General features: G+C 33.0%; 1 protein-coding gene across 1 annotated transcript; it reads left to right on the top strand.

Annotated features, from left to right (window-relative positions):
* Positions 1–28,493: 28,493 nt before the first annotated feature.
* On the top strand, positions 28,494–63,314 carry GPHR (Golgi pH regulator). The gene is made up of 15 exons (XM_035354037.2): positions 28,494–28,696; positions 28,773–28,832; positions 28,993–29,096; positions 35,561–35,667; positions 45,494–45,598; positions 48,572–48,692; positions 49,709–49,789; positions 52,410–52,522; positions 52,611–52,699; positions 58,464–58,556; positions 59,241–59,336; positions 59,453–59,542; positions 59,626–59,691; positions 60,667–60,725; positions 63,115–63,314. The coding sequence occupies exons 1-15, from the start codon at positions 28,655–28,657 to the stop codon at positions 63,257–63,259; spliced, it is 1,371 nt and encodes a 456-aa protein (XP_035209928.1). The 5' UTR covers positions 28,494–28,654; the 3' UTR covers positions 63,260–63,314.
* Positions 63,315–72,089: the final 8,775 nt, after the last annotated feature.

Here is a 72,089-nt window from a genome sequence, read left to right as displayed (position 1 = left end):
AGGTCCGTTTTTCGAGTCCCGGCGAGGGTATTGTTCATTTTTACATCTACTGCTTCGAAATAACCTAATGCCTCTACAGTGGAGCCCGAATTAAAAGGGTGGTGGATGATGATTCTCCGTCACCAGGATTTGCTGATTGGGTCTCCTAATCCCCTGTCGCCCTTTAAAAGGGGGAGTATGTAAGGTATTTCTCCCGCCTTCTCAGCATGCCTTTGTGATGTAATGGTCAGCACACTCGGCGCGTATTCGAGAGGTCCGTGGTTCGAGTTCTGGCGACGGCACTGCTGGTTTTTCATTCTTAATGCTTCGAAATAACCTAATGTCTCTACAATTTGAGAAGTTTAAAAGCGTTCTGTTTGCGATCAGTTGAATCCTTCAGTCTATAAATAAACAAACATTAAAAATTTATATGCCACCCACCGGAATAGTGGTTAGCTGCTCTGAGTGCCGTACCGAAGGGCCCAGGTTTGAATCCCGGAGAAGGCATGGGTGTTTGTAAATGTATAGTGTCCGTGTGTATGAGGGCACTCTAAATATGCGGCCAGCCGAAAACCTTCTCGAGATGTTGGTGGTAGATGAAGGTGGGTGAGAGACCCTTAGACCCGTCTTCTCGGGATGCTTTTCATCAAAATTTGGGGGGGGGGAGGAACTGAGCAAAGTCGAACTATCACTTAGTATATGGTGCTCAAGGCTCTTGCTAACGACAGGCGCTATCTTAACCCATTGCCACGATGTATTTTGTGGGCTTGTTCTGATATGAGAGACGTGATCTGATGTTAGTGTCGATTGGATAAGATAAGTCGCCACAATAAAAAATTTATTTCGTAAATTTCAGTTCAGTAGATTAACTGTTTGATATGACTGCCATTCTTGAAAATCGGGAATATATCCATTGTTTCTGAAAATGCAAGAATTCATCGAATTTCAAACTGAAGTATACATCTACAAACTCAGTTGATAGATGATTTTCATCACGCAGATCACAGAATCCCCCAGTTTTAATTTTTAGACTTCGTTGAGCAAATTTGCTGAACTAATGAAACTCAAACTGTCAAAAATTCTAATCCCCCACTGGTAGTGATTTTTAGCATCGTTTTTCTGATGATTTAACAAATGTTTAATCAGTTAAAGCTTGTATTTAACTTTATTTTACATCAATGCAGGGGACGTTACCACGTTTATCGACACAGGAGTATGTACTTTGATAATTAATTTTATTTTCATTGATTTAAAGTACTTGTGAATAAATAAAAACTTTTCATCCCTACTCAAGATTTTCTGCGCATAAAATTGCAAGAAAATTGTAAAATGAAATTAACCAAAGAACATAAAATTTAGAATACCTAATTAAATATTAATATATTTTACATCAGAAGGATATTATACACAGAAACCTGAATCATGTTTTATATATATGCATATATATTTAATAATATGAATCCTGCATTATCAGCAGGCTTACCAGACGTCTCGCTTTGACCGAGACTGTCCCTGTTTGATGATATGGTTTCCTGCGTCCCGGCTAGTTTGTCATTTAATCCCTTGGTAAAATTTTAAAATTTTTATACTCGTAATATACCAGAAGTAAAAATAGTACAGCCTCGGGTAAAACGGCGATTTGGCTGTTAAAATACCCTCTCTGTTACACCCACTGTTGCCAATCTAAATATTGTTATGAATTTCATACATACGTAAACAGTTTTAATGAAATTATATGTATGTCCTGTATAATGTAACATGAAAGGCCTCAAGTACATGAAACATCACCGGAAGAACGAGTTTTCAGGGGTAAACCACACTGTAAAAAAAAAATCTGTAAAGTTACTAAGAAAAGTTGTGGAAACTGGGATGCCATGGATTATTTGAGTAATCAAAACAGGAATTTTCTTAGTAACTTTACAGAGATTATACCTGTAATGGTTACAGATGTTTGACATGTAATGTTACAGGAGGTTATTCTGTAGGCATAACAAAGTTTTTGTATGTTGATTACCGAAGCATATGCCTGTAAAGGTTACAGATCTTTGATCTGTAATGTTACAGGAAATTATCGTGTAAGTATAACATGTTTTTCATATGTGATTTACCAATGTAAACATCTGTAAAGATTACAGGAAATAATAGTGTAAGTAGATCGTAATTTTTGAATGTGAATTACTAAAGGGAATATTTGTAGATTACTAGTGTTCTGCTTGTAAGGTTATTGCAAGTGATTATGTAAGAACATGTATTTTCATGTGAAATTTTAAAGGATATATATGTAAAAGTTGCAGATAATTTACTTAAAAGTTCTTCCAAATAATTATGCATATAGAACATATTTGTCTTATACAAAATACAAAAATGATGTATTCCTAAATATTAAATATTTTGATTGTAATATTACTATAAATAATTACTCATGTAGAACATATGTTTTATGTGAAATGTCTACAGCTACTGCTTGTAACAAAATATGCTGCATTTATTTATTTGTGGGGAAAGGGAAGTTATGTAACTTTAAATATTAAGTTTTTTTTTTAAGGAAAAATACCTTAGATTTTCTTAAAGATATACAACATTTTCTTTCAAAATATTTCCAATGTTAAAAAGAAGCTCAAATTTTATGTTTTTCTTACATCTGCATTACTTTCCTTTATTGAATTTTAAGACATCTCAAAGTTACATATGCATCACGAAATAGCTGGGAAAAAAACTTGTGTATTAGACTTAATGGTTTTTTGGCAATAAATTAGTAATGTTCTAGAATTCCCCCACTGAACACTGGTAGTTTGGTCCGAGGTTCAAAACCCGCGAATGGGCTGGTTGTATGGGTATTTTCATGGTTTTCTCCATGTGTAACATGTATATAAGTCAGTTTCCCTTCGAAAGTCCTCCACAAAGGCATTTCTCCACTTAGGCAGATAGTCCTAGTGTGCTTTGCCATACTTAAGTAAACTAAACCAAATCATTCTCCTTATACCCAACAGTGTAATCTAAAGAGACTGCAATTGGATATGATTACAGTAAAAAAATATTTTAATGAAATTGTTTCAATAAACAATTCTAAATATTTTTTCAAATTCTAAAAAAAATTACTTATGTAACTCAACAATGAACTTAAATTCAGTTATCACAAGTTATCCAAAATTATTTTCATGCTTAATTGCATTATTCATTTTAATTACAACATATAATTCTTTTAGGCATAAATGCTTTTTAATCTCTTCTGCTACTGACCATTAATTGAAATAATAGATTAATTAATCGGACAGTTGTACAGGTATTTTCCCAGATTTAAAACTTTATTAATAAATTACATTCTTCTCATTGAATACAAAATTGAAGAATTAGTTAGTCCTAAATTTAATTTTTCAAGTATTCCTTCTACTAAAACATTTATTGCCTACAGGCAGCCAGACAGTAAGCTGAACACTAGCATTTGGCTCTGTGTAAATGTTTGTGTAACATGAAGTTTTCCTTAAAATATTCCTTTCCTTGGACAGATGGCCCTCTCTTGCTTTGTCATATTTCAAATAATCAATTCAAGCATTTAATGTAGGTATGACTTCACAACTTCGTCCCAAATTCTAACTGAAAAATTGAACAGAATCCCCTGATACTGTGTCTATAATACATGATGAATATAGAATGATCTTAAAAATTTAAGGAAGAAAATATAATATATTTGGAAATGCCTTGATCCTATAATTATATTTTTCTCTGCTATGCCTAGAAAATTAAGAAAAGAATGTAAAAACTGAAGATAAAGAATTCAGCATTAATAATTGATATGATAGTAGTAATAAACTAAAAATTTTTTAATGAAAAATTGATAATACATAATGGCTCCTTAAAATTTTAATTTTCTATCCTACTATTAATGGAACTAATTTATCACTATAATCAAAATGACTCAGATTTTCTTTCTTTAACTGATGTCAAAAATACGATGATTATTTCAAAATTCCTGTGGATGATTTAATTGTTCTCAAAATTTTCTATCCATTTATTAAATGGTTCAGATTAATGTTTTTGTTATCATTATTTCAAACGACTTTTTAAATCTTCGGGAAAAATCTTTAAATCTTCATTCAACAAAATTATATTTTTAGATAGATTTTTATGGAATAAAAAATTCTGTAAGATAATATTCATTCACACAAGATATTAACTTAGTATTTGCTCATTACTTTACAAGTATTCGATGAAGCCTTTTAGTGTAACATACAGGTTACATAAGGAACCATTTCATTTTAACGTAATATTCCATAATCATATATTTTATTTCAAAAAATATCATATTTTGAAAATATTGGATATTGCAATGGATTTCGACTCTTTATTCCAATACACAGAATACAGAAACAAAAATAGATTTATTTTTATTTGAAAACTATCCAAAAGGAAAATAAAATAAAAAATAGGTAAAATTTATATTATTGTTATTTTTAATTAACTAGTTGTGAAGGTGCAGTCCTCTTCTTCTTAGGATTCAAAGCATGGCTCCTAAATAAAGAAAAAATCACATTCGTTAGAAGTACATAACATATTCTAAATTTGTTATGTGACATTTTAATTTAGAATCTCTTCATAATAATTGCATGCACTTGCACATATTCCAAATGATTTAAATTTTTTTAAAATTAAATAATTAAATTGCAAACAAGATTCCTTTTGGTCCTTTCATGAAATCATAAATTGCATGTATCATCCATTTTTGAAGCAAAAACAGTACAAATTTAAATAATTCAGAAATATTTCAGAAAATAATTTGAGGTTTATTAGATATTTACTATATTTATTTGTAATATAAAATAAATCTGTAAAGTAGTTTTAATAATGATCAGATTTTTTTTAAGATTAATTTCTCTAGAAATTGAAATGTATTAAGGTAGCACTTCTCAATCTGTGGATCATACAGCTTGCCCTCATGGTCCTCCGAAGTTTCCAAAGGAGACAAAAAAATTTAGTTGAAAAATCTCAGAGTTTAAAAAGTTACATATGACAATCATCTATCACCTTTTCTCGTAAGGTAGACATTTTATGAAATTTATTATTGGTTACCCTACTTACAGACTTCCCACTCAGTCTTAGCAGTAAAAGATGGATTTAAAGCACTATAACTGTGGTACTTACCACCATATATCCAAATATACTATCATATATCCACTAAGACTGTGGTCTTACCATCATATATCCAAATATAGAAAACCCATGCAAGAATTACAAATCATCCTTCTCATTAATAATCTTGAAATATTAGAAATATAACTTTTCTTCAATGGACTTAATTATGAAATATAACGGATTTTAATTATATATTAAAATATAAGTGTACTAGTAGTAATATATGCTAAAAAATTGCTTTCGAAGGGAACAGCAGCAAGGTGATTCACAAATTATGATAATTCACATAATCTCTATTCGAAAAAAGTTTGAGAAACGCTGAAACAGGAGAATAATTAAATTATGGTTAATACTGGTAATTTCAGCCATATGCTTTAAGCTTGATGATCAACATTAAAAAATTCTCAGAAAGTGTTAGATCAAAAACTACTTTTCCACATAATATGAACTTATACGTAACAGCATTTAATACTTAGCTCACTGGCAAAATATACAAAATTTTGAAATGCAAGTATATATATATAAGGCCAATAATATAGTTATCAACAATTAATGCATGAACTTCAATACTTACACAATTAACAAACACATGAACAATGATGTTACATGCATTCATCCTCTGAATTAACTAGTCAGTTTGGGTATTTTCTATCTTAGATGTTGCAAAAATTGATCATGGATTTAATATTTTAAATGTTCCTCTCATAGACATTTTAATACTTGTATTTTTTACATAGAGTGTCATCTTTAGTTTTACAGATATTCATTTGTTCACTTATTACGATTAAGTTTTACAGACAGAACAGATGATACCTGATTACATTAAGTGGTATTTAAGACAAACTTACTTACTGGTACTTAACACAGTTGCTAGAAAAATATTACATAGTGAAAGACAGGGTACAAAGTCAGAATCTGAAAACTTATTGACTTACACTAAGCTATTTAATGCTTGAAATATTTATAATTAGATAATATCTTTTACATCATCAATATCTAACAGTGATATGATATACTTTAAGTATACAGTAAAACCACTCTATAACTTTTCCATAATTTTGTACAATTTTGATATTTAATGGAGGTGGTTACTTCACAAAGCATGATTCTCAGTGATAATTAATATCAATGTTTGTATCACCAGAATACTTGACATAATCATTTAAAGAGGTATAGTTGCTAAGGAAGGTTTTTCTATACTTCAAACAATGGTTTACATATTTTAAAAAGTATATTTTTCTGACACTGTTATTTAAAAAGTGTATAACTCCTTCTACTCTTAAGCATAAAAATTTGAAATTGTTATGCTTAAGAGTCATTCATTTAGTTGTAACTTACAGGAAGATATCTTAAATGCCTAAAATGTTTTAATTTATGAAAAACAGCAGTTAGAGTATATTGAAGGGTGCTCCCTGTATTATCAAGGGAGCGCAAGTTTGTGCAATTCTCTGATATTTTCTTAAGTGAAAATAGGTCGATGTGTACATGGATAAAGTCAAGGGAGTGCGCGATGCCAAGTTTGTACAATTCACAGATTTTTTTTTAAGTGAAAATAGGTCGATGTGTACATGGATACCGAGTATGTGCAATCTGTCTTCGTGTAGCGGCGGTTTTTGGCACACAAATCGTCGCTACACAAGCCAAAATAACATGGTCAAAGAATTGCACAAACTCGGTATCCATGTACTGCCAAAAATCGCCAAATTTTGCCAAGGGGCACCCATAAATATGCTTTTACCAAAACAAGCTTTAAGGCATACTGTCAATTACATTTTAAATTCCAGTGATTTTTCAACACTAGTTCAAATACTCTAAGCATATGTTTGCATAAGTTACATAACTTTTGCATCAGCAAAATTTATAACTTAGCAAATATGAACTATGAAAAAAAATATTTGAGCTTACCTTGACCCTTGGATTTACTAAATCTATGACACTTTTAACGCCAAAGAAATTCGATGACCGAAAATATGCGATGATTTATTTAATCTGGTTTTAAAATGGGTCATTTTAAGTTTGGCTATATCAACAACATATTACTCAGTATTGTTGGATAGTGAATTTGTAATTCTTTTTCATTCTTGAAATATATACACATGACAGAATTGGAATAAAAATTTTAGGTTTTTCAGATGAACTCATAGATTGAACTAATTTGTTGAATTTTATCAAGTAGTTCTTAAAAATACAACCAACGATTAATTAAAACCAACTGCAATTCAAATGGATACTCTTTGTCAAAAAGGAGCAGTAGAACTTATTTTAAACATTCAGCAATAAATAGTTTTCTGAATATATTTTTAGCGTAACGGCAGTTTCAAACATAATAAAGAGAACAATATTCATTCTAATGAGGTTAATTTTGAAAATAATTCGCATTAAAATATATCTGAAAGAGATTTTTAAATGAAAAGATGACACAAAATAATTATTTTCAAAAAATACATGTTATCTCAGATATAGAAGAAATTTGGCATTGAGCTGAGTATTGAAATTAATATATGCAACTGACGTATCATTACTAATATTTCCATGATTTGATATTGAATGCTATAACTATTAAATATTAGCAAATGCATTTTATAATGAACTTTGCACCAAAATTTATAGTAAATTTATATGCAAATTTACATTGTAAGTACTAGAATGAATGTTGTACCATTTTATTAATATTTTACTTTTCAACAAGCATAAAGGAAAAAATAGAATTTTTTTTCTTTAATGTTCCTAGTATGTTACATCATAGTTAAAAATATGTCAAAGTCACGGCATTTCGATTGCCTTTTGTAAATGTTGGTTATAATGTAACTTAATAGATGCTTTATAAGTTGGTAAAGACTGTCCTGGATTAAAACTATCTTTAACACAAAAAATAATATACATTGAATACTTTTACAAATATGTAATTGCTATCCGACTATATAATCTTTTAAGGCGAACTTATCGCATGTATTAATGAAATGATATTCCATTTTTAATGTATGTTAAGTTATTTTGTCGAATTTTTTAAATATATTACATTTATTTTTTCTTTTTCGTTGAGATTAATAATAACATACATAGTGTAATAATGCTCTGAAAAATATTCTAAAGCAGTTCACGCTGGGATTAATGATAACATGTATGGAATAATAATGTTACATCTGTGAACAAAATGAAAAATATGAATATTCTAACGCGATATGTTTTAAAAGATACATAAATATTTAACATGAGAAATTATTAGACTATAGATAGAACATTAATATTAAGCTTATTTGTTTTTAAACTAACATATTAACAAATTTGTTTCTGTTTATAAATATGAGCAGTTTAACTGCAGACACCTGCAGATGTAACGAATAAAAGTTGTTATTTTACTAAATGGAACACAAGCTCTGTGATTTGAACTCTAACAATAATTCAACACAGGTTTATTTAGGAGCATTAGAATTATAAACTAAACATTAAAAGAATTTAATTATAGATAGTGTAAAGAACATAACAAATACATTACATAAAATTAGTAAAATACACGTCAAACACTATTTCGAACTTACCTCGACCATAGCAAAAATAATGGCTAACATGGCGACTATCGTTGAACTCTCCCGCTAAGACGCTGTTTTTCCACCTTCTTCCTGATTGGTTCTTCTCTCTCAGCCGTTTTAAGCCACGTGATCACACGCTACGGACAAAATCCAAGCAAAACTTCTTGAAAAACTCCTGTAGAGTTTACAGTTTCGTTTGGTTCTGTGTTCGTTACAGGTATTTCCTTCGTAATTGTTCGCATTTCTGTAACTATACAAGACTTTTGTCTGTAAACTTCGAGGTTTTTTTTTTACAGTGCATTTAGCATCGAGGCAAATCTCTAATTGGCGAGATAGCGCCAAGCTGACGATGTTTCCGGCGATTAACTTTTGTCGCCAAATTTGGCGAAAAATCCCCGAAATTCTCCACACTTGGCGAGTATTCGGCAGCATTTTGATCTAATATCTATGTACCTGTAACTGGCTCGACTCTTGTGTAACTGAAAACTATGATGCCTTTCACCAGTTGTGGGAAATCAAAGTTGCTAGAAGTTTCTCCGCGGACGGTAGAAACTACATAAGACCGGAGAGATAATCAATTTAGTTAAGTTCTGAGTTTAGCTCAGGGTATTGAGAGATCACTGTGCGAGCTTACGCATTCGAGACTTTTAAAACTGTTTTGTGTTTAACATTCTTAGTAATTTGAAGTGATTAAGTACTGATTGTGTTCTGTCGTACTGAGAAAAAGTTGTACGAGAACTTTTGCTAAAATATCCAGAAATGTAAAGTGTTTCTTTTAGAAAAATACATTTTAAAAAGCTATCATCGGTTATGTGTGCATGCAGTTTATTACGAACTCGAACGCGTGTAGCAATATTTTGTATCTAGATCTATACTTTCATTGTTGTCTTCATTGTTATCATTTTTCCCCAAAATGATGACGGATGTCGTTCTCACGTTGAACTATGGGAAAACAGTTATAAGGTATTTTCTCCCTCCTTTCTGCATGCCTTCTTGGTGTAACGATAGCACACTCGGCGCGTAATCGAAAGGTCCAGATCCGAGTCTCGACGAGGGCATTGCTCATTTTTAAAATATCCTGCTTCAAAATAACCTAATGTCTCTACAAGCTTTCTTCCTTTATCTTTAGCTCGACGAGCGTTGGCGATATCAGATACATAAATAGACCAAGAACGATATATTTCAAATTATCAGCCGATGATAAGGAATGCTCATTCAGGAAATTCCTATAGTTTGATTGGTCTACGTATCCCTTGACGAATATTATGCAATATATAGAATATACTTTGCTTTTATAATAAGCCAGTCAAGGAGGGTGTTCAAATAGTAATCCATATTTTAATTTCCTATTTACACTTTCATTGCCAAACGAAGGACTTAGAAACACGTACTGTTATAATGAATCCCAAAAACTTTTAACCCAATCAAAACTTTCCTTAATCAGTTAATTTAAGATTTGCAAAATTTGATGTATCAGATTTTTCACTTTGGGAAGAAATGGTAATTTTAGCTAAAAGTTTCGTAGAGGTTTCTGTATTAGAATCCGAAGTACTTGTAGAAGCAGAACTTTGCGGGTGAGTTTCATTTTCAACTTGGTGTTATATCTTAGCAATCATCCCTTAATATGCGATACTTCTTTGCTTGCATTTCATTTTTTACAATTCAGTTTCGTGATAATTTTTTAGATACATTTATGACGAAATGTTGTCGTTTCTTACTCATTTTTAGGATTTCCTGACTACGTCACTCTGTCCAGGTGGCTCGATCAGAGGATTAATAATAATTTATATTATTTAATCCATGTTACTCTTTACTAACTCTTCAGGTTTAAAGTAGTTCGAGTCTGGAGTCCAAGTGTAAAGAAAAGATAAAATGAATGCGTTCCTTTTGGCAAAACTACTATACTTGATATTCAGAGATGTAAAACGAGTGGCAGAAAAGAAGGCTAAAGAAATATTCTTTTAGTATGACTTAACTAGGGACAGCGCATAGTGATATTTTCTCTTTGATAGCAAGAACGAATTAGAAAATTGATGAAGCAACATAATCTAGGATCCTAAAGGAATCCATGTGTTTGCTTCTTAACTTTTTATTTTCAACGGCTATTTTAGCAAATGAGATCTCGTGTGGAGTTTGGACTCAGAGGCTTTAGCTGCACAACCTTGGCTGGCTGTCCAAGGTCCTTCAATGTATTTTAGATCTAGTTGGGAATTCAAATAAAACTGACATATCCTATCACTCCCTAGAGCGCGCATTTTATTTATAACGGAAACCATCTTTTGACATTCGCCAGCTTGACCACTATACAATGCATGTTCGTGTACTGTTTAGGGAATAATAGGCATAAGCATTAACAAAATAGGCATATGTGATCTCTTTCGATAAGAGAGACTCCAAAAGGCAATCCAAAAAGATACCTTTCAATAAGAAAATTAGCAAAATAATTTTTAAATGTCGGCTTATCAGGACTCCTGTTCCCTCTAATAGGAATCCTTGAAAACATCTGCAAATCCTAAATGGGAGCACTGTGCTTACTGAAACTATGCTCGTATGCGTAGAAGATACTACAAAGATGCGAAGAATTAAATTACCCTTTATTTCTCACAGTTTACAGCCGTCACCGCACTTCGAGATACAAAGACCAGCACTTGTGGTCTAAAACGTAGAAACTAAGAAGTAAAACTAAACTAAATAAGAACTAAACTTAGACACTTTACAAAAGACTAGTAACGCGAAGATTGGCCTTTTAACTCCACGCATATCGTGAGCAGAATGCAGGAAATTACAGTACGTCTTCAAGTATCAGCGATAATTAAGTTCTGGCCTTAAAGGCAGACAGGAACTGACTGAAAAGCACGCGCGTGGTAGATAGCGAGAAATCTAACTCTCTTTTTTGGCTAAAAGCCGTATCTTAAATATTTTACAGTTTGCAAGCTCATTTACATAAACAAAACTAATCGCGCTTATTCTGGATAGCGCAAGAGAGGATAGCAAAGTGTTAAAATAAGATAAACGTTAGTGAAACTTAAAATCCTTACATATTTGCTGCCAGAATTGGATAGTTCGAAAACAAGGTCTAAATGACCTTCTTGAGCACTTTAAATTCTAAATTCTAACTCAACACGAAGCCAATTCTTACAACCTTTACTTTTCATGACTTTATATATATACATATATATATATATATATATAAAAAGAATTTGGGACAAATCAACAGTATGATTGATGTCATCTTTAAATAAGTATGTTTACATACTTCTTTTTTTTTTTCATACTTAATACGGCTTCATTTCACTTGAAACCAAAAAATATCGCATATATTTATCTGTATATACGTATATATATTTATATGAAAACTCGAACAAATTTGTTATTGTCGTAAGTTTCGAGCGTAGCAAGAACATACCAGAATGCATTATCAGAATAATGTTTTAAAAAGTAAAGGAAAGCAATTCAAGGATCACCAAATGCATGTCGAGAAACAGGAACAGTGAGGGGCTATAGTTGCAATGTAATTAAAATCTTGAATTAAATGATTTAGAGCGTCGTAAATATACATAACCGAAAGGCCTGAAAACTGAGATTATAAAAAATAGTTCAGTTTAAAATTAAATACCCTTGTGGGGGTAATATCGTGTCACACAGAGAACGCATTCTGTAAAGGGAAATTTTTTTCGGTTTTTAGTTGGAATTCGACAACAGCATTGCGATCAACTTTCAAGATTACTGTTCCTGTCTCGGGATATTTACTATTATGACCTCCATTATTTAAATGATGTCGGAACTTCTTTTGTTAGGCAGGCTGCAGGTGAAAAAATCGCGGATGAAAACGTACCTACAAATCATCATACAAAACATCACCGGAGAAAAGAAAGCCAGAAGAAAACATGGCAGTTCTAAAACATCATAGTATATATAAAACATCGTTATAGAAAATAAAGAGGTTCAAATCCTTCGCAGTTTTAAAACAACGTCATAGAAAATACCGTGATAAAAATTAAAGCACCAACAAATCAACCATGATGATAATTTTTCAGACCTGCGTTTTCCAACTGAAAAAATTGTACGGAAAGAGTTAATTAATATTAACTTTAATTTACATTTTATGCCAGCTTAAATTCTGCTGAACTTATTCAGACCGGGCGCTATGTCGCTGGACAATCTCACAAGAAAAGCAGAATTCGCTTTACTAAATGAGCTTTTCTGTGTAATTTTATTCCGATGTATACGTTTTTTTACTCAGGCTTTTCACAATTGAGCTTTTAAGTTCAAACAGCTGAGATGCCCAGGATTCAATTTGATAAAAATGGAAGTCAGAAGACGCAAGTTTTAATAAATTATATATATATATATATATATATATATATATATATATTATATATAAGAGCTGTTTGTGGTGTATCTATTCATAGTTATGCTGGTTGGACATCTTAATGGCTTCCAGAGCCAAGTTTAGTTTATCCATCTTATTTGCGGATGTCTTGTATTGGAGATAAAGTTTGTAGAGTATTTTAATGAAGCTATTAAAGTATTCAATATCATTTCCGTCTGTAACCTGTGTTTCTTTGGGTCTTAATTTTGATTTAACGTTTCTATTTTTGTGAGGTTTGTGAGCTATGGCGGCAGCGTATGATGTTAGTTCGGTGCTTGTAGCTTCAGTCTGGTGAGCTAGAGATATTTTTCTTTCTTTTTACTTCAAACAGTGTTGTCACTTTTCACTTTCAAATTGATGAATTTGTTAAATAAAAAGCCGCTAAATTTCTACAAAATATTAAATAAATCAAAAAGGTATTCGAAGGTGCCAATGTTTGTGTGGAGGACTACATGTTGTAGATGCATTAGGACTTTTTTGAAGCAGGAGAGATGAAAAATGAGCAATGCCCTCGCCGGGACTCGAACAACGGACCTCTCGAATACGCGCCGAGCGTGCTGATCATTACACCACGAAGGCATGCTAAGAAGGCAGGAGAAATAAAGTATTAAAAATTCGGTGGCTATAGGGGCCGTCGCTTTTCCCCATTGCGGGAATTTATGATAAGCATAAATAAAAGAAAGACTTAATAAACAACAAAAGAAATATTAAGTCTAATAAACAACAAAAGAAATATTGTTGTTTATTTGACTATATTTCCCTTAAAAATTATACATGTCATAATTTAATGCGTACGAAAATTCGTCATGCCTGAGAAGACAGTAGTGGCTGAAGGTAAAAGCTATGATGACGCAGTTAACACAACTGAGCTTGAAGAATTCCCAATCTTTATTTTTCTGCATAATCAAATCATCTTAGTAGACATTTATCCAATCGCAAGCATTTGGGAAAGGACAGCATAGGCGGCGCAGGGTGGGAGCTAGGGAAAAGAATGACGTAGTTGTTTTTTACTTCTAAAGTATGATGCAGAAAGTACTCTATAATTGGTTAATTTTAGATTGTTATGTAACATGGGAAGATCTCGAATTTAATTTGTTATGTAACATGGAAAGATGAATTTAGAGGGGAGAACATAAAATCTAGAATAGTTAATTTTGAGGTCGCCAATTATGCTTAAAGCAGCCACTGTATTTTGTTATATCTTATACACATAAAGGTGTATTTTGTGATCCAGTGTGTCTTAACAACCCAAAAATACAGTATTGATATATGCCAGTTTATAAAAGTACGGATAATTCCTTAAAATGAGTTTTGTACAGAATTAAATATAAAATAATCGATACATATTTGCTAACTATAAATCACTGATGGTTAAAGTTATATAACCTTAATAGTTCCTCTTGTTTCGAATCCAGGCGAATAGGCTAGCAGTACAGACACTGGATTTCTTTTTATTTGCAGAGTAACTCTTTAACTGAGAATTTTAGAATTTAATTTAGAATTTAGTAAATTGTGATTGGCAACATTTAGTATTTGGCAGAATGGCAATAGACTGAATGTATGTAAAAACAGACGATGTTAGTATTGTAGTATGTATCATGCTTAGAATTCTGTGCATATAAATAAATAGTTTAGACTGTTAAAAATGCACACCTTTTTATTTTTTATGGTTTATCAGGAGTGTTTCATTTTCAAAATGGAAAGTTTAAAGCCACCAAAGTCAATGAAATTTAATGAAAATCTTGCCTACGACTAGCAAAGATTACTATAATCTTTCGAAATTTAAAAAGCAGCCAGTGGATTGCATAATAAAGACGAGAAGGTGAGACTTAACACTTTTCTTCATGGAATTCGCGGTCTTGAAACATGTAACACTTTTCATGTAGAAGAAGGTAAAGAATTAAATTAGATGAAATTAAAAAAAACGTTTACGGAATATAATATATCTTAGAAAAGCATTACATATGAAAGATATTTATTATTTACTAGAAATCAAATCGCGTTCAAAACCATAGATAGGATGTAACTGACCTTCGAAATAAAGTTAAAATATGTGACCTTGCCCAATTATTGGACAGTTTGATAAAAGATAAAATTGCATGTGGTATTAGATATAATGTAGTGAGAGGATGAAAAAGAATAACATATTAGAGAAAGCTCTTAATATATGTAGATCTGAGAAAATAAGTACACGTGAATTGAAAATAATGAAAGGTGAAAGTACTATTGTAACCATAATGAAAAGTATATAAGGTATTTTCTCTGTCCTTTCCGCACGCCTTCGTGGTGTAACGGCAGCACTCTCGGTGCGAATTCGAGAGGTCCAGGTTTGAGTCCCGGCGAGGGTATAAGGTATTTCACCCGCTTTCCTAGCGTGTCTTCGTGGTGTAGTGGTTCTGCACGCAGGGCCGTTATTCCAGAGGTCCGTGGTTCGATTCCCGACGAAGGCGTTTGCTCATTTTTCATACCTCTGGCTTAAAAAAAATCCTAATGTCTCTACAGTGACGCCCAAACTAAAAGGGTGATGGATGTTGATTTCCCCCCACCCAGTATTTGGCGATTGGGTCCCCTAAAAACCCCAGTCTCCCTTTAAAAAAGGGGAGTATATAAGGTAAGAATTGGAGGCTCCCTTCAGCCCACCTAGACACAAGTGTCCCCATAGCTCAAAAGAAGGGGCCCCGTATCTCCACAAACGAGGGCAGCCAGTAACCCAGCCACCCCAAACAACAAACAAAAATACTAAATCAAAACTAAATAAGCACATCTAACACAATATTACAGACTAAAAAACAAACAAAAAAATCCATAAACACAAATTCACAACATAGAACACCACAGATATCCAAAACCCACACAAACACAAAATTCAATTTTAACAGAAGATTCCTACCAGCGCCCATATTTTCATTCATAAACTTCATTAGAGCAATAGAATATGATTTAAAAACTTTAAAATTAATGACACTTATATTAAAATCAGTAATGTTAAAAATCTGTCTAATAGGGGCTGTTAAACTACAATCAACCACGAAATGCCTAGCATCACCATCAACCTGACAACTATTACATGATTTATTTTCCTGCAGTTTAAATCGGTTGAAATAGAACGGAAACCTACCATGTCCAGTTGAAACCTGATTAACATCAATGTTGTTCATACATTTCATTTTATTTGTGATTTTAATTAGTTCCATAAATCCTTTGTTTTTAGGTGAAGAAAACCACTGTATTTTCCATTTGTTAACGTAATATTTTTTCATTCTTCGAATTGCAATTCTCTTCGAACCTGTTACTTCAATATCCATTGCACTGACATTTGAGACCGACTGCTTGGCCAGGCTGTCGGCCCTCTCATTACCAATCAAGCCTATATGGGCTTTAACCCAATGTAGCTTAATATTTAAATATGAACTCAAAGTTTCTAAATGACTCTTCATTTCAACAATTAATGGATTGAAATTGTCTGGGCGGGAGAGAGCATGGAGAAGTGACAGGCAGTCAGTGTAAATATTTACAGTCGTGGACATAAACAAGGTATTTTTAATCCATAATAAGGCTTGTTTGAACGCTTCACTTTCTGCCTGGAAAACTGAGTTATATATATTCAAATTAAACATTCTATAATCCATCTCAGTTCCATAGTATAAAACAACAAAAGCAGCTCGAAGCTCCCTCCGACCCCATAACCATCTGTATAAATATCAAAAACATCAACAGTTGGATTACATTTATCAAAAACAAAACCAATTCTATTGGAAGGATGTATAAAATGAATATTAAATTTTTCAAAAACATTCTTTGTAATTAAATAATCTTCATACATTTTCAATTCCATTCGTCCAGTTCTAAATAAAAATTTCTCATAAAAAAATTCGTATAAAATTGAGAGAGGAGGCAGCCCAGCCAACACAAAGACGCCTCGGTAGGCACCGTTCTAAAACATCGGGTTAAAGCTAAACCCCAAGCTCTCTGAATACTGTCTAACTTCATCCCTAATCTAACCAGTTCCCCCGCCCTGGATCTCCAGGCTCCAATTCCATACATGATGATTGGGAGCACTACATTTAAGTAAATCTTCTTCAGATTGGAGGATTTCAAGGCTAAAATCTCAGCTGAAAAGGTTCTTCTATAATTTAATAAAATCAGATCAGTTCGTCTTTGTACCAACTTAAAATGTTCTATAAAATTTAATTTGTTATCAATGATAACGCCAAGATATTTCATATTATCTACAAATTTTCTTTTGCCTTGATATTTCAAATTTGGTGGTCTAGTCTTTTTACCTCCTCTGGGAAAAAACAATGCACATGTTTTTTCAATATTAAATTGCAATTTTTCTTTCTTTTGCCAATCACTTAGTATTAGAGCAGTTTCATCAAATAATTTTTCCATTTTTTCAAGAGAATCGTGTTTCATAAGAATCATAATATCATCAGCATATGCAATTAATTCCACATTTTGAGGAAACTTCTGCTTCGGCAAATTATCCACAATAATGTTCCATAGCAGGGGAGCACTGCAGGAGCCCTGAGGGCATCCTTTATAAATATTCATTACTAAGTCTTTACTCTTATCCTTAAAACAATTAAAAACAATTTTCCTATTACTAAAATAACTTTTAAATAAATAAAGCAAGTTTCTAGGTATTTTTAAATCAATTAAACCATGCAACAAGGAAGACCAATCAACAGAATCAAATGCAGCGGAAATGTCTAGAGAAATCAAAGCTACGTGTTGTTCACCCCTAAAACGTCTGACATATCCAACAACCCGGTAAAGTGCATCCTCCGTACTTCTTCCAAAGGTAAATCCATATTGAAACTCGCTAAGTGGACATGTATTAGCCGTAAAGTGTAAAATTCTATTAGTTACCAATTTGTCTAGCACCTTACCCAAAATATTTAAAAGTGTAATGGGTCTTTGCTTTCCATTAGGCTTAGGGATCAAAATAATTCGACCAATTTTCCAACAATTTGGAAAAAGAGTAAACTTAAGACAGGCATTATATAGGCCAACAAAAAAATATGGGTAATAGAAAAATAATCTTTTAATCAACACAGAATGTATGCCATCCGGACCAGCAGCAGCCATATTCCTCAAACCCAATATAATACTCTTAACTTCATCATATGTGAATGGTAAGTCATTTTCACTACATTTCAAAACATCATCTTCTAAAATATGTATGTCTTCTGGTTCACCCAAATCAAGTACCTCTTTAACATACACAGTATTAATATCTTGCTCATCGCCCATACCATCAGGTCTCTTCACATTCAGCTTTAGATTTCGCTTTCCAAATGCCGTCTTATAAAATCTGTCATAATAAACAACGCTTCTTAAAAAATAATTCTCTTTACATACTCTCTTGGTCTTCCTAATCATACGTTTATAAATAGCCAATTCTTTGTACTTTATCTTACGTAAAATTCTAGTATTATCATCTAATCCAATCAACTGTGAGCTTCTCTTATATGCACGAATACGTCTTTTAAACTTTTCCAATTCGGGCGTCCCCCATGAGATTACATTTGAAGTCTTCCTCTGTATCAGCAGATCGCAATCTATTTTCGCCTGAAGCAACATTTCAAAATCGTTTATTACACCAATCAATTGTTCACTGTCATTTACAACACTGATTCTCTCACCAAGCCTCATCATATCGACTTTAATTTTTTTACTCAGCCTGTTGACTCTTAGAATATTTCTCGATACCAAGGCCCCTCTTCCATATTGAAGACAAGAATCTGTCATTTCGAAGACAACATAGCGATGATCGCTCAGTGAATCATCAGTATTGATTTCAAGTTTACATTTGTTACTATCCAGGTTGCTGGATCCTATAGCTAAATCTGTCCAACCTTGTCCGACAGGAGAATTAAAGGTTGCAATAGAATTAAAGTCATTAAACAAAATTAAATTATTAGATACAATAAAATCGAACACCAATGTTCCTCTTGCATCGATCAATTTGGCCCCCCAACTAAAATGCTTTGAATTAAAATCCCCCATAATTAAAAACCTCTTATATATAGATAAAACCTCTTCCAATTTATGAAGATTCACAGCTATGTCCTCTGCAGGAGAAAAGTATGCTGATATGAAACTCAATTCTTGGTCTCCCACTAATACAGTAATAGCTGTTACTTCATCCATTTCATAATCCACTATAAAATCAATTTCCTCTTTTAAAACAAGAATTGCAGTTCGCCCTCCAACTTCAGCTGCAACTCTCCAACCATTCTCAATAAATGCCAATTTTCCATTAACCCAATAGGGCTCCTGCAGTAAGATCAGATCAGGACTAACACCAATAACATTTTGGAGAACAGAGAGCTGGGCAGCAGCTAAGGCGCAGTGGTTTAGGTTGATACTTAAAATAATCATATAAATTAATTTATACAGCAAAATCATGTGAAAATAGAACAAATACACATAAATGAAAACACGGCTGCTAAAATCTAATTATATAAAATACTAGAACCAATGAGTACATACATGCTAAAATTCATAAAAATTAAATCATACTGGTCATTCTTTAAAATTAAAGTCCATGTGACCTCTAATAAATTCAATTTCTCTCTTTAAATACGGACAGTTCTTATCAAATGCACTGTGATCATGTTTCAGCTCTATACCATACTTCCGATTAGAAATCACACAGTTTACACATTTTCTATCTTTGTCTTTATTTTTACAAACAGTCGCAAGATGATCTCCAGCACATTCAGCACAATGGACTTTATCCTTACAAAATCTCTTAGAGTGACCGTATGCCAAGCATTGTGTACACTGTCTTGCTCTCAAAAATAATCTCGCAGAGAAAGCACGCCATCCAATTGCCAGACGTTGCTCTTCCAGTATTTCCCTTTGAATCAACAAACAGAATCAACAGAAAACAGAATCAACAGAAAACAGAATCAACAGAAAACAGAATCAACAGAAAACAAACAGAATCAACAGAAAAAACACTATGGAGTGTCCTACCCAGTCCTTTCGTAGGAATATCAAACAAATGTTTAGCACATTCGGCATTACATACACAGTTACGTTTCAAGACATCTACAAGCTCTTCATTCTTAAAGGTCTCCCCCACACCATAAAGAATAATTTTCGGTTTAATAAATCTACGCCTCCTTGGTTTAATATACTTCCTCAAATTTTCTTTTTCTTTAATGGCACTTTCAAGCCTAACTACTTCATCTTTACTACCTAGTTTCAACAAAAAGTCTCCATTTTCTCTTCTTATGGACCTTTTAATCCTAACCTTGATATCATCTGGCTTGATCATGCTGTTAAGTTCATTGAATACATCAACGTCATCAGAGGTCGGCTTTATCACTATCTCATCATGACCTTTTTCAAGAACCGAAGAATCCATTCTTTTCGAGTTCGACATCTTATTTTCATTTAGGCAATCCATTCGTTCCAATAGGAAGACCCTAAGATCAGAAATTTCGTGTTTAATACCATTGATATCATTTCTATCACCGCGTATAATATCAGCTTCTACCATAAGGACACTCTGTTTTAGAACAAGCTGAAGAATTTTATCTAATCCCTCGATTAACTTATCCGGCAATGTACTGGCAATTTTCTTTTGGCTTTTAATCTTTTCCACAATCTTAAGTGATTCTCTAGCCAAAGTAACAATATCATTGGCTTCATTCAGAGCTAAATCAAAACCATTATCTTCACCAGTGACTCTGCTCTCAGGTGTAGACATCCTTCCAATACACCCCTACAATCAAAAGTATTACTACATATATATGTATGTATATATGAATGTACTCAAGATCATCTCAAAATTTCAATACACCATTTGAAAATCTAAAATTTCATATTTACAATTAAAATTCATAAAACCAATTTAAAATTCACTATATACAATAACTGCATTTAAAATCATATCAATTCAAAACATCTTTTATAGCAGCCGGTTTTCATAAAAACACGCAAAATTACATCACCACATTTAACAAAAACACACAATAATGCCAATAATTATATTTTGATAATAAAATCTTATTAAAAACACTTCAAAATAATTTTCAAAGTTTAAATTCGAAGTTCCAGCAGAAAATTTGAATACCCTGTCCAACGGGCAGGAAACCACCACTGTTAGGCACTCACTGGTTCAAATGTAAACATTAATCCGTCTGGTTAGGCTTAAATGCCTAATTTTTCATCTTACCTGCTTCCAAAAAAATCCTAATATCTCTACAAGGGCATTGCACATTTTTCACACGTCTAGCATAAAAATAACCTAATAAATCTACAGTGGTGCCCGAACTAAAAAAAATGTGATGGATGATGATTTTTCATCGCAGAAATTGGCGACTGGGTCCCCTAATTCCCAGTCGCCCTTTAAAAGGGGGGATTATACAAATTTTCTTCCTCCTTTCATGTCTTCGTAGTGTAACGATAGCACACTCGCCGCATATTCGAGAGATCCAGGTTCGAGTCCTGACGAAGGCATTGCTCATTTTTCACTTCTCCAGCATCAAAAAATTATTTATTGTCTCTACAAGGAAACTAAGTAAATATAATAAGAATATACCTAAAGAGGTAACTATCGGGAAACAAGAGACTAAAATTTGTTCTAAATGCAGAACATCTTATGAATATCGAAAGTATCCTGCGTATGGAAAACTTTGTCAGAGTGTAAAAAGGCAAATCATTTTGCAAATCAGTGCAAAAGTTGTAGCATAAAAAGAAGCCGTCAACGTAAATAATATAGAGAAATAAATTAAATTAATAAATTATGACTCTGTGGATAAGAAGAGAAATGGACTGCTGATATTAATATAAAGGAAAATAAAATCAATTTGCAGTTAGATCCCAGAACAATGTGAAGTGTTCATTCTAAAAGTGAAGTTAAAATGTTGGACGTTCCAATACAGAAATCCGAAATTAAATGTTTAGTTACATTCTCTGCGAATAAAATAGATACGAATAGAATAAAATAAAATAGATAGGAAAAGTTGCTTCCGATATAATGAATATTCGTATTTCCGATATAATGAATATTCGTATATATGCTTCCGATATAATGAATATTCGTATTTCACTCTATGGTGGCTATAAAAAAAACTATACTTTATTACTCGTACGACCCATCCCACTCACTATGCAAATATTACTACCTTTTACTACCTTTTTACCTATATTACTACTTAATAATTTACTGCTTAATAATTTACCTATATTACTACCTTTTTTTAAATAACTTCAATGCCAATATGGAGAGGGAGAACTACAGGATTTCAAATTATAAACAAAGTATCTTCTATATTAGGATTATAATCATATCAGCAGCTATGTTTGATATAAAAAAATAAGGTCTGTTTATTCTGAAGAATTACTGGGCGACTACAAAGATGTATTTGAAGGAATAGTTATTGTCTAACAAAATATACAATCTACTTAAAACAGTACAGTAATACATCCTCCAAGAGAATACTCGTAGCTCTATGAAATAAAGAGAAGAAAGAGCTACAAATAGTGGAAAATTTAAACGTCACTGAGAAAGTAAGAGAACCAATGGGGCTCAATGGTCACTGTTGTCAAACGTAATAAAATGAAAATATGCTTAGATCCTTAAAGATTTAAGTAAAGCGATAAAAAATAACGTTATCCCAAATTAACCACAGACAAATTTGACGCTAAAATACCAAAAGCCAAAATATTTCCTGTTTTAGATGCTAACAGTGCTTTCTTCCAAATCCAGCTTGAAGTAGAAACTTGTGGGCATTTAATGAATCTTTCGATAGATAGAAATTTAAAAAGTTGCCATTTCGCATATATTCGTCTCAAGAAATTTGTCAAAAATTAAGCCTAATAATGAAAAGTTGGAAAATAATAGGAGTTGAGTGTATTACAGATGGTGTCTTGACATAGAGATTTAATGAAAAGGAACATAACCCACAACTTAAAAAAATACTCCAGAGAACACGAGAAAATAATCTTAAGTTCAATAAGATTGACTGTGAAATAAAAATTAATACTGAGAATTATACAGGGCATGAGTTTAGTGAACACAGGTTTTAAAACCTGACCTCTCTAAAGTGGGAGCAATTGATAAAATGGTACCACCTAAAGATGTGCCTTCTCTACCAAGACTGTTAAGAATGATTAATTACTTGGAAAAATTTATTTCTAACTAATTAACTAATAACTTAATTCTATTAGTACAACATAAAGATAGGTACTTAAGAAGAAATGTTTTCTGGTGCCGGACTGAAAAACATAAAAAAGCATAGAGAACTGGTTGTAAAAGTACCCATATTAAAATTCTGTGATGCTGATAAGATGCAACTCTTTTAGAAGGTACAACTTCTGAATGCTTACGAGCTCTTTTACTGCAAGAAAATCAGCCATTTGCTTATGCTTAGAGCTCTTACAAAGAGTCAAAAAATTATGCTTAGATAGAAAAAGAATTATGAGAAATTACTTTTCGATGTTTTAAATTTCATCCATATACACGTGGCAAACAAATTACGGTTGAAATTGATAATCGACCATTAGAAAGCGTAATCAAGAAGTCTCTTTTTAAGGCATCTCCGCGATTACAAAGAATGTTGTTAAATTTACAAAAGTATGATGTAGATCAAAAAAGGACAAAAAAAAAAAAAAAAAGGAAAAAGCTGAAGGACACTTAAGTCCTAATCACATATGCTTCCGATATAATGAATATTCGTATTTCACTCTATGGTGGCTATAAAAAAACTATACTTTATTACTCGTACGACCCATCCCACTCACTATGCAAAAGTTGTTTTCATAAATGATACGTCTTTTTATGAAAGATTTTTAATTGCATGCATATTGCATTAGTATTTAAGAAAATAAGCCAACAGAGACCTTTCTGAGGACACTTCGTTATAAGAAAACATTTCCCTTCTTCTCAAATGATGCGACGAAACTCTCCAACAAATTGAAAACTGATACTCAATCAGTTTTCAGAAGTGTCAGCTTTAGAAAGTGAAATCTGTGATAAAGATTTTTAGAACACCTGGGTACGTATACAGAGAACAAACATCGATGTATTCAAATATATATATTTTAGCATATAGGTTACTATTTTTGTTAATTTTTACTTGTAAATATTCAAATGTTGTATATTTCTCTTTTCTCACACATTTCATAGCAACTAAATTTGCTTATGTTGAAGTTTTCGCGGAGCCACAGTTTTTGACAACTTTTTAGCGTGCGTACTAAAATTTATCTTCTAAATTCCTTAATTTTGCAGCACAATGCGCAAAATTTTTGCCCACATAGGTCATTTTTCGTTTGTCTTTCTACTTTACTTTAAATTATATATATATATATATTAAAACCTGAGATCGAACCTAAGATGTAATAAAGAATGTTCAGAACAATTGATTAATTGTTCCGTCATCGGATGTTAAGCTAGCACTGATCTATAAATTAAATCAATTGAACAAGAAATGCGTGTCAGTTTCAATCTTCTGATATTTAATTTTAATTAATCTTATCATGGCTAGGCATTGAAATTCAGAATGTAGAGTCATTAGGTTACTTTGAAGCAGGAGGCAGGAAAAATGAACAATGCTCTCGCCGGGAATCGAACCTGGGCCTTTCGAATACGCGCCGAGTGCGCTATTGTTACACCACGAAAGCATGCAGGAAGGAGGGAGAAAATATCTTATACACTCCTCCTTTTAAATATCTTATATACTCTCCCTTTAAAAAGGAGGTATGGGACCCAATCGCCAAATTCGTGAAGACTCATCATCCACCACGTTGTCCGTGTTCAGACACCACTGTAGAGTCATTAGGTTATTTTGAAGCAGGAGACATGAAAAATGAGCAATGCTCTCGCGGGGACCCGAACATGGACCGGAGGGAGAAAATACGTTATAAAAAGTCTGAAAAAAAAATGGATGTCCAGGAATTAAAGAATATTTCTGCAGAAATGAAAGTAAGAAAACGCAATTTTTAATAAATAAGGATTTTTTTTATTTATGGAGATTTTGGCTATTAATTTTAATAACCGCATTAGTCAGCGTCTCCTAACATTGAAAAATATAAGAAAAGAGCTGAAGTTGTTTTGGCCACTTATGAATAATCAGATAGAAAATAAAAATTTCAAAATATGCTATATGTAATGAGTATCCAAACAAAAATGTTAGGGAATCTATGATAACACACGATGTTCCTAATTTACCTTGATATAAAGTTGGAATATATTTATTTGAGACAAATAAATATGCATACTTTTTATGATAGATTATTATTCCAAATTTTTTAATCTCTAAATTACAAAATATTCCAAGTCAGACAATGATCAATTATACAAAATGTCATTTTAAAAGATATTTCACATCACCGATAATTATATGTGATAATGCACGTCAATATACAAGTAAAGAATGTGCATAATTTGCTAAGAAATACCAGTTTAAACATATCACGCGCCATACATACCATCGTTTTTAGTCGAACAGAATAGAGGAACGTACACTACAAACGGTGAAAAAATTATTAAAGAAAACTGGAGCAGATCATGATGATCCTTGCTTAGCATAATGAGCTCCATAGGAACACTTACATATGGAGGTGAGAAAGTCTACTTCCTACCTCCATGGAGATGTCACGATGAGACGATGAGTCATTAAGAAGAGCTGGACAGTTTTTTTTTTTTTTTTTTTTTTTTTTTTTTTTTTTTTTTGTGAATAAGTTAGACTGAAGACATGTCTTAGTGTAGGCTCCTCTCGAAGTTTTTAGCTTCATTCTATTTGTAATTCTGTTACAATATTAGCTGCCACTATTCATTAATCATTATGGATGTTTCAGATATTATTGAAACTTAAAAACAAAAAAAAAAAAAAAAAAAAAAAAAGTTATCAGTATCGAATTCGGAATAGAAATAAGGAAAATATAGTTTATTGGAGTTGCATAAATGAAAGAATTAAGAATTAACAGCTACAAAGGCGCAATTAAGACCAAAGAAGTTGTGCTTTTAGAAGAAAGAACGTCGTTTTTGAACGAATATTTATTCTGAAAGATTTTATTATAGCTCATCTTTATGCAGAATTTCAGAAGCGTATTAATTTTACTTCGGGAAAGGATCTTTTAGTTCGTTGCCAAAATCACTGCAGAGTTTCAACATCTCCCACTCCCCTTTTAAATACAGTATTAGCTTCACTTAAGCTGTTGAGGCATTAGATATTTTGGAAGCAGGAAAGACGAAAAATATGCAACGTCTTCGCCGGGAATCAAACCACGGATCTTTGGAATACGTCCCCAGCATGCAGACCACTACATCACGAAAGCATGCCAAGAAGGTGGGAGAAATACCTTATAAAGCAAAGATCTGAAATGGTAAATATTTTTTTATTATTTCTTTTAAAAATTCTTTTCATAAATCTAAAAATTTTTTGTTCTCCCACATTTCGGGAGAGGCCAAGGCCCAGTCGCGCCCCCACTATGTAAACCTTTTGAGAAAGGAGATTAATGATTTCGCGGAAACAGGGGCGTTTTTGACAACCGCCAAACCAGGAATCGCGGAAACAGGAAGACACCGACGATGAACCAGGGCTGGATTAACCATTAAGCAATATTAGCATCTGCTTAGGGCATCAAGGAAAGGAGGCATCACGGGAAGGAAAGAGGACACCAAAAAATTTCTCATCGCCAGTTTTACCATAGAATGTATGGTGCAGCTAAACCAAAACGCAGAGAGGAAAAGAATGCAGGGGAAAAAAAAAGAAAAAGAAAACTAGCGTAAACGGGGGCACCAAAATCTTTAAGTGTTTACGGCTTCTGATGGTCTTAATCCAGTCTAGTTATTTTTGCATCGGACAAATTACTAAAACTTCAGTTTGTTGAAAATATAGAAGAAAAAAATCAGCCAATAAAAAACTAAGCAGAAGTCATATTATGATCGTCATACAAAAGCATTGCCATCGCTTGCAAAGAAGATTATGTTAGGGTATATTATATTGAACTCCAGCAGTCGTAAAAGAAGTATTCAGAAAACCTAGATCATATATACTAAGATTAGGAAAAGCAATATTTAGGAGACCTAAAAACGACGCTAGAAAAGAAGGGGGGGGGGTGGAATTGAGCTTCTGAACAGACTATGGAAGGAACAGAACAAGAAGTTCCCGCACGAAAGTTACGGATGTAAAAAAATCATGATTCCAGATCTTCCCAAAAGCATTGTTTAAACGGCTAAACTTAGCTAACTTAGAAACGAGGGACAGTGAACAAAGACCTAGAAATAGGAAAGTAATCATTCTTCTGTTTCTAGGTGATATACAGGAAGCCAGATATTTGAACAGAGCTCTAAGAACTCTTTAAAAAACTTTTCAACTTTTTAAAAAAGGGAGGATAAGATGTAACATTTAGAATTTAATTCAGAATCTAGAAATTTGCGAATGATAACAGACTGGATGTATTTAAAAAGCAGAATTTTAATAGTGTTGTCAGCAGCAGCGTAGTAAAATCGCTGAATACTTGTAGTTAAACCCGTGCTGAAATCCCAGGAAAAAGGCAAATTGCAAAGGAGTTTTCAATAGGCTCCCTGCGTGTAAGATGAGAAAGAGCCAGTTCTTCGAGATAACATTTCTGCCTTAAATAGCATTTGTTAAAGTGCTCTGCAGTAATCTATATAAATCAGTTTCTTTGGAGAATTTTTCCATCAACATCTCTTCTTTTAGACTGATACCTCCTGGGTATTTTACTACGTAACAGTAATTTAACAGTTTATTACACAAATAGTTTATAATTAAAGAAGTTGCTTCACATCTACAAATATATCTGCGTTATATTCCTGGAATTTTATATTCTTTTTACCCTGAAGTAAAATCATGCAGTATGTAATTATGCTTTCGATTTAAAAGTTGTACATGTAAGCATATTTATATATATTTCAAAAATATGCATACAAAACAGAATTTGTATCACTTAAAATCATTAATATGAATTTATAGAATTATATAGAAATCAATACAGTGTGCCTCATTGTTCTGTGCTAAATTGTCTTGACGTCATTTCTTATTATTTTTGTATTATTTTCTTATTATTTTATCTTATTCTTATTATTTGTATATTGGCATATCTTATTTTTGCTTATTACATTTAAAATTTTGTGCTTCAAAAGTTTTAGTGTATTTAGGATTTTAAATATTCTCTAATGGCTTCAAAATATCAGCAGATGTTCTTACTGTATTCCATTATGTCACACAGATGTACACATACACTTTCTGATTTAACTTAGACATTTGTAATCCACTTAAAAATTATGTTTTACAGCGCAACATTTAAAGTCACATTAAAATACTTCATTTTAAATTGCATTTAAATCCCCGCATAACAATTTTTGGTTATTTTTTCGGAAAAGATTTATATTTAAAAAGTGGTATGAAATAAAAAGTTGACAGCATTTCGTTAAGATTTTATTTCCAGCAGTGATGTACAGATGGCGACACTAATTTGACAAATATGTAACGTTCTCATAATCTGCAAAATTTGCCGACTGTGTACTTGTTATTTGTACGGCATAGTTCTTAGGTATGTTAAGAGTACACTGAAATTTTGATTTCAAGCATATTCCTGTATGGAAAGTTAACTTCGAAATGTGTATGGCGCGTTTCTTCAGATTTTCATTTTAACTATGGCTTTATTAGAAGATACGCTTATTGTATTTGTAACGCAGGTAAATATTGCTACGTGGTTGTATTGTTTTTTTATTCATTGCTTTCTGATTTCTTTCATTATTTTATATTTTCTAGGTCCTGTTTTTTGTTGGAGGATGGGTTTTCTTTGTAAAGCAGCTCTTCCGAGATTATGAAGTACACAGCTTTTTCACAAATAGTTACTTTCTGTTTTAAAATATGTGAAGTTATTTCTGCTCTATTATTAAGTTACTTCTGTTGTATATTTTCTTTTTTAAAATTATACTGCATTTTGGCTTGTAATTTTTTAATGCATTAAAATACATTTCTGTGATAGGTACACCATGTGTTGGTGCAACTGATGTTTTCCGTAACATTTTCGTTATCGTGTACGATGTTCGAGCTTATTATCTTTGAAATATTAGGTGTTCTTCACTCCAGGTAAGGTTCTTTCTATGTTATTTTTGCCTTAAAGTTAGGGTTACTTTATTAAATGATGCAAAGAATATTATTAGATTTTGCTTTGGAATTCTGCTTACGCATTCGGTCAAAAAGAAGAAATGATGACTGTGTAAAATTCCTGCATGCAAGGATTCCTAGAAATGTTCCATTCGATAGGATTTGCAAAAAATTGTTTTCCAGTCTGATGCTTTGCAGTGTAAAAAAAGCTACCCCCACCCCACAGTTAAATGCAATGCAATGGATTGCTGTATACAACTTTTCTTAAAAATTTCATTGTAAAATTGGGTAAAGTGCAGAATCACCCACTGCTTGGCGCATTTTTAAGAATTGCATATATACTCGGTATCCATGTACACATCGACTTATTTTCACTGTAAAAAACATCCCAGAATTGCATAAAAATGGCATTTCACACTCCCTTGACTTTATCCATGTACACATCGACCTATTTTCACTTAAAAAGTCAAAGAAAATTGACCTTACTCATGTAAAAAGCACTAAATAAATAAGTGGGCGATTCTGCACTTTACCCGTAAAATTTTGGCATCCATAAAAATTTCTTTGCAAAAGGGATTGGAAAAACTTCAGTGGATGAGTTACAGCCTGTAACTGAAACTTTTGTCAAACCTATACAACTGTATTAAAGCCAAATACTGCCAGTCTCAAAATTTGTAGATATGCTAATTTGGAATTTTGGGTAGTTGTCTTGGAGAGATTATTGTTGGGGAAAGTAGCCTAATTTGGACCAATTTTGTATTTTTCACTACATAGAAGGACGGAAGAAGTGCCAATAAAAATTAAGTAGTAGAAAATAAACTCACTATGTGTACCTTCAAAATAAAACCATTTATTAAATTTTAAAAATCATTTATAATGGTGAAAAATGAATTTAAAAAAATCGTGTCATCGGTTCAATTTAGGAAACCGGTTTCCTTATTTGGACCGCTAGTTTCCTAAATTGGACCATAAGCTTTCTTAACGGCAATTACAACAAAAGAACCTTTTAACTCCAGCACACCGAGTATGTATCCAAGCGTGACATTTCATGCATTGTATCATTTCTTCTTCCTTGGTTTCTTCACATAACATACAAAACTATGAATCACCAGTTTCTTTTTTATGTTTCTGTAGAGGCGTAGCTAGGGTTTTCAGCGCCCGGGGACAACTGAAGATCTTGTGCCCCTTTCTGTGTACCAAACGTGTAAAAAGTTTCATTTTAAAATTTTGTACCATTAATTTGGCGCCTCTGGATGCTGCGCCCGGGGACAGATGTCCCCTTTTGCCCCTCCCTAGCTACGCCACTGTGTTTCTGCATTTGTTAAACTTTGGTGAACTGATTTTTTATTTATTTATTTATTTTTTTATATAAAGTTTTGGTATAACTACGATTTGTAAGGACTGCTTGTTATTTCCACTGCTTTCTGGGCTATTGGTGCACTGCGAGAAGACAAAGGGCCAGTTGGATTTAAATTTTTCTTTGCTCGCGGTGATATTTTTTCAAGAACTGTCCTAAATTATTTATTTTTGTTATCACTTCTATCTTCATCATCATCACTACTAGAAGGTGAAACAGGCGTTCTGCACTATTTCTGCAATTACCTTTTAAAATAAGTTTTAAGCATGCTTGTGCATGGAGACGAATGGTTGCCATTCCCGTAAGTTTTTCAAAGGTTAGCATTCTAGGGTTAATTATAATTTATCCATGAAAAAAATGTCATTGCCGAAATTGGACCAGTTCAATTTCAGCATGTGTTTTCAGTCCAACTTGGGAAACTTGAATATTTAATGCCTGATATTGTACAGAAATGTCAAACTAACATAACCGTGCAAAATTATAATTGCAAATTGTAGATAAATATGCAAGTTTTGTGATGGTATAATAAGACATGTAATTACTTACATTTAGACGAATTAACTGCTTTCACACTTATGTCGAAATAACAGATTTTCTTCTTAGTCAAACGAATAACACTTCTCTCAATGTAGCCACAAGGCGCTTCTTTACAGACACAATTGCATTAACCTCTTCTACATCTACGTATAACAAAATGCCTATTTCAAATCTCGCAGATATCATCAGTCTTTGTATATTATAGCGGTCCAGATTAGGCTACCTTCCCCTACATACTATTTATAATATTTTATTATATATATATATATATATATATATATTTTCATTATTGGTCTTTCCAAGTATACAGCAAACTTTTTTTGGGGGGGGGGGGTAGAAAACTATCAGAGAATTGTATAAACTTAATATTGCACTTTAGCATCAAAATCCTAAAATAAGGTGCATGATGCTTTTAAGCAAGCCATGTTATGCATGTAGAAAGTTATGTCCAAAATTTTGTAAAAGGTATGAAACAGTACAGTAAGCAGTCCACACTAAACTTCTGGAATTCCCATAGAAGGGATCATAATCCACAGTCATGCTGGCACAGATGTCCAGAGAAGTCATCTGGGGAAATGGTACACACATACCTGATTTGCTACATAGATACTTTTCAATTACAACGTGGATTGCTACATAAATACTTTTGGTCATTTTTTATTATAGTGATCCCCGAGATGAATTGCCAATCAACCGAGATATCTTGTCAAAATCTGGCTGTATGTTCTTATACCTTGCCACATAATAATATAGTAACACAGTGTTCTTATACTATTCATTTTTGATAAGATTTTTGAATTCGCATTATTTATTTAGAATAATGGATGGCAAAATCTGTTGTATAATTCTAGAAAATACCGCTACCGATAATAGTGAAAAAAGTGATAGACAGGTTTCTGAAAACGAAAAAATTTCGATTGACAAATTAGTCCTAATTCTCGACACAGCAATTACAAGACTTCAACTATGTAGCTGAACGAGAAATTATGTCTGTCTACAGAATTAAAAAGAAAGTTTTAGCATAAAAAAAACAAAGCAACTTGAACAACTTATAGTGGAAAAAATATTTAAAGTAAACAAATAAATATTAAGCTTTTGTAAATTTTGATACCCTTTAGATCGTAAATGCTTTATTATACAGTCAAAAGTCGTTAATCCGGACTCGTCGGGACTTCGACGCTTCCGGATTATAGATCATCAGCTCAAATCTGGGGTACAACTCTGATATATCCCCTAATTTCACCAAATGTGGCGATATATGTTCTGCGCTGGTTATTGGCGCGATTGCGTTTTCTATATCAACCCTGTTGACGTTGAACAATCTTTCGCTGGAGCTCGTTGATTCGCGTATTTGTCTGAGAAGATGGGAGGGAAAGATAAAATGGTAGAAGTTGTTGAATTGAAGTTTGGCAAAAGGAAATATCATTGTGGCCATCCTCTTGAGGGGTAGTGGGTATTTGGAAGTGTGGAAAGAGGGTCTGGGAGATTATTTTTAATGGCTGTGCATGATAGAAGTAGGAATTTGTGATTTTATTTATTTGTGAACCATAGTATGAATTTTCTGGAGTTTGTCTGGCTGTCAGGTAAATACGATAGTGATTACGTGGCGGCATGTTAAAGGCAGTATGAAATTAGTATATCTGCTGCTCGAAGAAGCATTAATTCATGGTAAATGCATTTTATTTTATTCTTGTTCTTATTTTGTAGAATGTTATGTTCATTGGTTATTTAGTATGAATTTCTGTCGTTATTGTTGTTTTTTGAAACAGAACGCTGTTTACATGGTATTATTTGAAATTTATTGTTATTATGTTATTTTATTAAAGCGAGGTGTGCGTAGATCGTAAATTCGTTCGTTGCCTAAATTGCGCAATTCGTAGATTTTTTTTAAGTTTAAACAGGATGCTGTGTACACGGTATTCTTTGAAATTCATTGTTATGTTAATTTATTAAAGCGAGGTGTGTGAGTTCGTAGATTCATTCGTTGCCTACATTGCGCCATTCGTAGATGTTTTTTTAAGTTAAAACATGTTGCTGTGTACATGGATTCTTGTCAAATATTTTTGGTTAGAAACTTTACGTTTTTGCTATCTAAATTTTTTGTTTTCGTTTCGGATTTTTAGCTTAAATCATGTGTTCAATACGTAGTTTTTGCATGTGTGAAAACCGTGTTTTTGGAGACATTTTAGGCTTAAAGTTCGAAATATAGACAAAAAATTTAGATAGTAATAAGGCAGCATGAAGTTTCTCGCCAAAAATATTTGGCGAGAAATTTGGCGACTTGAGGGCGCATATCAGAGTAGTTCCAAATCTGGTAAGATGGCATGCAGAAATTATAAAATTAAAAATATGAAACCGTAATTTATGAAATAAAGAACAATTATGATCTAAAGGGTATCAAAATTTACAAAAAAAAGCTTAATATTTATTTGTTTACTTTATTAAACATTTCTTTCAGTGTAAGTTGTTTCATGTGCTAATACTTTCTCTTTAATTATATATAAACAGATATAATTTCTTGTTCACTTACAAAGTTCTGCTGTTCAAGTCCTATAATTGCTGTGCCAAGAATACCGACTAACTTGTCAATCGAAATTTTTTCGTTTTCACTAACCTCTCTGTCACTTTCTTCATGCCTTTATCAATTTTTTGCAGCAATTCCACTTTTTGTTTGATGGACATCGAAACATACTTTCGCTTCGTAGATCCTTTGGGAGCTCCAGCATCGGAAATTCTATTTGACATAATAGAAAGTTCAAGCTTACTTTTATAAAATTGCTCTAACAGTCTGCAAAAAATACAGTCAAAAGTCGTTAATTCGGACACCCATAATCCGGAATGATCTTTAATCCGGACCTCAAAGCTAAAAACTTTCTGCGCATGCGCCGCGTTGACACATGCGCATAGGCGTTTAAGCGTGCGTGTAAGACCTCTTACGACTGCGCATTTGCTTGTGCGCATGCGCAGAATACGTTTTCGCGTGCACGTTTTATGTATAACGAACGGTATAAGCTAAAATTATCTATTTCAGTTAATGTTGATGATTGCGTTGTTCCTTAATTTTCGAATTGGATCCGGCTTATTATTTTTTGCAGACTGTAAGAGCAATACTATAAAAGTAAACTTGAACTTTCGATTATGTCAAATAGAATTTCCGAATCTGGAGCTCCCAAAGGATCGTACAAAACGAAAGTATGTTTCAATGTCCATCAAACAAAAAGTGGAATTGCTGCAAAAAATGGATAAAGACATGAAGAATGTGACAGAGAGGTTAGTGAAAACGAAAAAATTTCGATTGACAAGTTAGTCGGTATTCTCGGCACAGCAATTAACAGGACTTGAACAGCGGAACTTTGTAACTGAACAAAAAATTATGTCTGTTTATAGAATTAAAGAGAAAGTATTATCACATAAAATGAAGCAACTTAAACAGCTTACATTGAAAGAAATGTTTAATAAAGTAAACAAATAAATATTAAGCTTTTTTTTGTAAATTTTGATACCCTTTAGATCATAATTGTTCTTTATTTCATAAATTACGGTTTCATATTTTTAATTTTAGAATTTCTGCATGCCATCTTACGTGATTTAAACTGATGATCTATCCAGAAAAAATTGATAATCCGGAATCGCCGAAGTCCCGACGAGTCCGGATTAACGACTTTTGACTGTAATAAGCCGGATCCAATTCAAAGATTAAGGAACAACGCAATCTGCAACATTAACTGAAATAGATAATTAGATAATTTTAGCTTATACCGTCCGTTCATTATAAATTAAATGCGCATGCGTAAACGTATTATGCGCACACGCATATGTGCAGGTCTTATAAAGGTCTTACGCGCATGCGTCAAGCAGACGCATGCGCAGAAAGTTTGTAGCTTTGAGGTCCGAATTAACGACTTTTGACTGTATCATAAATCACAATTTAATATTTTTAATTTTATAATTTCTATATGCCATCTTACTAGATTTAAACTGATGATCTAATATCTGGAAAAATCCAAAATCGCAGAAGTCTCGATGAGTCCCGATTTCGGACTTTGTACTGTATATGATAAATAAAGTTCGTGTCAGGGATTTAAATTTTTTAGTAGGTATAAAATCAAAGATGTTTCAGTGTAGAATGTTTCAGTTTGAGGTGTGTGGCAAGCAAAAATGCAGTGACAGAGCCAAATTATTGATCATACAGATTTATGCTAATAAATGCATATTTCTTCAATATAGAGTTATTTTATTTAGTGGTGAAGTGAAATTAAGAATTGGGACTCCCCACATATTTTATTAAGAAAAAATATCAAATGCACATGGGTAAAGAAGGCAAAAAATGTTTCTAAAGAAAATGATTGCTGGTAGATCATTGTGGATATTGGACATCTGGATTTCTTACATTCGAACTATCTTGTGCAATATTAGAAGTTCATATTTTGAACATTGGTGCAAAATCTGTATTACATATACAGAGTGTAATTTAAAGAATGTCTAGTAGAAGAATAAAATGTATTAGGAAATATGTATTTTTATGTTATACATATGTATATATTTTTTTTAGCTCTAGGTATATCCACTGGAAACTAGGTCTCTATGCTATATTATTTATGTTGATAGTTATTCTCCCTTTTTACATTGGATATTTCATATTGTCAAACATTCGTTTTGGTAAGTTATGCTTGATTTGATTTGATTTGATTTTTTTTTTTTTTTTCAAGAAACAGTTTTAACTACTTTAAGATTAAATTGTTGTATAGATGCTTTGAAAATAAATTATTATACTAAAATTGTTGATAATTTGAAATATTAACTGATTAGAGAATAAGAATTTATAATAAATAAGTTCTATATTGAGATATAATAGCAGTTTTAATTATTTGAAATATTATCTAATTGCTGCCATTTTATTGTTAATTGCATGTAAAATGACAAACAAAAGTAATGGGATTCCTTAGAATAGTTAACTTTGTACGTGGAAACATTAACTATAATCTTCTGGACTAATTTTGTTGTATCATTTGCTAAAAAATGATTCAGACTTCAACAGAGGTTTGTAGTTTATCTTAAATTATTTTGTTTTGGGGAGAGCTATGTTGATTATGGGTATTAAATGTGATATTATTTCCTTATAAATTTAATATATATAGTATATTTATTTAAAATTAAATTTATAAATATATGTTTATTATGTACATTTTTTAAAAGTTTTTTCTATATATTTTATTAGTATATTTTTATTGTATATTATTGTCTATATATTTTATTAGAATATTCTTTAGTTATGTAAATTTCCACATGATGAGATTTGGTCCATATTTTTAAAAAATTTGACTTACACATTTAGTAAATACTAGTATGAATGCCATTTTAATTTCTTTAGAAAGTTATCCTTCTGGTCATATAATTTGATCATTCATGTTTGGTGTTGACACCAAAATTATTATACATGTTCATTCTTTATATATGCAGTACAAAGTCCAAAATCCTGACGTCTATTATCCAGAATGATATAAATCCAGACCTCAAAGCCACAAATATTTTTTTTATTAATGCTTTACGCATACATATTTTATTTTTCCTTCCATGATAAAACATGTGGAAATTTTCACTTAAAAATTCCAATTCTTAATTTCACTTAGGCACTACATAAAATACCTCGTTATGGAAAAAAACAATCATGTAAGTATAAATTTGGGAGATTAATAATTTGGCTCCGTAGTTGACTATCTACTTGGCATACATCTCAAACTGAAACATTCACCTGTTTTATATCCCTGACGCCGAAGGCCCACCAGTGGCCAAGTCTCTGAACACTGGTAGTTCGGTCTGAGGTTCGAATCCCGTGAACAGGCTGGCTGCATGGGCATTTTCGTGGTTTTCCCCATGTGTAACATGTATATGAGCCAGTTTCCCTTAGAAAGTCATCCACGAAGGTAGATAGTCCTCTTAGGCAGATAGCCCTCGAGGCTTTGCCATAATCACACACACTCTGATGCCGACCTGGCGAGTCATTATTTATTATATTTTGATTTCATCACCGCATGTTTATCAAGACATGACAGCTTCAGTAATAACTCATGCTGTGATGTCTAAACTTTTTTTTTTATATTAGTAATTGAATAACAAGAGTATGGCAACCTTTTATGCTAACATTACGCTTGGCGATGATTATAGATTTTTAAATGCGCTAAGAGATGTTGACAAGGAAAAATTCAATAAAAATTTCTTTTCATATGCTAAAAATAGATTTTGTTAATGAAATTCATAGGCCAAAAGATTATATTTAATGTTATTTTAATCAAGATGGGTGAGAATATGTGCAGCGGGGCACTGGATGGCAGAATTTAGGGAAAACGAAATTTTTGGAATTTGGGGGATGCACCGAGCAGCAAAATTAAGGGATGAGAAATTTTTATGATTTAGAGAAAGCACTGGGATCTAAAGTTTAGGCAGGGTGAAAATGTAGAACTTAGGAAAGCACTTTGTAGCAGAATTTAGGACCTGTAGAGAGACTGCACCAGGCGGTATTGAATGCCGGCCCTAGATAAAGCCTTAAGTTTATTTATTCAGGACTCAGATTAGTTTGAAGCATGTACAAGAAATAAATGTAGGTATAGTAAATAACTAATACAATTCAGGCTTAATTCAGTACGCCTGAGGAGCAAGACAAATTTAGCGACACAACTTGGCTTTCACCGCCAATCTTGTGATACACAGCCAACAATGTATAACAGACGCTATCAAGCTAATCTAAAATTATCTTTACTGATTCTAAGGCATTTCAATTAATGTAGCAGACAGCACTGCTCCTTGATCTTCTAATTTGATCCAGCTTATTATTTTTTTGCAGACTGTTATTATTATGGCAATTTTATAAAAACTAAACTTGAACTTTCGATTATGTCGAAAAGAATTTCGAATTCTGGAGTTGCCAAAGGATCTACAAAGCGGAACTTTGTCCATTAAACAAAAATTGGAATTGCTGCAAAAATTGGATAAAGGCATATCTGTCTCAAAATTATGTGAGGTGTATGGCATTGGAAAGTCCACTGTATATGACACAAGAAAAAAGAAAAAGGAACTTTTTGAACTTTTTGTGGAAGCATCTTGAACAACTTATATTGAACGAAATGTTTAATAAAGTGAACAAATAAATATTAAGCTTTTTTTGTAAATTTGATACCCTTTAGATCATAATTGTTCTTTATTTCATAAATTATGATTTCATATTTTTAATTGTATAATTTTCTGCATGCCATCTTATCAGATTTAAATTGATGATCTATCCAGAAAAAATCTGGAATCGCCGAAGTCCCGATCAGTCCGAATTTCGGACTTTGTACTGTATATAGTATGGATATAGTATATAAAAAATAGTATGAAATTTTCTGTATTTGAAAATTAGCTGAAAATGTTTTTATATCTAATTTAGAAGAATTAAATCTGTGCACCATCCCTACAGGAGCTGAGTGGTAAAACTACTGAACACTGGTAGTTCGATCCGGGGCTCATGGCTGGCTAGCTGCATGAGTGTTTCCATGGTTTTTCCTATGAGTAGTGCGTATACGAGGCAGTTTCATGTAGAAATTCCTCCATGAAAACATTCCTCCCCCTTGGCTAAGAGCTCTCAAGTGCTTTGCTGTAATCAAATAAATCAAACTAAACCTAAATCTGTACATCGTCTATCAAACAAGCAGGGTTTTTGCCCAGTAGCAGGTTAGCAGGGCACCAGGCTTCTTACCATTTGTTGCAATCTCTGCTGCTCATAAATTTGTCCTTCCAGAATTTTACTCTCTAGTGTGGCTACACTATCTATGTCAGCTCTGAACCAGCCCTATAGATGAGTTAAAATAGTCCTCAATTTCTTTTCTTTTTCCCTGCATATCGAAATTGAAATTTTTTTTCACATGGCTGTACATATGTGATCCATTAGGTAAACTACGTTTTGAGCAAAAATGATGGTTTATCTTTTATATATATCTCAGAGGAGGGAATAATATAGGGATATAAGATTCAGGGGATTTTGATGTAGATAGTAAAACTCAAATTAATGTTCTCATATGTTAAGGCATTGGATATTGAAGAACATTACTTGTTGATTGATTTGTAAAAGTGTTCCATCTTGTTCAAAGGCAACATTGACTGTTTCATCAAAAGTTTAAAGTTGTAACAGTTGCCGCATTTTTAGTATGTTATAATACACAAGTTTTTTCTTCCGAGCTAAGATGGATTGGTATATGATCATAAAAGTATGCTTTTCTAATCATATTTTTCTGGTGGCACTAATCTGTTCAAGGTGATTCTCAACTTTATCTACCTCACTCTCCCTGCCCTTCTCACCTGAAACCAGAGTGTCATTCCCGTAAAGTAAAGGTTTATTTTAATGATTCATCAGGTTTTGTATAAATGTATTTCACGAAGTATTACATAAAAAATTGTGAATGATACATTGTATTAAAAAGCACATTTTCAAGTTTTCTGTCTGTATATTACACAACAAACATTTATGTGATTGTCAAGTTTGACTGATAAGCAGTGATGTAATTCTGGAGTACAGTCAATGTTGTCGGCAAAGGTGGTACCTAAACATTATCTTTCACATATCCTCAAAAGAAAAATAAAGCTTATATTTATGGTCCAGAGACCTTGGGGGCCACCTGAAGAGTGCCAAATCATCCTGTGCACTGCACCTTGTCCACCAATTTGAAAGGTTCCTTGTTCAGACATTGATGCACTCTGTATGCTTATGAAACATAGCTCTGTCTTTCTAGAATATGAAGTTTGGTATATCAGCTATCTCTTTAGAAAACAACCAGTCTTACAACATGTGCCCTCACAGTTTTCCAGGAAAACAGTAAGGCCTCTGCACTTTGCTACATGAAACAGCACAGAAGACATTCACTTTTGGAGAATCTCTTTCAGTCGACACTCTAGCATTAGGAATTGCCATTTCCCATTTGCAGATGTTATGGTTATTCTCTTGACTGTTTAGGTGGAACATTGTTTTTTTGAACTGAACTTGAGTCGGGGCACAGGGTAAATTCGTCATCTTCTATTGCTTTCTGACAAAGTTCACAAAATTTACGTGTGATGGTGCAATCACTTGGCCTTAAATGTTGCAGCAGCTGTATGTGATATGATTTCTGATGTAATCGTTTGTGCAGATCTTCCACATATTTGGCTGAGGAGTGCCCAGTTTGTAACTTTCACAATATGTAGATTTCTTTGGGTTACAAAAAACAATGCCTCTAGAATCCTCTCCACTCTTTCAATTGCAATGCTGGTCATCCAGAGCTTTTTCCTTTACAGAGGCAATATGTATCTTTGAACTGTCAATATCACTGCAAAATGCTTTAGTGGTGAAATGATTATCAAAAATATTATATTTCTGTAAAAAAGGGTGGCCAATTTTAGTTTGAACATGGATGGCCAATGGTATAGGATTGGCACTGTTGGTGTGAAAGGTGATAGCATATCAAAAAGATGTTGCTTTAATTTCTTGATTGCCCCATAAAATATTAGTGGCTACTTTCTGATTGAAATTTGTTGATTGGAATACTAAAGGGGAAAAATTCAGAGTGTAATCACAGGCGTAGTAGTCCTAAATTGTTGCATACTTCTTTTTTTCGTAGTTCATCTAGGCATCTTTGTCATAGATTCCACTTTTTCTGGATCTAATGAATGCTTCAAGAATCTACAATGAAGCCAAAAAATTTGATTTCCCTTTTTCCAAAATGGAATTTTTATGGATTAAAAGTAAAACCAATCCTTCGTAATATTTTAAAAATCTCTTTCACATGATCTACATGCTTTCTCCTGGTTTTGGAAAAAATTACCAAATCATCAATGTATGAGTGACAGTATTTTTTGGGGGGGCTTTATTCATTACTTATTAATTGTGCTTCCTGCATTTTTCATTCCGAATGGTAACACTCTCCACAGATAATGCCATGAGTGCATCACAAACACTGTAAAAATATTTCCTTTTTCTCTCATCAAGATCTGTCAGTATCCCTTTGTCAAGTCTAATTTAGTGATGTATTTAGCCTCCCCAATCTTGTAGAGCAGTTCCATCGTTTTTTTTTTTTTTTCCATTAGATATGCAGCTGGTATTGCAAATTTATTTAACAACTTGAAATCAGAACAGAATCCTACATTCCCATTCGTTTTTCCATACAACACAGCCTAATTGCTATTGTTATGCTCTGTTAATTCAAACTTAAGTAATATATTAATATGCTGATCAATTTCTTCATGAAGTATTGTAGAGATCCAATATGGGTGTAATCATTTAGAGGTAACAAAAGATTTTCTGGTTTCTGAGTATATCTCACATTCAGTCTTTGATCGCTATTATCTGTCATATTCTGCATGGTCTCACTGCTTATTCTTTCTCACACTGTCATGTTTCACCTAACATTCGGAATTTCCATTTGTTTTCTGTACGTGTGTAAGGAACTGTTCATGTGTGCTGTAAAATGAGCCATTTAAATTTGTTTTCTGGCAATGCTTCATACATGGTGTTAAATATCAGCTTATCGCTCACTAGTCTTTTAGACATTACACAAGCTATTAGCATTTCACCATGGCACCTGTCATTGTTTCTGATAGTTTTTTTTATTACATTATGGCAAAGCAAGTTTAAAGTTTGGTGTGTTACCTTTATTTATTAATTGATTTGGTTTGGTTTGGTTTATTGAGATTATGGCAAAGCACACTAGGGCTATCTGCCTTAAGGAAGAGATGGTTTCGTGGAGGACTTTCTAAGGAAAACTGGCTCGTATACACGTTACACATAGGGAAAACCACGAAAATGCCCATGCAGCCAGCCCATTTGTGGGATTTGAACCTTGGACTAAATTACCAGTGTTCAGCGACGTTACCACTTGGCCACTGATGGGCCTTGTTTCTCATAGGAAACACCTTAATGGTGCAGTTTTAGCTTCTCCAAAGGAAGAAATAATTTTAATTTTCTCCTTTCGATCATTATAGTCTTCAGGAATCAAGTCACTCCAAATTATCCATATCTGAACAGAGTTTTTTGATTAACTTTTGAAAAATTATCTTTTCACACTTTTATTTCTACCTCATTTAATTTGTCAAATCCAGTAGCATTTGTTTCGGCTAAGTATAACATTGGAACAGTTACACAGACTGAAAGTAACCCTGTATCATTTTCTTACTAGTTATTGTTTGTACTAATCTTTCTTGTGACTTTTCTACTTTAATATGTTATTGTTGTGATTTATCTCACTTGTCTGACAGTAACATCAGAACAAGCCCATGAAATTCACTGAGGTAAGGAGTTCAAGATTGTGCCTGTTGTTAACAAGAGCCTTGAGTACCATAGAGGTGACAGTTATGACTTCGCTCAATTGTGCCCCCAATTACACTCATGTCCATAAATTAAGGATAATGCAAAATCAGGCAAAGGAAGACTTAGAAGCAAAACAAATTTGACTTATTTGTAAAGCTCTTTTATTAAACAAAAGGTAAAGAGCAAAAAAGATGCTATATGTTTGATATTATTTAAAAAATTAGCGATATTTCCTCCCTGGAGCAAATTACAAAAAAAAAAAAAAAAACAATATTACATGGTTGGTATGATTGTTAATACATTGTATGTCTCCCAGACGATGCAATACAGTCCGTACAATGCCTAGGCATGCTGAGTATCAAATTATCGATCTGATCTTGGGGGATATTGCACCACTCAAAAATCAATGCTCTCCGAAGTTCCGGTAGACATGTAGGAGGAGGTTGACCGCCTGCAACTCATCAGCCAAGCATGACCCACACGTGCTCTACTGGATTCAAGTCCGGTGAGAATGCTGGTCAGTCCATACGGGTAATTTCCTCCGATTGAAGGCATTCGCTTACGATGTTTGCACGATGAGGACGGGCGTTGTAATACATAAACACAAATTTTGCACCCTGAAACAAACGTACATGTTGTTTCAGAATGACGTCCCGATAGATTTGGCTTGTCATGGTTCCAAGTTGAACATGCAGGTCAGTTCTGGAACGCAGAATAATTCTACCCCAAACGAGCACTCCCGCACCACCGTAACGGTGCCGTTCAATGATGTTTTCTTGGTGGTAACGGGTACCTGGAGCTCTCCATATGAAAGTCCGTCGAGAATCAGACTGCAAGCTAAACCTGGACTCGTCGGAAAACATCACACAAGCCCACTGTTGCGGTGTCCACAATGCAGGCTCTCTACTCCAGGCTAATCGCAGGCAACAGTGAGTTGCAGTAAGTGGAACGTATCTGACAGGTCTACGAGCATATAGACCAATCTGCTCTAAGCATCTGTACACGGTCTGCCTTGAAATTGTCGTACCAGTGGCTGAAGAGAGCTGTAACGTATGCTCACATAACTATCATCTTGGAATCATTGCCAAAGCCTATAGATGACACTCTGGGCAATTCCAAGTTCGTCTGATACTTCCATTTGGGTACGCCCACATTCCAGACAGCCGATAATTCTACCATGTAAAAGATCATCCAAATGTGTTCTCTGTGTCATAAATATTCGGTTATTGCACTGAAATGCTTATAAAGTGCCTGCGAACAATTTTACTTCTTTGCCTGTATTCCTTATATATCACTCTCGTCATTGTGACGTACCATCGGTGTCATCTGGTTACTTCCTGAAATTTGCATATGATTCTTGAAGATGTGTGTAGTGATTTTACAGGTGATATATTTATTTTAGAGTTCGATTTCCACGTGACTCCGAATTATCCTTAATTTAGGGACATGAGTGTAGATAGAGATAACAAGATTCGAACCTCGGACCGAACTACCAGTGTTCAGCAACTTTACTGCTCGGCCACTGGTAGGCTTGTCATATGTGAATAGCTGCTGTTTATTAATTGTTCTCTATGTAAAGTAGTAGTTGCAAGAATGTTATTTTTTATGCAATGTTCGACTGTGACCTTTGTTAAATAAAGGACTAGCTAGAGTGTGTATTCTTCATAGTAACACAGAAAAATATCCATTAATTGTCATAACATATTGCCAGGAATATTGATGACAGCATATCTGATGATGCAGTTTCTCAATAAGCACATGTTTAGGAAACTTTTTGTTTGAGTTACCCCATTAGAAATTGTAGAATCATTTTCTAGAAATCAATTTTAACAGGAAAAGCGTAAGGCTCAGCACTCCACCTGTCCATGTTGAGCAAACAAACAAAATAACAGCTCATTAAAGTAGAAATAACGTATTGAATAACAATTTTAGAGATGTTGAGCTACAAGAATCACCAATAATTTTGATTGATCGATAATTCAACTGATTCCTGTTAACTCAGCATCTTTAAGCAGCCATTAGCAAAAAATTCCTGCATTTTGGGGGCCCACTGATGCATGATATCCGGTATACTCTGCAACTCAGAATGCAATGTGAATGCTATCTCGCTGTGCATAAAGATAACGTGAATGTGACAAGTGAATTCCAAAGCATAATTAAGAATCATAAAAAATTAACTCAGATTAGTGTTATTAGTTACATGTAGTAAAAATGCATCTGATTTACTGCGAGTGCTAGACAGCTAAACTTTTCTTTAATTATTAAGATCTTTGGTACTTTTCCGTTTCGCCGGCGCAAGTCTCGTCAAACAAACTTTATTGGCGACAATATACAGTATACACATAAAAAATGCTAACAAATGTTAGTTATAAGATTTTTTATTTTGAAGGCATAAGCATTTTAATATCGTTTAAGATTTTGTAAAAAGCCAATAAATAAAGACAATAAATTTGTAAAAAGACATTAATTTAAGAATTTACTATGCTTTCATGGTTCAACATCCTGATGCGCCGGTTCGTATCATGTGACCCCAAGTGATCTCATCTCACGTAAACTACGCTACAAAAATTTTAATTTTTTCAATAATTATCTACATTAATTTCAAGTTAAATCTTAATTTGGAATACAAGTTTAAATGCGAGAATTATTTTAATTCGTACGAATAGCTTACTCAAAAATTATGTAAAATAGCCGTGCTTTACTTTGCTAGTGCATTCTCATTAAAATTGATGAATTTAATCCTTGATTTTGCCTTTTCTATATTTTGGCCTTCGGGTGAGCGGTGTGATTGCATCCTAATTGACTTAATTACTGTGAATGGCCTTAGGATATAAAATCAAACTATCTTGTAAAAGTTCTATGTAATTGTGTACCAGTATATAAAGAAACAATCAATCTGATAAGAAATGGCTGCGACTTGTTTTGAAAATGAAGCGTAAAAGATTACCAGCGAGGATATTCCGTTGGCATTGTACCATTATTGGCGACTTTATCGTTTGCGCCGGCAAAACGGAAAAGTACCAGATCTTTTATGAGAGTGTTTTTGTTAAATCTATTAAAATAACATTTAATTATATTTAATCAATTTAGTATTTTATGAAAATAATGTATATAAAATATTTTTATTGAGAGAAGAAAAGTGCTATTTTTTAATGTGGAATATTTTTTTATTCTTAGTTCAGAGACAGTTGATCAAACCATTAACCATAGCTTCTTGGCTGGGTTTTATGTACTTGTTCTGGAAAATAGGCGATCCCTTTCCTATTTTAAGTCCCAAGCATGGTGAGTAATATGAAGTTTATTTTGTATAATGGTGTAAGAACTTAAGTATTTAAATATCTTTTATAACTTACTGATGTTGTATGATTTTTGAGGATTTAAGTTCATGGTCTCTGTTTTCAGTTGCACAGCGGCTTTTGTGCTTTCTTTGACATTAAGTACCATATGAGATGTTTATTCTTAGAGAATCTCTTAAATTATACCCCTTTCCCCTTCCTTTAGAATTCTGATGCCAGAAATTATTTAAATCTGCAGTAATTGAAAAAAACCACTTTATGTTTTAAAAGGAAAAAAAATGGCATACCTGTTTTTCCAAATCTCTTATCCAGTGTAATGATTTTCATCTGTCATAAATTCAGTATTTAAATTTTTATATCTATATTTGAGGTATGATAGTATAATAAAGTAATAAATTAAAGTATGTTGTTATGTAAACTTCAGCTGTATCTTGTATAATTCTTTAAAAATTAGATTCTTGTTGACGTAGTCATCACATATTCCTTTGGCAACATTTGAAATTTGTGTGTTAGAAATTGGGTTTATTGCCAATTTTGGCAACTAACATGATAGACATTTTGCTTATATATTAATGCAACCACCTTAGTGCAAGCTGATAATTTTTTTTCAAAAAAAAAAAAAAAAAAAAAAAAAAAAAAAAAAAAAAAAGAGGTCAGCTTGCACTAAGGTGAAAATGAAAAGGTAGAAATTACTTAGAGTGCAAGGTGGTTGGTGGTTTTTGTGAATTTTTCTTAGAAAGACTCCCAAACTATCAATGTTTATCATCAGTCGGCAGACATTATCAACATATGAAAATAAAGCACACTTTAGCAATTTAAAATAAAAAAGGCCTTGTTTAATTATTAAATAAGGATGTACAACGCTTGTTTAATTAGTAAATAAGGATTACATGATGAAAAATGTTCTTAGTAAAGTTAGGAAAAAATAAATAAATAAATAATATACCTTTAGTGCGGGTAGTAATCATCACCCAAATCTATAATTTTCTGCCAACATTTTGATAGTTCTTCAAAGCCTTCAGCCTAGAAACTTGGTGGCCATGAGTCCATAAACAGATTAACTTCATTTCGGACATCCTGTGCAGAATGGAAGAGAGCAACAGCAACATGTAGCTGCATGTGTGAAAAAAAGTAGAAGTCCAAAGGAGCGATATCAGGGTTATATGGTAGATGCGGCCAAAGACCCTATTTAAGTCTGTACAGAGTCCAGTCATTGAATACAGACACATCTGGTTTTGCATTATCTTGATAGAACATTATTTGTTTGCGGCGGAACTCGGTCTGATGTTTTTCCTTGATAGCAGCGTGAATACGAATTAGCATTTTGCTGTACACCTTACTTTTGAGGGTTTTATCTTTTTCCAGATATTCTTTCTGGATAATACTATAGCAATCCCGCCAGATACAAAGTATAATCTTTTTGTTAGTCAAATTGCTCTTTGCAACACTCCGATGGGCTCACCAGGTGCAAACAAAATCCCTTTTCGGCCTGTGTTGTTGAAGTAAATCCACTTTTGAACACAAGGGACAGTCCAGTACAGAATTTTGTTCTTCCATTGGTATTCATCCAGATTAATGCAGGCTCGAACAACATCTGTTCTTATCTGCTTCAGTCAGCTTATGCAGCACCCAGCGATTGAACTTGTACATTGTGCCAAAAAAATAGGGAACAGTTCTATATTTCCCTTCTACTGTGCCGATTGACAAAATTCAAATTGCGTTTTTCATGTCTCAAAAGCACGACTTAGGATATATATTAGATTTATATATCAGTACAACATCAGTAGGCTGACCAAAGCACTCTGCTTCTTGAATGTCATAGTCCTTGTTTTTGAACTTTTGGTCATATGTTACAACATTAGTACCTAAAGCTGTACCCATGATTTGGTGACATTCTGTAGCTGACTTTTTGCAACAGAACTGGAAGTAAATGATGATTCTTCTGGTAGTGTGATAGTTCCATTTCAGAGACCTTGTACATAATGTTAACAATTTTTTTTTTTTTTTTTTTTTTTTTTTTTTTTTTCAAATTTCACAAGCAAGTTTTAAAGCAAGTCTCTTTCCTGCAAATGCCAAAAATCGTTTGACAAAATACATTTAAACACACCAGTACCAACTGTTTGAACAATATTTTTGATGGTAGGAAACTTTTATTAAAACCTGATATTTCTGTATTGTTTTTTCACTGTTCTTTTTCCCAAGTCCACAGCAATCTGTTCTCCCTTGAAAAAAGTCAGAGAATTCCCGAGACTTGACTTCATATAAACTACAGCAACGCCAGCTATCTACCAAATGCATCACCTTGTTATTCACTGTAGAGATTTTGTCCCAAAATTCTGTATTCCTGCAAAAATTTTACTTCAGATTCTTCCATTGCTGGCAATTTTCATGAGCACATACACTCAAGAACACTGAAAATAATGCACCCAGAAAGGAGCATCAGATGGAAATGAAATTTAATACACATAATGATATAGATGGTTGATTAATTTGATCCAAAAATAAAGACTATTAAACAAATACAGTGTGTACAATTAGACAAATAAAGTGAAACTTCAATAGCATGTCAGACTGCCCTCCTTCTACAATGCATGCCACAACATGGTCCGACTTTGAGTTGATTAGATTGATGTTGTCCTGAGGCAGATTTGGCCCACTTGAAGTCTTGCATGTTTGTCATAAATGTTTCATGATCAGTTGAAGATTTATTGTTTGATAAAGAGTAATTGTTAAACGATGATCATTTTTTGAAGTCATCATATTTCCGTATGTTCTGTATATGTATTCTGGATATAGGCACTGAATGTAAGTATGCATAACTTTGAAAACTTAAGAAAATTATATGAATTATCATTTATGTTTTCCATTTCTTTAGAAATCTTCTAAATATGAGTTTTTATGTTTGACATATTTTATTGACTTTAAAGAAAATATTTTTTATAATCCTCTGTTATTTCAGGTATTTTTTCTATTGAACAAGGTATCAGTAGGGTTGGAGTAATTGGCGTAACTTTAATGGCTCTTCTTTCTGGATTTGGTGCTGTGAACTACCCGTACACGTCTATGACTTATTTCATGAGGTACTAAAGCAAATATTTTTGATTCAGTAGTCTGGATTTATTTGGTTAAATAAATTAGACTAAAATGTTTAAATTATTAAAAATTTTGTATTTATAATTATAGAATTTTATAAAATGGAATTAGTTTGCAGAAAGGCCTGAGATATAATACTTTAAATTTAAAATTTTATAGAAAAGAAATATAATTATTATTACATCTTATTTCATATTGATTCTAAATTAGAAAATGTTATTAGTATTATCATAACTTTACAGTTTTACACATTTTGATCTTTTTTATTGTTAAATTAGTTTATGTAATTCTGGCTAAATGAAAACTGATATTTCATTTTGAACTTCTAATTCATTTGCATAATGATATCAGTGCATATAATGATATGAGATTATTTTTGAATTGTATCGGCAGTATTATTCTAAATACAGTTTAGTAAGTATATATTTAAAAAATTCAACAAGACTTGTATAAAGGTACTGGCACTATTCTTTACTGATGGGCAAATGATTACATTTTTTTTTTTTTTTTACTTTATCTCAGGAAGCTTGTTTGTTGCCACTCAGGTTTACATTCATTAAATTGTATTTTTAAAGCATTCAGAGTAATAGTTTTTATGATATGCTTTTAACTTAAATATGATTACATGATAAATAAGCAGTGTCATTTCTGTGTGACAGAATCATGATTTCAATTAAAATATCCTTCAATAATTAACCCCTTCCCATTCTGCTCTTCTGTAAATGCATTGTTTTAGATTTCCGTATTCAGACCTGATTTTTTGTCATAGAGGCAATTATTTTTAAAGCAACTAGTTTCAATTAAAAAATCACTAAAATTTAGGGTGTGCATAATTACCATTAGTACCATTTTGTGAATATTATTTGGTCAAGAAGTATTTTTAACAGTAGTTTTATTGCAGTTATTTAGTTAGATAATAAAATTTTATATGGCTTAAGTACATTAAAAATAATATAATGTAGTAAATATAATGTGGTGTCATTTTCACTTTTTAAATATTTAGGAATGTGTCTCCTTCAGATATTCAAATGCAAGAAAAGAAAGTGATGCAAACTTTAGATATGATCATAATGAAGAAGAAAAGGTCAGTGTAATTAAATTACTATCTCATTATACCTGTCAGTTTTGGGCTGTATGATTGATACAAGTTGTAATTTATAATTTAGTTTGCAAAAGTAGTGAACATTTGTAAGTAGTTTTGAAAACTGGATTGTAAAATTATATAATTTTTTTTTTTTTTTTTTTTTTTTTTTGAAGGGAGAGGGTTTGATTAAAAGTATCTGTAAAATTTGGGTGTAGTTTTTTTTTTAATTCAGAATCTTTATATCTTTACAATATGTTTAATTATATTGTATTTGGTTTGAAGTATAATACAATACAATGTCCGAGTCGAGACATATCGATTTGGGTTTTGGAACTTTCTGGATCATCAATGTAAATCTAGTAGGATGATATATAGAAATTATAAAATATAAAATGTTAAGTAGTTGTTTATGAAATAATAAACCATTTGTGATCTTAAAAAAATCAAACATAATTAAATTTTACAACAAAAGAAAAGGAAAAAAGTGGGGAAGAGGCTCAAAAGTTGTTTCAGTTGCTTAATTTCTTTTTTTATGCTAATGCTTTCTCTTTTTAAATTTTTAGACTGACATAATTTCTTGTTCAGGTACAAAGTTCTGTTGTTCAAGTCCTGCAATTACCCTGTCGAAAATTCATCTTAAAATTTTCAATCAAAATTTTTTCATTCTATAAATTTTCTGTCACTTTCTTTACTATCATTAGTGGTATTTTCTGGATTTGGAACCATACTATAGATTTTGCCTTCAGTTAGTTGATTGATTATTGGGGCATTGTGATCACAATGGAATACTTCTGTTATATCATATTCATTTATTACCACTTCTCCACATATCTTCACAATTTCCATTAATTTGAAAGTTTTGTTTTCTATTTGTGATATTCAAAAGCCTTTAAATCTGCGACTATCATCATGAAACTTAAAGAGCATTCGTTATGCACTATTGCAATGTATCATGAGATTCGCAATTAAAGGCACTTTGTTCCACTAAATTTTGACTTTCTAAGTTTTTTTACAATAAGTCTATTCTCCACAGAAACCTAAGGATTGAGTTAGGAGGAAATAAATGCACGCATATATTTAAGACGGTACTTTTCCATTCTGTACCTGCCATGTGTTTTGGTAGTTTTTTATTGGTATACAATTTCTAGTTATAGAATAGTTTATAGATGGCAAACACACATACATGGTGTGGCAAGTTCTGACCAATATTTCTCCAACTACCATACACCAAAAAGGTGTGGCAGGTGCATAATGGAAAAGTTTATCAGAACAACAGATCAGCATAATTTAACCGTTTGACTGCTACGCGGCACAAAAGCGCTCCGTTCATTTGTCTCGAAAACCGCGATGCTGCGCTTTTGCGCTGCGAGTTTCAGTGTGCCTTTGTTGCTCCATCATCAAGTGAAAATCAAGTCAAAATATAATTATAATAAAATATAAGTCAATAGACAACATCAAGTCAAACTATGTCCCACAGTTTTCGTGCTTTCTTGCAAGACTTGCTAAGCAGTCAAGCAGCTGAGACACATAACAAGGGTTGGCACTGGGCGGCAAAATGCCTGTTGCCAGCTTGGTTTCAATATATGCACCATTAACAGCATGTCTGATGTCACTTTCAGCCCATTCTGCTGTTATAAAGTTAAAATTATATTAGAGTTATATATTATTATCTGTTATAATGCTTGAATCTGTTTGTATGATTCTTCTCTTTTAGATTGTGAAGATTATCAGTTCATTCATTATAAATTTCATTTTCAAGAAAATCCAGAGGACAAACTGTAATAGGATAAGATCAGAACTCTTTGTGGACCATGGTATTAAATCCATTTCTGCCAATCCACCGTCTTAGAAATTGACAATTGAGTTTTTCTTGCAAACTCAATTATCAGTTTTGTTGTTGCTTTGTGGTGCAACAAGATGCAGCACTACAAAGCAGTGTGGTGCTGCATCTTGTTGAAAGAAGGTCTGCAATTCAGCATCTTCCATTTCTGTTTGCTTAGTGTGAGGGAGTTCTGCATAATGTTCAAGTATACTCTATAAAGTTGATATTAATATCAGTTAAGAAAAAAGATAGTCAAAATTTTCAATTCAAAGTCAGCTATTGCGGCAATTTGCATAACTCTTTACGTGGCATCTGACCCATTCATGAAGAAATTTTTAAAAATTCTGGTTCTGGTCTGGAATCTAGTATCATAACAGCATAGTTCAGATATATATAATTTACACTCCTTGTCTTGTTTGATTGGATGCAAAATTGAATTTTATAGTGTTTATTGCCCATTGATAATCAATAATAAAAACACTGCAGATAATATGTTACACACTTTCAATCTACTTCCCAGAGATTTCATAAAATCTCACCATTCATTGTCGGGGACCCTGAATTTAATAAATATATTTGCAGGACCAACTATAAATTGCATAATGCTTGTGGTGTTTTACCAGTGTGGAAACATTATTTACCAAATGAGCAAATTTTTTTTTTTTTTTTTTTTTTTTTTTTTTTTTGTAACTGCTTCCTGAATTTATTCTTAATCCCTTGAATATTGTTAAAAGCCTTGGGAGAATAATTTAAGTAAATGATATTAGACTAATTCAACAATATTATTTTTTATGATAGAATAGCCTTACATGAAAAAGAAAAACAACAGCATACAGCTATTTCACATGCAGCATCTGGCTTGTGGGGAATGTTGAAGAGTGTCACAACTTCATCCAGCACATCTGTTGAAAGTATTCTCTATCTTTCTGCCTCATATTTTTTTGACTTGATTGAATTGGAGAAAGACTTTTTGTCATAAAATTTCTTGTAAAATTGCAGATATCAACCAGCTAAAGCAAGATGTGAAGGCTTTAGAGGAACTTAATAGACAGCTTTTTTTGGAAGCTGTAGATGTTCATAATATGCAGGTACGTTAATTTCTATCATAATTGTCTAAAAAAAGAGAAATTTAAAAATTTATTTTTTTAAGTGGCATTAAAAAGTGTTTAGTTTCATTACTATTATTTATTTATTTTAATGAAGAATTGTTACTCATTTTTGTCTTGTCATTGCTGTTGATTTTGTGCAGTAATTCTTACTCTTATAAAATGTGTATTTCATTTCTCTTGTTTCATACAAAGTACTCAGTTTTATAACATGCATCAATGTCAGTGTTCTGTATATAAGATGTTTTTTGTTGCAATCTTTTACTGCAGTAATATTTTCTAAAACTACTAGGTTTCCTCCCCCCCCCGATAAATTTTAACGAAACAATAACTTTCGATGAAACATAAGATGATAGATCTTCTTGTTTTTGGTACTTGTATTAAAACTGGGGGCAAAAACTAGTTCAAAGATTAGATATAAAATATTTAAAAAATATTTTAATGTAATACCAGTTTGCTTCCAGAAGCACTAATCTGCAAAATTAATCTTTCAAGAACAGCATTCGTAAAATCGTCACATAACTTATTGTTTTGATTTTGAGAAAAGTTGAGTTTTGACTTTAGCATAGTAATTCCTGAATATGTATTTTAAGAAACACTTCTCATTCTTGTAGTATAGTCTAAATCATCAGAAATTAACCTTAAAATGCATGTAATTTAAAGTTAAAAATAACTAACTAAATAAAGTTGGATATTTTTAGCACAGTGTCAGCAATACGTACAGAATATATTCAGTATATTTATACCTCACATCTAAAAAGTGTTGGTTGTCACCAGAGCTAATTTTGGTGATGTTAAGATAAGAATTCTAGTACCCTCTTCTTTATGGCTCTTCTAGTTTGTTGAAGAGATCAAAGTCGCATATATGTAAATGATCCAGTTACCTTGTATTGCCATTGTGTGCTAATTTGAAAATACGAGATAACCAAGCAGCAAGGGGAAGAAGCATATTCAAGAAATGCTGGTGCTCACTCTGTCACCATTTGTTTGGTATATTATGTGCATAAATGCATGGCTGTAGCTAGTTATTCTTCTTATAATTATTGACGGTTATGAGTGCGCCTAGTTTGCATCTGAAATAAGCTATGATAAGATAAATAAGCTCAACTTGCCAAAATGATGCTCCTAATAGGATGTAGTCAAGCCCTCTTTGCAAAACAGATTGACCCAGTGTGCTCAGAGCGAGGTTAACCTTATTCTTGGAAATAATCCAGTCCTCTTCAAATAATATTTGGAGAACTAAGTCATAGAAACTTATTTCAGTGAGTGTAAATTGCATTATATTTACACGGTTGCCACACTACCTGGAAAACCGGAAAAAGTCAGGGAATTCAAAAATTGGCCAAAATGTCAGGGGAAAATCAGAAAATTTAAATATTTTAGTCAAAATCTGGAAAAGTCGGGGAATTTCATCTTGCATTCCCCAAAAAAGCGATTTTTGCCCCAACGTCGCTCTTTCTTGGCGAGCCATGTATCATGTGAACATCATTCGAACAGCTGGCGTGGAGCTGGGTTTCTCAGAGCCAATCAGATTGTCTTTTAGAAAGACAAAGCAAGTTTCCAGCATCATTGGTTTCCAGTAACCTCGAAACTCCAGATATTCATATGTGCAGTGCACGTTGAACGAAAGTAAATTCTCCCCATTCTCATATGAAACAAAATCTTTTAAACCTTTTTCTTCTTTCTTAAATGCCTTATTTGTTATTTTGCAGTAAAATAAATAAATAAAAATTATAATCAATCATCTGGGCTAACCATTCACTGTATATATTCACCAAAATACCATCGATTTTTGTCATTCAGTTTTTGATCCTTAATGTAGTGAACTTTATATTAATGTTATTCATAAGTAACTTCTTCCTTCTGAATTTATTTATTATTAGTTAGTAATACTTTTAAAGTTCAGGCAGTTTTCTCTGGCATACTTGTGAAACTAATTCTAGCAGTAATATGATGTACCATCATGAAATTTAATGCACAATTTTTTACTTATATATGCTGCTAAATAAATAAAAACATCATTAAATAGACTTCTTTCTTTAGCTGAAAAATGTCTGCAGCAAAGACATTTTAAAATCTCGATTGGGCAGATTCTAATCTCAATCCTCAGAGGAGGAAACAACTCCTATTTGGGGATATATATTATATAAAGTCATATGTAACTGGCAAATTTTTGTGTTTTCAAGTGGTACCATAATTAATTTGTGCTCAGCAAAGCCAACATGCACTATGCAGATACCCTGGAATTTTCTTGAAACACAACTGGAAAACCTGGAAAAGTCAGGGAATTTCATTCTCGTGTTTGAGTGGCAATCCTGTATTTAGTTCATAAATAAGGAGAATACTGGTTTACATCTTGGTTTTTCTCATTCTACATTTTCATAGTAATTTTACTATTGAATTAAGGATGCAACAGATGTTTGATTAATTCTTATTAACTAATAAAGTGAATTCAGGAAAAATAATGTCTATAAGAAATCCAGATTCAGAATTCTGTTGTTCACTAGCAGTCAAGTGATAAAAATCACTGTATACTGGTAGTTTGGCCCGGGCTCAGAGTGAATGACCTGGCTATATTGCAGTATGTTCATGGGTTTTCTACTTGTGTTGCATGGACACAAAACAGTTTTTCTAAAAAGTCTTTCCCTTAGACAAATAGCTTATGTGTATTTTATGATAATCCAAATAACCCTGATCTACTAAACTGGTTTGAAATATCCATAAGTTCAGAAGCGGAAATAAGTATATAGGAAACAAGTGAAGATAATGATTTTAAAAGCAGGTTATAATTATTTAAAATCATGAAACATTCCTGAGATCTTAATCCAATTCAGTTTCATAAATGATCTATATTTAAAAGCATATGTATACTTTTAACCCTCTCAGCTTTATAGCCGGAAAATTCCATATAGAAGGCTGCCTTCTATGTTCATTACAAATTAAAATTTCTGCTAGCTTTTAATGTATTTGATTTTGGTTTGGATGTATATTGGAAGAAAAGGAATCAAGGTACAAAATAAGAGATTCATTTTTTAATTAAAATCAAGAAAATACCCCTTATTCATGACATTTTAAGACACTTTGAAATTTCAGGGCAACGCGTAACACTCGGAGGGTTAAAGAATTTTGTAAATCCATATTAAAAAAAATTGATATCTAACTTTCTGCTGTAATACTGAGTAGGTGCTATTTGTAAAAATAACTGTTAAAAAAAAAAGTGTCATTCCTTAATTCTACTTCTGTAGACTTCTACTTCCATATAAAAGGAGAGAAAGAATGAATTTTTTTATATGTGTAAAGCGTTTAGAGGCATTTTACCTGTTTTAAAATGAGTCTTTGTTCAAATGTTGGTGGTAAGCTTGCCAACTCTCCTGATTTTTAACCGTGCTCCAAGAGATATACGTTATAAATCGAGTTGCCGATATTTATAAGGAATTCTTCCCAGTTTTCTGATATTCCTAAAACTTGTTTTTAATATCAATTAATAATAATTATTTTCACCCAAAAGTACAATTTCTCACTCTGAAATTGTTTGCTCTTTCTTTTGATTATGTATTTAAAAAAATAAATAAATAAATAAAAATAAAAAAATATAAAAAAAAACGAAAAGCTTCATTAACCACAATTGCTATGTGAGGGGGAGTGTCTGAAAGCATCATGATTCAGTTCTTCAATGAGCATCAAATGCAGCTGCAAGTCTTTTAGCACACATCAGCCAATAAAAACAAAGCAAAATAAAAACAATCCTCTGCATTTCTGAAAACAGAATATGTTTTATCTTTCTATCACTGCTTCATTTGAATTTTTTACTTTAGAAGAGGTTTTCTAAAGGTGAAATTTTGAATGTTAAACATACTGTTAATTCTTGTGGAAAGTTGTTTTTAAATTGTACTCAGGGTTGATGACTATCACCTGCATTTGAACATTTATGAAAATAATGTTGTACTAAATTTATACCCAAAAGTTTTGATAATTTTTTATCTTAATTTCTCAGCCAAAAAAGTAATATATCCATGTGCTTTAAAAAAATACACAGGGGAATTTTCTTGCATTATTTCATCACAAAAACGTATATCACATTTGTGGTATGTACCAATTGTTATTTTGATTTTTTTATTTTGCATGGTAGAAGGGGAGATTTACTAGAAAAACATGTGCTTACACAAAAATAATGTAAATTGTATTGAAAAATTAACTTTTTCTGGGGAAACAAAGGCCTATGACATTATTAACCGCTTCCCTTACAATTTTTTTTGAAAAAAATTGCAAAAATTCATCACATTTTTTTATTTTATTATTAAATACAGAGAAACAAAACAAATCAAAATATGTAGGTTTTAAGTTGATTTTTTTTAATTTTTTGAAGGTGTAAAAGCATTTAGTTTTAATATTAGTTTACTATCCTGAGTTATCTTGGACAAATGAAAAAAAGTTAAATATTAGTCTTTGTATGATAGTTTTTGAAATAAGGGACAACACAAAGTGATACCTGACATTCTACACTGGTATCTGGTCTCTTTTCTTACTGGCTTACCACTGGAATCTCTTTCACAGAAGTACAGAGTACACTGTCTCCTTGGATTTGATTCCCCCCCACCTTTTCATAATCACTATCTGAAAAATCTTCTCTTTCGCTATCTTGCATCATCGCCATTATTTTATTTTTTTTCAACGCACGAATCCTTCTTTATACATTACTAATCCACAAGCCGACCTGACCAATCCCTCCAAAAGAACCGCACAACAAAGAAAAGTTGGCAAACTGCCAATCAAAGCTGAATATTTCCTTCAAGCCGAGTAAAACCAGCAAAAAGGAAATCGAACTAACAAATTCTGCTTCGTCTGAGTTTTCACTGGATAATAACTGCAATATATATTAACCCGAGATAACTCGGGATAATCAGGCAAGCGGTTAAAACAGAATACATATTTTCTGCCTACTTACGTGAGCATAATTTGCTGCTGAATGCTTTTGAAAAATTTCTTTATGGGGATTCTAAGATAGCAAACTGTCATTGTGCGATTTAAATCTAAATTTGATCTTCATTTATTGATCCTGGCATTTATTTCAAGGAAAATATTAATTATTTATGCAAAAAACCAATTAGTTCAGAACTTATTTTAGAACTTCATATTTGATTACGGTATTATATGGATGTTGCATATAACCTGTTATAATCTTTTCAGAGGAGTGCATATGGGTTAAAAATAAATTAAAATTGCTAGTTTCCTCCCCCAAATAACAGAATTATTTTTCACTTGAACAAAAACCTTTTTAAATTACTAAAAGTCACTTTCATTTCCAGTTCGCTCCTATTAAATTCAAATGGCAATTATAACAAAAACATTTTTTTGAAAACCAGTAGAAAATGTTTGTTTTCTAGCTGTGTTAAAAAAAGTGTCTTCAGTGTACTGTGGAAAAGTTTAGTATTTGTATACCGTAAGAATGTATTTTCTTGAATAATTATCAAAATCAGTAGTTACTATTTAATTATGTTATGATATTAGCCGCAATAATTGAATTATGCAAAATACTTATTATTTGCCTTAAACATTTTCTTACTTTTAAAGATGTAAAATTATTGTTGCGGCTCTTGAATATGTTTTAATGCTATGGTGCATTTTGAAGTTATCCCTGTTACATGCTGTGACTTCTTATATTAAAACTGGAATATAGTTTGTTGATTGCAGTTTTTAATATAAATTTTGTTGGTGGCTCTAATATTTTTCTTTTCTTTCTTTCTAGGAACGAATTGAGTGGTCCAAAACTTTAAAAGGAAAATATTTCAATTGTTTAGGATACTTCTTTTCCTTATACTGTATGTGGAAAATTTTCATAGTATGTAAGATTTTTGCATCAGAAATTAAAAAATACTTAAATTGATGAGCTCAATGAAATATTTTTGGATATTTAACAATCTCTATTTTATTTAATATTTGCACTATTCATTTCTTAGTTATACCTAATTTTCTGAAATGGAATAATTAGTGATGAGATGTAGCATGAATTACAAATTATTCATTAATCAAATTGTACATCAAGAAATTTAATCTTGTTTTTTTTTGGGGGGGAGGGATACAGTTAATATTAGGAAATTAATTGCAGCATGTTATAGTGTTTTCACAGTAGTTCTTAATGAAAAGGCTGTTATAATAAGATGATACATACGAGAATATTCTTTCCACATATTTTGGAATAGGTTATTGAATTTTAATTTTCAGAATGATTTTTGAATTTAGAGAAAACAGATATGAAAAGTTTTAATCTATATTTTGTATTAAATGTTGATTACAAATTTGTGATTAAAAATAATTTAAAACAAAATTAATATATTTGATATTATCTGATAAATTTTCAAACAACTTGAGAGCTTAAAAATTAAGTTTTTACCAGCATAATGTTAATTTAGGATTTCAGTTTGCAAATCTGTAATAAATATCTTTAATTTCTATTATAAGATTTTATATTTGAAATTTTAAAAAGATATATATTTTTAAGTAATTATTTTTCTATTAATTACAGTGTACATTTAATATTCTTTTCGACCGGGTTGGCAAAGTTGATCCTGTCACACGAGGTATTGAAATTGCTGTGAATTACATGGGTATCAATTTTGATGTAAGTTATTGCTTGCTGTTTCAAGAATTGTTTATTGATAGTTATAAAATTGTTTTTTATTTGATGCGTAAAGTAGTATTTTAAAGCATTTAAAATTTTATACGAATTTTTTGCAGGTAAAATTTTGGTCTCAACACATATCTTTCATTCTGGTAGGTGTAATAGTTGTAACTTCCATCAGAGGTCTATTAATCACTTTAACTAAGGTAATTTATATTAATTTTGATGATGATTTTCATTACATTAGTATGAAATGTATAGAAAATGATAGTTAATTTTTAAATTACAGTTCTTTTATGCCATATCGAGCAGTAAATCATCAAATGTTATCGTTTTGGCATTGGCACAAATTATGGTGAGTAAATGTTTTATTTTTCATAAATCTTAACTAAACTATATTTATTAGCATACACATTTAATGTTGAATATATATGCCAATTTCTTAAAATGTTAAAAATCAATTATGTATATAATTTCTTTTCACTCTTTTATGGATTAAGTTAGTATACTTTAATCAAATTAAGTGATTTATATTTTATACTGGAATTTCTGTGTTCATTTAAATCAGATGATGAAATTTTTAAAAAGTGTTACCAGGAGCAGCAAAACTGTTAAATAATACTGCAGATGTTCATAAAATTATAAATATATTGTAAATTTTAATGATCTTTCAAATTACCTCAGTTAGGCATATTATTCAAAACAAAATTAGTATTTAAATTAATAAGAAATGCATTTACTGCTTCGAATTCACTTGATTTGTTAAAAAAATTAACGATTGATAAGGCTTGAAAAGTAAAAGATTTATACTTTATCAAATGACAGCATTCTCAAAACTGGCTATGCATGAGACCATGTAAGAAGGCAATTGAAGATCTTATCTATTGCACAATGTTAATAATTGCCAACTAGTATAGCAAAATAATGTAATGAAGTTCAAAATTTTTGGAACAACTTCTTTTAACATGTTTCCGATATCAAAATAAATAGTACTGTGTTTACTCGTACTATTTTGGCCAGTTTTTTTCATTGTGAAAGTCTAGGTGCGAATATTATACAGGGCAATCTACTACACAATATTGTGCACTTTTGATGATTTTTTCTGCTTCAAAACAGGGGCTATTATGTGAGTAAACACGGTAATTTAGATGGTATTTCCTCTAATGCAATATTAAATCAAGTATTTTGTGATTAACATGATTTCATGAGAGTATATGCATTGTTTAAATAATTAGAATTGTGTTGCGACTTCTTCAAATAGCCGGAGAAGATGGCAGACTATGAAAAGTTATATTAATTTTTATTTAATATCTCTTCTTTCTTTACTCAGGGTATGTATTTTGTATCATCTGTGCTGTTAATGCGAATGAATATGCCATCAGAATATAGGTAAGTTTGATTTTTTAATCTGTTATTGAAGCATGATTAAGTGGTGAACTACGTTCCTTTTTGTATTCCATGAATGAATATCACTAAACAGTCCTTAATTTTTTATATGTGTCATTGTGTTGTATCAGTCCTGTATCAACCCTTGCTTACTATAACTGTGGAGATAGCTTTAGATCCCTCTTCATTTGGCTAACTGTTAAGCTAATTCTTTGGGAATAAAATATATAAAATGGAATTTTAAACTGCTTGATTTTAATCAAAAACATTAAAATGTTTTTTTAAAAAAATTCTTTTTTTATTTATTAGTTTAAACTATCACTGTGGCACTCTTAATAATGGCTGATTTTAAATCAAAACTGTTGAAGGTAATTTTGAATAGAATCATTCTTATATGCGTCATTCCTATACTATCATTTTTACTGTTTTTCGAAATTCTGTTAACGTCCCAATATAGTTTTATAGCTCTGATTTTATCTTTAATTGCATACGACCAATAATATTATGATAACTAAAGAAATTATCTTACTTTTAATGTATTTAACTAAAATCATACAATTTAAAAAGTGTTTATATTTTATTTTTATGTTTCTTAAATATCTACAGAAATAGAAAAAGTAATTTTTGTACAGTCAAAGGCAGTAATTTTTTTCTTTAACTGCATAAGGACAAATTACTTGTGATATATATTTTCCTTCATTTTCAAGATCTTCCAATCTGAGTAATGTCATAAAACTGCAATTAATTTAAGTTAGTCCAGTTTCTTTTTTACTTAGAAATTGGATCTCATCATCATTAGAGCCAACCAGCATCCAACGGTAAATTCACGGAATACCAGTAGTTTAACCTGAATTTAAATCCCAGCAAATGGGCTGAGTGCATTGGAGCCCCATGTGTAACATGAATATCAGCTAGTTTCCCTCCCTTACAAAATCTTCCTTGAAAAGCAAACCTGCTATAAAGCTGATAGCCCTCTGCTTTGGCATAATTTAAGTAAACCAGTTTAATTCTGTCCTCATTTTAGTACAGGGTGCGGCAGGGAAACTACCATATTTTTAAAATGAATAACACAAATAGTATAAGCAATATCAATTTAATTTTTTTCCAAGCTATAGAGAGACACTTTAAGTTTTCTTTATTATGGTTTAAAAATAATATCATTAGGTGGCCTCCGTTCTGGTCAATGCATTGAGATAGTCGAGTTTTGAAGTTTCTTTCCACTTTTACCAGCATATCAACAGTATGTTGTCGATAGCAGCTTGAATATTGTTCTTCAGTTGAGCCAGGTTCTTTGGCCATTAGAAATTTAAGATAGACCCACAAAAAAAAGGGAGGGGCTAAATCAGACGAGCGCCAGAGATAAGGCGTTCAGGGAAATGTTCTACCAAAAAATCATGCCTATTCTAGACAATGCACACCAAACAGTCACACGTTCTGTACGGAGGAGCTGCTCATGAAATTCTCGGGGATTCGTTCCACTCCATTATCGCATGTTTTGTTTAATGCATGCTGCAACTGGAAAGACGAAAATGATCCTCATCACTAAAGAACACAAGGGCATCATGAGGCGTATTGTCAAGAACGGCTTTGCATACATTTTTCTGTCAAAGAAAATCATGTGGATTAAGTTTTTGCACCACTGCCAATTTATATGGATGAAAATACAGTATGTTGAAAAGTAAGATTCCACGGAGAACGCACGCTCCCCTCTCGTCCACTGCATGATCAGTACTAAACCTACATGACATAAAACTTTAGATACTGCTCTTTTCAATCTTGACTAATCAGTGACTAATCGGGTATTGTCTGGATCAAGCAAATATTTAGCGCAACACCTCCAGCACCCACAAGGAATGCATCCAGAGTTTATTAAGATGCTACATATGCTGATGAAGATATTAGACTATAACATTTTACACATTGCTACACAGACACATATTCCAAATACTAAAGCAAGACATTACGCAGATATAGAGATACTAACACAGATATACAAATACGATAAATGATGAAAGAAATATATACTATTGCACAGATATTAAATATGAATACATAAATATTAAACTGCACTATATAAACTATACAGATAGTAAACATACTATCCAGCCAACCGAGTGGCAGTTCAATGGAACGCTACACAACTGCTGGGCTTGCTGATATTCATCTGGCATACAGGGCTGCTGATTGCAATTTACAAGCCGCACAGTGTTTGTATGCTCAACATTCCCCGAGGAGGCAAACATCAATGTGTGAGGCTCGCATCTTTTTAAGTGTTGAATTTACTGTAGTTGAAAAACTATTAGAAATTATTGTAATTATATGGAAAATAGAAATAACCACTAAAAATTAACTTGCAACACACCACTTCAAATATTTAATTTTTTCCTAACAGGTCCATAATTACTCAAGTTCTTGGAGATTTGCAGTTTAACTTCTATCATCGATGGTTCGATGTGATATTTTTGGTTAGTGCTTTATCAAGTATAGGCTTCTTGTATTTAGCTCACAAGCAACATCCAGAAGCTGACATGATATGAAACATGATCCTTTTGTATAATTATATTTTGTAAAATAAAGCACGCTTGTAAGATATGGTCATTGTTATTTTTATTCTAAACAATATAAGATAATTATCAAGACTTTTAGGTATATTCAAAGCTTAATTATCATTCACATAATTAGGCTCAAGTCACCTGTATTAGTTTTCATGCCATAAACATGATTATATTGCAGGCTGTTGTCAGGATAGCTGGGCATGGCTGTGGCAACATTCTCTTCAAATATACAGTACCTGACAAAGAAAATGCACCTCCATGAAGAAGAAAGAAGACTGTGTTGAAAGTAGACATGCAAACAAAGAATCCATTACTAAGTAAGTGATTTTTATTCCAACATTACAGTGATAGAACATACAGGGTGTTTCCGAATTCAACTGACAGATCCAGAGGGATGATAGCAGGCATCAAGAGATGAAAAATTACCATAGAACATAAGGTCACAAAATTTTTGAGAAAAAATTGACGTCAAGAGGACAGTGAACGCTGACATAGAAAGTGGGCAAATAAATGCATGGATTAGGAGCACTGTAATAAGAAGAAACCTTTTGTATGCATATTTCCAATGCAGCTGGAAAGCAGTCGGCACTGCAGAATTAGTGAGTATTAAACTTCATTTGAAAACAACATGTCAGATTACACAAATGAGGAATATGTGGATATGCATCTGATTTGAAGCTTAGTAGGTGGCAATGGATGCCTGGCACAGAGAATGTACTAAGAACAACATCTAAGAAGGAGGCGTTGTGAACATCAATTGATGGGTGCGAGAGATGAGATCCTTCCATATAACGAGGCATAATACATGGCCAGAATGCAACGTGCACACAACTGAAACAGAAAACTGAGTACTGCAATGGTTTTTCGTTTCATAGTGAACCAGTGCACAATTGGTTGCAGCAGCTGGACCTTCTGCATGTAAAAGAGGTACATGTTTTCTGCACACAGAAAACACGTACCATTCTATGCAGCCAAACTGGGTGTTCAGCTGCAACCAATCGTTCGGCTGCATAAAATGGTGTGTTCTGCGTGTAAACAGCATGTACGTCTTCCACATGCAGAAGATCCAACTTCTAGGCACTGCTGACTTCTCCCTTACAGAGTTTGTACATTGGATGCCACACAGAATAATTCACGGTTTTCTGCAACTTTTTTGTTCTCAGATGAAGCTGCTTTACGACAGAAGCAGCAGTCAACATGCACATTGAACATATGTAGTTGTCCAAAAATCCCCGCAGCACTGTCTCGTAAGTGTAACACAAGTTCAGTATTAACATCTGGGAAGGGATTCTCGGAGATCATCTGTTGGGACCTTCTACCTGAATGCTTCAATGGTGCAAATTACCTTGTTTCCCTACATTGGATTGGATTATTGTAATTTGGCACAAAACCTGTCAAGGTTATCTGCGCCAGACAAATGGTAACAAAGCCATTGGTCATTTGTAAAAACTTCCAGCTTAGGTAAAAAGAGACAGATTACAATCTATGATAAGAGCTGATATCTTTTAAAAAACAGGTTAAAGTCTATTATAAAAGCCAATATCTTTTAAAAACAGAAACAAATTACGATGATGTGTTTTTCCAATTAAATTTCCTAAGTCCAGTTCTGAACAATTAAAATGTTTTTGGCGAAAATAATTAAAACTCTGGCATTCCACCAAGATATGATGAACTGTCAGATCTGCATTGCAGCTTGGGCAGCTGGGATTCTCTTCTCCCTTCAGAAGATACTCATGGGTCAGGCGACAATGGCCAATTCTCAGTCGAGTCAAGAGGACATCTTCCTTTCTATTAGCCATACATGGCCAGTATCCAATGGTGGGTTTTACATTTCTCAGCTTGTTATATACTTTGTCATCCCATTGCTTCTGCCATTTGCTGAGAATTCTGCTATAAATTTTATGTACTTTTATTTTGAAAGGTAAGTCAAAGCCAGATGGATTGCAGTAAGCACAGAGCAAACTGTATGTAATCGAACCCCTACTATTGTTTTCTCTGTGACGAAAGCGGCGCCAACATGATCCTGGGATTTTGATTTGTCTGTATATAGAGGGATATATTTCCTATATTTGTTTCTATGTTAAAAAAATATCTGCTTGTAGATGATTTCATTAGTTTGTGATTTACTCCAGTGTCGAAAAGTATCCAGAGAATGGATTCTCCAATCCTCCAAAGGAGGAATTCCAAACAAATCCTCCATCTGTATATCTATATTAGACAAATTATACTCCTCTACCAAAGCATTCATCTGCAAGCCGAAAGATGGGACACATGATTGTCGTGCCTGATATAAACGGGAGTATTGGTCATTAAGCAATTTTGACCGCGTAGAATTTTCGGTTTGTGATAAGACTGAAATAATGCTTAAAACAAAGATTTTCACGTCTTAACCGCAGGGGGGTCTCGTTACTTTCCACATATAAGCTTTCCACTGGAGAAGTTCTAAAGGCACCAGTGCATATCCGAAGTGCTTGGTGATGTATCGGATCAAGTTTGGCTAATACTGAAGGCCTTGCCGACCCATAAATGATTGATCCATAATCTAGTTTCGAACGAATGAAAGCTCTATATATAAGAAGCATTGAGCCTCGATGAGCACCCCAAGAAGTATTTGACAGTACTTTCAGAATATTCATAGTTTTTAAACATTTCTTTTTTAGATAGGTAATATGGGGGAGGAACGTAAGCTTATGGTCAAATATCATTCCTAAGAATTTTATTTCCTTTTCTACAGGAATCAGCACATCTTGCAGATAAGGTTCGATGTCAGGGTGAGGAATTTTCTTTCGACAGAAATGTACACACACAGTCTTTTGAGTAGAGAATCTAAAACCATTTTCCTGTGACCATTTAACAATTTTATTGAGAGATGTCTGCAGTTTACACTCAATGTCTTTCAGGTCTTCTCCCTGGCAACTGACTTGCAGGTCATCGACATAGAGCGACATAGCCTGGACTGCTGGAGGTAGTTGTTTTAAAATAGAGTTAATTTTTATACTAAATAATGTAACACTTAATACACTTCATTGCAGAACGCCCTCTTCTTGATGGAACATGTCAGAAAGTGTATCGCCCATCTTCACATGAAACTTCCGATCCTGTAGGAAATGTTTGATGAATATCGGCATGTTTCCTCTTAAACCATTGTTATATAGGTCACGAAGGATACCGTATCTCCAGGTGGTATCATAGGCTTTCTCTATATCAAAGAAAATGGAAACATAATGATTTCTTCTAACGAACGCTCTACGGATACCTGTTTCTAAGAGTAGGATATTATCGACAGTTGCTCTTCCTTTTCTAAAATCGTTTTGATAAGGGGAGATACAATTATTTGTCTCTAAATAATAGACCAGACAAGTGTTGACCATCTTTTCAAAGAGTTTGCAGAGGCAGCTAGTTAGGGCGATGGGACGGTAATTTTACGAATTAGTAGGGTCTTTTCCCGGTTTAACAATGGGAATGACAAAAGCTATTTTCCAGGCATTTGGAAAGACTTGTTCCTTCCATACTCTATTAAAGAGATAGAGGATGGCTGCCAATGACTTGGAAGGAAGATGTTTCAGCATAGGATAGGCAATATCATCTGGACCAGGACATGAATTTTTTGTCTGCAACAGAGCCCTTTTCAGTTCAAGCACAGTAAAATCCTGATTATATGGTTCAGTATTGGGAGAGTTGAAATTAATTAGTTGTTTTTCAATGCATTTTTTTGTGGAAAGAAATTCAAGAGGGTAGTTATTACTGTGTGAGACGTCTGAGAAACTCTGTCCAATAGCGTTGGCAATTTCTTCTCTACTAGTAACTGTTTCACCACTTGTCTTTAAAATGGAAAGTGTGTGCTCTTTGTAGATACCGGACGCTTTCTGGACTCTCTCCCAGACCTTCTTACTCGAAGTTGAAGAGCTAATCGAAGACACATACGAGATCCAAGAATTCTTCTGACTTTTCCTTCGCACCTGCCGAGCTTTTGCTTTAGCCCTTTTGAATATTATGAGATTTGATTCTGAAGGATATCGCCGAAAAATGCTCCAAGCTTTCCTTTGTTTTCTGATGGCATCCTGGCATTCAGGATTCCACCAGGGCTCTGGGTATTTTGGCTGTTTTACCGACGTTTTTGGTATACGTATATCAGCTGCTTGAATAATTTTATCTGTAATGATCTTCACAGCTTGATCAATGTGCACATTCTTTACTATTTCTTCAGTAAAAAGAGCATAATGTAAGAAAGAGTCCCAGTTGGCTTTGTCCAACAAAAAGCGTGGTGTTCTAGGTATAAACACACTCCTATTTCCTGTAATGCTTATGATAATAGGAAAATGATCGCTATTATATAGATAATTCTCAACATTAAAGAAACAAAATGGCAAAAGCTGTGGAGAAACAATAGCAAGGTCAATGGAATGGAAGTTCCTTGTTGGCTGATGAAAATAAGTGCTTTCTGCGTTGTTAAGGATACAGAGACAGTGGTCATGGAGTAGCTGTTCAATTTGCTTCCCTCGTGGGTTTGTGTCTTTACTACCCCACAAGGGATTGTGTCCATTGAAATCACCGACTAGAATAAACGGAGCTGGTAGTTGGGCAATTAGATCCTCTAAATCTTTTAATGTTCATTAGGCGGGATGTAAATACAGTCAAAAGTCTTTAATCCGGACTCGTAGATTCCGGATTATCGATTTTTCCGGATTATAGATCATCAGTTTAAATCTGGTAAGATGGCATGCAGAAATTATAAAATTAAAAATATGAAACCGTAATTTATAAAATAATGAGCAATTATGATCTAAAGGGTATCAAAATTTACCAAAAAAGAAGCCTAATATTTATTTGTTTACTTTATTAAACATTTCTTTCAACGCGCGGATGCGTAAAGCATACCTTACGCATAGCCGAAATTAGAAAATTGAATCCACAAAACTATTTGATTTGTATTCGTGATATTTATAATGACGAGGAATTTGATTTAAATCATATCAAAGACGGAGTACATCGAAATTAAATACTACATTTAGTAAGGAATTATAAGCACAATAAAATAAAAACATCTGCCCTGAAGATAACGATAGTGTTGACAGATCAACTTCCAGTTCATTGCACGCCGCGACGTCCCCCCCCCCCCCCGCGCAGAGCAGCGTGAAATTGATAAACAGATTTCGGAACGGTTAGATAAACAAAGGATATGCTTTTATCCATTTTTTGTAGCAATTCGTTTTTTGTTTGATGGACGTCGAAACATACTTTCGTTTTCTAGATCCTTTGGGAGCTCCAGCATCGGAAATTCTATTTGACATAATCGAAAGTTCAAGCTTACTTTTAGAAAATTGCTCTTACAGTCTGCAAAAAATAATAAGCCAGATCCAATTCGAAGATTAAGGAACAACGCAATTATCAACATTAACTGAAATAGATAATTAGATAATTTTAGCTTATACCGTCTGTTATACATTAAACGCGCACGCGAAAACGTATTCTGCACTTGCGCAGACGCATATGCGCAGTCGTAAATGTCTTGCACGCACGAGTAAAACGCCTATGCGCATGCGTCAATGCGGCGCATGCACAGAAAGATTTTAGCTTTGAGGTCCGGATTATAGATCATTCCGGATTACGGGTGTCCGAATTAACGACTTTTGACTGTACTGCAAACAGTAGTCAGTGTTCGAATGCTCAACTGTACTGCAACTGCTTGGAGAGGAGTATCCAAAGGGAGAGCACTCGAAGGGCAATTATTTGAGGTAAGTAGAGGTAAGACACCACCACTTGCGCGTTCGCTGAATGTCTTATCCTTTCTTATTATCGAGTATCTACGTAGCTTTGCAAAATTACCAGGTTTGAGGAATGTCTCTTGTATCGCTATACAAATAGGTCGATATTTATTAATAAGTTGCTTAATGCCATCAATACCCTGATAGAAGCCCCGGCAGTTCCACGAAATGAGAGTAGCCATTAGGAATGTTTATTGCTTCAATGCTGTTTCTTTGTTTTGTGAGGTAGAACATTTTTCGAGAGATCTCTGCCTCCATCTGTTTCCATCTCAGATTCGATAAAGTCTGAAAAGGTTCCTTCAATGGAGCTTCGGCTTGAGCTTTTGATTTTCTTTTTTGAACTCTCTGTTTCTTGTGTTTTTATTTCTCGACTTTCTATTGTCTGTTTGGGAGGAGGTAGAAGAAAATCTTTTTCTTTGTCATTTGTTTTTGGTTCAGGTATCTTCTTCTGTGTGCTATGCGATGTTTGTGTACTTATTGACCGATATGATTTAGTGGCTTGTGCATAGGAGACATTTGCTTTTGACTGACCCGTGCTAAAACGTTTCTTAGCTTCAGGATAGGAGATTTTCTTGTAGTCTTAATGTGCTGTATTTCTTTCTCTTCTTTCCACTTAGGGCAGTTTCGTGAGTATGCTGGATGATCGGCATGACAGTTTGCACATTTTGGATCAGCTACACAATCCTGACTTTCGTGACCACCTGCAGAACAGCGAGCACATGCCAGGTTTTCCCGGCATGCGGCCTTCGCATGGCCAAACCGTTGACACTTGAAGCAGCGCAGTGGGTTTGGCACGTAAGGTCTGATGGGGCAATTCAGGTAACCTGCCTTAATGGCTTTCGATAGCTCTGGAGATGAAAAAGTCAGAATAAGATGTTTTGTGTTGACGAGTTGCCCGTCTCTACGGACTTTTATTTGGCGGACGCCACATACATTTTGCTCGGCGAGTTCTTTTGAAAGTTCATCCTCAGAGACTGATATCAAGTCTTTTTCCGAAATGACACCTCTTGACGTGTTCAAAGACTTATGTGGGGATACAGTAATAGAATGTTCTCCCATTTTGGTCATTTTTAGGAGAGAGGAAGATTGTGCATCAGATGTAGTCTCGATGAGCAGAGATCCTGAACGGAGCTTTTTTATGTGTTTTGGCTCGCCTGCTGAGGCCACAATATGCTTATGGATGAAGAATGGTGATAGACTTTCTAGCTGACCAGTAATAACTAAGAACTTTGGACATTTGTTTGTGCTAATTAAGGTCGAAGTACAAATTCTTTTAGCAGCTCCAGAATTTTTCGTATCCATATGGTTAGGAGAAGAGGTTAAAAGTTTTCATATTGAAAAGAGAGAAAGTTTCGGGCCCGACCGCCCACCCACCATGGAGCCCAATAAGGGAACACAGATCCCTGTGTTACGGCTAGCCGGACCTATACGCAAACTGAAGCCCCACAGTCGGCTTTCCCAAAAGCGGAGACTTCCGAGAGCTTATCCCCTAGCCACTGACCAATAGGACTAGTGACCAGCCGATTGACACTAGCGGGGACAGCTAAGTGCCTCCTGTTTTAAGTAGAAGCAGAGGCCAAAGCAGTGTGTTGGGGACAGTACCTCGCCCCTCAACTGCCAGGATCCTCCTTTCCCACCCTACGGGTCACCATGCATGGCAAACGCATAGGCGGTATTCTCACCATGGTGAAACAAAAACTAAGAGTAGTAGCTGCATCTCACAGTGAGCCCCAACCTCCAGTAGAGGAAACCACAAGGGAGAAAAATAGGAGAGAGAGAGCTAGACAAGAGGAGAGGAAAGGTCACTGGGGCCCCGGGAGTGTGACACCCGATCACCAAGATGGCAATCCCCTGAGGGTACTTCGCCTGCTATTCTTTAGCTGGGCATGTTGGAACGGCCTTCACGCCTAGGGTTGCCCTACCAGGAGCTATGCTCCCGACATACTTCGCCCATTCCGCCCAGTGACACCTCCCCGCCACTGTTTCCCTACAACATGTCCTTCTGGATTTGAGGCAGAGGGGATCTGCTACTGTACACCAAAACGTAGTTCATGCATGATAGTACACAGCACATTTTGCGACTGTAGTGCTTAACCATCATGATGCTACATACCAAGGGAGATGGTAGCAAACTTGATGCTTGGCTTTTATGATCTCCTTAGCTCAATCCCTTGCATTTCTTCTTCTGGTGCCACGTGAAATTGGCTGTTATCAGATATCTGTGGATGCACCGGAGATCTGACAACACGGATCATCATAGCTTCAGCGGATATCACCCAGGTAGTAAATGCATGTGGCAATTCTTCATCCATCGGCATTGGCTGTGCAAGACCTTTGTAGCTGCAACTTGACAATTGACAATTTCAAAGGCAAAAGGTTTGATTAAAAAACACAAAATTCTAAAGCATTTTATATTTTTAAAACTAGAATTGAAAAAAATACATATTTCAAATGCTACAGAATGATTTGGAAGCTTCTTTGAATATGTTTCTAAAGAAATCAAACAGTGAGTGTAACAAAAAGAAAATCCACTAATAATTATGGTTTCTTTCTTGTAATAATTTATTATGCAGTTTAAACATCTGTATGGTACATAAATAATACATACATCACAAAATATTCATCTATACTGCAAACTATAAATTTGAAAAGTTCATTGTTATATCTACAATAAAAACAGCATATTTCTCAAGGATCATGTAGAATCTTTATGTTCTTTAGATCCTATATTTTGTAATTTTAATTCTTCATCTAGTCTTTCTTTTGCTCTAACAACCTAAACAAACAACAAAAGATTTATATATGATTTATTAAAAAATAAACTAAAAATTAGTCATTTATTCATTACTAGTACACCCAAAAAAGATTTCAAAATAATTATGTGAAATAATTTGTTTAGTACTTACTGCTTTTGTTTCTTTTACAAAATGGAATTGTTTATATGCATGTTAAAATACAAAATTGAATTTATTTTCATTACATTCCATACATATTTAGTCAATATTACAAGTCACACACAAGTTTATAGTCACTTACTATAAACTGAA

Source organism: Stegodyphus dumicola, chromosome 6 (assembly GCF_044657685.1).
Source record: "Stegodyphus dumicola isolate Sdum_Otavi_A_Nest chromosome 6, ASM4465768v1".
NCBI lineage: Eukaryota > Metazoa > Arthropoda > Arachnida > Araneae > Eresidae > Stegodyphus > Stegodyphus dumicola.
Note: the sequence above shows the minus strand (reverse complement) of the source record. Positions and strands in the feature narration are given on the sequence as shown.

Excerpts from the sequence above, each read along its gene's own strand:
- GPHR (XM_035354037.2), top strand. The coding sequence starts at position 28,655 with ATGGCTTTATTAGAAGATACGCTTATTGTATTTGTAACGCAG. Across the intron at positions 45,599-48,571 it reads TATTTTAAGTCCCAAGCATG|GTATTTTTTCTATTGAACAA; the intron begins GTGAGTAATATG and ends CTGTTATTTCAG. Across the intron at positions 52,700-58,463 it reads TAGATGTTCATAATATGCAG|GAACGAATTGAGTGGTCCAA; the intron begins GTACGTTAATTT and ends CTTTCTTTCTAG.